The sequence below is a fragment of the Vicia villosa genome, linkage group LG7 (genome assembly GCF_029867415.1).
Source record: "Vicia villosa cultivar HV-30 ecotype Madison, WI linkage group LG7, Vvil1.0, whole genome shotgun sequence".
Taxonomy (NCBI): domain Eukaryota; kingdom Viridiplantae; phylum Streptophyta; class Magnoliopsida; order Fabales; family Fabaceae; genus Vicia; species Vicia villosa.
In genome coordinates, this window is record NC_081186.1 from 88,138,440 (window position 1) to 88,210,528 (window position 72,089).

Here is a 72,089-nt window from a genome sequence, read left to right on the forward strand (position 1 = left end):
CAAAATACGATTATGGATGCTTTGAAATGAGAAATGGGGCATCTATTTATAGGCAAGAGGCAGACTCAAAAAGGAATTTCAATTAAACAAATTTTATCTTTAGCCAATTTATTAGACCAAGTGCCTAATCTATTAGATGATGTAAACATACGATTGTAAGCCCTCACAATTGAAATTTAAAATATCTTGCACAGAATTAAGGCATATTCAAACTAGCAAGGCGTATTCGAACTAGCTTGAGCCTAAAGTTTGCGAAAATCTAATTGATTGGACATATGTTCTAATTGATTAGAAAAACCAAAATTTTGTCCATGACTTATTTGATTGCTCCCAAATCATATGACAACTTCTATATGTTTTTCAAAGTATTTTCTTGTGGAAAATCATTTTGAAAATAGGTTTTGTGTGTGTGTGTGTGTGTGTGTATTTGTGTTTTGGCCTTGTGATTTTACAAAAAATCCATTTCTCTTTTACATATGATCACTCACTTACTAAAATAGGATATTACACATTTTCTACAAGCTTTTTCTAGAGACTTCTTCTTTATGTTGACATTGCTTTAGATCTCTTGATATGAGGTTTTAGATAGTTTCCATTTAATTTCCCCTAATTAGATAATCAAGTTCATCAAACCATAATAGTTAGGTTTTTTATTTTTAACCGCTTAATCATTCATGTTTGACTTATCATAATTGTCATCATATTGGTTGTTATCATCAAAAGTAGATGTCAGCAAAACAAGGTTCCATTTTCTCCCCCTTTTTGATGATGACAACACATCTCTCAGGTGAGGTTCTAAAAGAAACAATATAGATATATTTGGAGTGATAGTCAAGTTTATTAAACCATAATACTTAGGTTTGCATCTTTAACCGTTGTGGTTCTCTTCGTCAAAAGTATATGTCATATTACTTGTAGAACAATGCCTCACTGTAATTGCTGAGGAACTGGTCATCATACTGTTAATCGTCCTTCAACGTGCTTCGAACTTTCTAACCACCTCCAAGCCTTTTAGATTAATATAATTTTATTGTCTATTTTACGGTAAAACTCCAATATTATTATAAATCTTCGTCTTCGTAATAATCTCTTAATGTTTCACAAATTTAAAAATTAGCAACATTATCTCTAAATTCATTAGAATGTACATACGCAGTTTTAATGTCGTTAAAAAAATTAAATATTTTATTTTTTTGTTAATCGACACGAATATAATTATACAATGCAAAAACTATTATATATATAAGGGTAAAATTATATTTTTGTTAAAATATTAAGGGTATAAATGAAATAAAAAGTCACAGGCTAAAAGCTACTTTAAATAGCTTTTGAGAAAAAACTAAAAGCTAGTAAAAATAGCTAAAAGCTAAAAGCTAAACGACAATTAACAAACATAGCTTTTCTGGTAATATGAACTGAATAGCTAAAAGCTCTTTTTTCTGGTGTTCCCAAACAGTGCCTATATCTTTTTTGCTCCATAGTTGTCAGAGATCTCATTGAAGAAATAATTTGAGGTTTTAAGTGACTCTTCAAGTTTTACTTATGATTCCCTTCACCATGTCCCATCTTGTTTACACATTTAGGCTTCGGTATTTGTTTGGTCACTACTATCCATTGTTCTTCTCCTTCTGCTCCCTATTTATCTATGTTCTCTCTCAAGCACTGGATTAAAACAAAATATGGTATAACTATCATATTTTGTCACTTATCATGTACTCCAAACAACCCCTTGGAATTTGTTAAGGAGTTTGGAGGGGAGGAGAATGGAAAACTTTGAAAAAAGGGGAAAAGTGAGTGAAAAGAATACGTTAGTTATGTGATTTTATGTTTGACAATAATTTTGGTAAAACGTGTACCATAACACGATGTTGTGAAATATGTCTTGACATACTAGTCAGACGTCACTGTAGACAGATGTTAAGCACGATGTCGTGACATATTGTACCAAACATCTGTGTAGGTTTAGGTTTTAATTCTTGGAAGATTGGATTTATTTAATGAGATATTCTCTGCTATTTTATCTCTTATATTTTGAGTAGTACAAGAAGGATTTATTTTGGAACAACTGTTTATATTCCAACTACGCACTTGTTTCATAAAATAGGACGTTGAGACATTTTAGGAAACAAGTGATGTTTGTTCCTTACTTTGAGTAGAAGATTATGCAGAAGATTTGCACCTTCTATTTTGGATATTTGAATGAATAGCCTGAATCCCATGCTTTTGGAAGTTTATGTAAAAGAATATTCTAAACCTAATTATGTAACTAAGCCATGCGATTGAAGAGTTTTTAGGGTTTTAATTTGTTCATTGTTTATTGTCTATGGTGAGCTACTATATTATTTCCTTGATATTAGAGTTGGAAATTTGAATTGTAATTTGTCAATCACTCATAAGCTTTTAAGCAATATTGGATTGTGTGTCTTAGAAGTGCGTCTTCTATCATTTGATCGTCTTTGTTGTTCATCACATGTTATGTGATTGAAGAGAAGTGAGAGGGGTCTCATATATAAGAGTGTCTTAGATAAAAATAACATGAGTAGTGATTAGGTGCGAAGATTGTAAACCAGAAGTTGTTTATTCAGGCTTCAAACTAATACTATTTTAGTGGATTTCCTCCCTGGTTTAGGTGCCCCCAGTGATGTTGCACCGAACTGGGTTAACAATTACATGTGTTATTTACTTTCAACTTATTCTATATGCATAATTGTTATTGTTGTTGTGATTGTGTACCAGAATTTTAGAATAGAAAGATTTGGGTGGAAAATATTTTGGAGGGTTTATTTTTATTCAAAAACCAAAATACCCGTAATTTACAAAATTAAAATATTGGATTGGAGGGAGGTTTTGAAGCACTTAGACAAACCGTTCAAATATAATCTATATTGATATAGTATTTTTAAAACTAAAAACATGTCAATGTCATTTTTTTAATCATTTTATACAAAGTCATTCTATCAAAAGATGTTAAAGGGTTCTTTATATATTTTAAATATTTTTCCGTATCCCTCACTTCTCTTCCCCTTTAAACTCTTAAACAAGCCTTAGAAACCTTTATGATAAAATCAATTTTTTTTTCAAATCTATCATTGTGAAGGAGTGACAGAAAGGGTCCGACTCGTCGAGCATATCCGTTTTACCTGCATTTTTTCGTAGGATGGAGTAAGATTTTATGTTTGCATCCTCTAAAATGTCTGCTTTGCTCCACCTTGTTTATTTATGGACGCAAACATAAATTTTTACAATTTTAACCTTTAAAAATACAATGTACACAAAACCACCCCTTTCCACACTCATTTTTCTACGGAACTGAGCAAAATTTTAAGTCCGCACATTCAATAATACTTTCTAGATTTGTTTTATTTTTTTTACGCGTTTTTGTGGAACAGACCTAACCCAGACTGATTTGCTTGCCACCTTGTGATTACGTGTAATATATATCTTTACCTAACAATATCTATAAATGAAATTGTATTACAAATTAAAAATATGAAATATCTCAATCACTTTAATTTTATTACTTTTATATGTATTTTTTTCTTATTCTATTAATTCATATTCTTCGAATTTGTTCACAAATTCACATTTTTAAAATAAAAAATCATTGAATTTTTATTTTTTCCATATTATTTCTTTTAAAAAGTATAAAATGTATCCTTTATTTTTAATTTTCTTTAAAAAAAAATCCAATATTAGTTAATTTTCAATATTTCTTTTTGACTGAACATTTTTTTTTAATATAATAAAAAACTTACGCGCCTATTCATGAACTTTAACGTTAAAGTAATAAATAAAATACGCCTATTCAAATAGACAAATTTAATACAAGCAATGAATAATTCTCTACCATTTACTAGTATTTTCCAGTTATAAATAAACAACACTTATAGAAGTTTAATAAAAAAAAATCTTAAAAACCCAAAAGTGACTAGATAATAGATAAACACAACATAAATAAAATACTAAAAAACGAAAAAACGTTGAACAGAACCAATAAAAAAAAAAGGATAAAAAATCAAATAAGGTATAAAGAGAGGGAAATAGAAAAACGACGAAAAAAAGAGTGGGAAAAAGGAAAAAAAACAAAAAAAAATTCAAAAGCCGCGATTCCCTCGCGAGTGAAAAAAAGAATTTCAAAAAATAAAATAAAATAAAAAAATGGCTATAAAAAGGGTGAAAAAGTCCTCAAATTACATCACTTTTCAACAACCCATAACACACAACTGAAAAGAAAGAGAAAACAAAGAACAACAACTTTCAGTGACATCAATGGCGCAACAACAACTCAACGGCACCACCACCACCACCACCGTGACGGAGTTTCCCTGCAACGCCGAAGGCGTTTGCATGGCGTGCCAAAAGACGCCTGATGAAACCGATTCACTTTTCTGCAAAACTTGCGGATCAAGATGGCACGTTCCGTGTCTCCCTGTTCCTCCGAAGAGTGCTGTTGACTGGGAGTGCAGTGACTGTGCTGTTCCGGTTGAGAACGCGGTTGTGTCTGCTCCGGCTCCGTCTGTTGCCGGCGATCTTGTTTCTGCGATTCGTGCTATTGAAAATGATGCCTCGCTTACTGATGAGGAGAAGGCGAAGAAGCGTCAGGAGCTTGTAGGTGGATCGGTGAAACCGGCCGAGGAGGAGAAGCCGAGTAGGCGGAGTGCTGTGATGGATATCTTTAGTGGTTTGAATTGCTCTACTTGTATGCTTTTGCTTGAGAGGCCTGTTACTGTAAGTTTCTTTCGTTTTCCCCTTTTTATAGATTGGATTTTGTTGGTTTTTAGGTTTGATTTTCTGTGATTTTTAGTGACATTGTGTTGAAATTATGAGATTAAATCGTTTAGGTTATGTAATCAAGTTTGCTTTGGTTAATTTATGGGATTATTTGAAATTTGATTTTGTTAAATTATTATTATTATTTGTTGGAATTTTATCTGAAAGCGAAGCTTGTTGAAAACTAGTTGGTTTTATGATTCTTATTATTGTTTTTTGAAATCGAAAATGAAATTGATTTATGTTATTGTTGATGATGATTATTCAGACTCCATGTGGGCACAACTTTTGCTTGAAGTGTTTTCAAAAGTGGGTTGGGCAAGGAAAGCGCTCTTGCTCGAATTGTAGGGCTGCGATTCCAGCCAAGATGGCTAGTAATCCTAGGATTAATGCTCAGTTGGCTATGGCTATTCGTATGGCCAAGCTGGCCAAATCGGAAAATGTTGGGACAAGCTCTGTTCCAAAAGTTTATCAGGTTGTTCATAATGATGAGCGCCCTGATCAATGCTACACAACGGAGAGAGCTAAGAAAACAGGCAAGGCTAATGCCTGCAGCGGTAAAATCTTTGTGACAATTCAAAGAGACTATTTTGGACCGATCCTTGCTGAGCATGATCCAAACAGGAACCGTGGGGTTCTTGTTGGTGATACCTGGGAGGATAGGATGGAATGCAGGCAGTGGGGAGCTCATCTTCCTCATGTTGCTGGGATTGCTGGTCAGAGTAATCATGGTGCTCAATCTGTTGCTCTCTCCGGTGGATATATTGATGACGAAGACCATGGTGAGTGGTTCCTTTATACTGGAAGTGGTGGAAGGGATCTCAGTGGTAACAAACGGACCAACAAAAATCAGTCCTTTGATCAGCAGTTTGAGAACATGAATGAGGCGTTGAGACTCAGCTGCAAAAAAGGCTATCCAGTTCGTGTTGTAAGGTCTGTTTTGATTAATCATGAAATCATTTCAATAGATTGATTCCTTAATTGTTGAATTTCCAATTTCAATGCAATGTTATGTGATTAAATTGACACAATTTTGTGTGAATTGGTATGATATTTTGTTTAATGATTCGTTTATTTGGTTTAGGTCCCACAAGGAGAAACGTTCCAATTATGCACCTGAAGCAGGTGTGAGATATGACGGGGTTTATAGAATTGAGAAATGCTGGCGCAAAGTTGGAAAGCAAGTAAGTATAATTCATGTTTATAATAATCTTGCATTGCATCAATTTAAGTAAGTGTACTGTGGTAGACCTGATGTATTATCAATTGATTGTCAAGAATTTTTATTAATGGTTAATCTTTATGTGATAGGGTCACAAGATGTGCAGGTATTTGTTTGTGAGGTGTGACAATGAGCCAGCTCCATGGACAAGGTTGGTTTTTATTCATCGGTTTTTATATCTCCTTTGTGTTTGTTCTAATATTACAAGTGGAAGTAGGAGCTTGATCACTTGAATTTGTTTTATTGATCTGCAGTGATTTAACTGGAGACCGTCCCCGCAAACTACCTACCATCAAGGAGCTTAAGGGTGCAGTTGATGTTACCGAACGAAAGGGTGACCCATCATGGGACTTTGATGTAAGCCTTGTGTTGTCTACTAATTTACTTTTTCTTAGGTTTCTTGATGTCTTAAAGTGTTTCTTACACATTTGCTTATTACATTTCTTCATAGTTTCTAGACTTTATTTTTCGACTTTGTCAGTAATGATAATCACAATTGTTAAGTTTAGATCTTGGAGAAATAGTTAACTAGGTGAATGTTTTATCCCTAATTTTGCTGTTCTATAGATTTTGTAAGGCCTCTCAATATGTGCATTTGTCTAAATTTCAGGAGGAAAAGGGCTGCTGGTTGTGGAAGAAGCCTCCACCACTAAGTAAGAAGCCTATGAACATTGTGGATCCTTTTGATCCTACCAAAATCAAAGTTGTTAAGCCAAAGGCAAAAAAGGTGTCCTTCAAAATCAAGGACAGGCTATTGAAAGGTAGAAGATCATTGGTTATAACTATTAACCTTTTTGAAGCTGTTAATTAAAAGTTAATGTTAGAAGCACAATATAGTAGTAGACTTGTAAGTTGATACAGTTTTGCCTCTTGGTTAATCATTTTTGCAGAGTTTGGCTGCAATATCTGTCGCAAGGTGTTATCTTCTCCTCTCACTACACCTTGTGCTCACAACTTCTGTAAAGGTTGTCTGGAGGGTGCCTTTTCTGGCCAGAGTTATATCAGGAATAGGAACACCAAAAGTGGACGTGCTTTGCGTACACAGAAGAACATCATGAAATGCCCTACATGTTCAACTGATATAGCTGATTACCTCCAGAATCCACAGGTACTGCCCATACTTATAAATAGATGTTTATTAAAAAAACTGTCTGATTTGAAGTCTTAGTAGCCTTATTCTTAGCTATTGAATTTATAATGTTATGAATAATTACTGTACATTCTTACCAAGATTTATATTTGCTAATCAAATGAGGAATGAATTACTAAACTTCAAAGTGATTCCTTAATGAGTTACTTTAAATTGTATTCCTAATGTACTATGATAGTGTTTATGCATTTGACAATGTTTGATGTTTGTTTTTACAGGTTAATAGGGAGATGATGGGCGTGATAGAATCACTGCAGCGTCAGGCTGAGGAGATGGCAGAGAGTTCTGGAGAATCAAGTGCTAAAAGTGATGAAGATCTCAAGGCAGAGGAGGAGAGTGATGTTTCAAAACCCTCTGACTCAGGTGAAGAAGTCTTGGAAACAATTAAAGAGAATGATGAGGAGGAGGAGCCACCACAGAAGAAGAGAAAAGGTGCTGGTGGCAAGGCTGTGGCTAATGTGGAGGAATCCATTGATGTGGCAGAAGTGGCTAGCAATGCAGTGGCTTGCAGCTAAGGGTTCATGCTGTGTGATGGAAATGGATCCTGCTGTTTTATTTTGGGTTTTACATTAAACAGCAGAGTTAATAGCTGTTATAGAGTGAATTTTCTATTACTTGTTTAAAGACAAGATATTTTGGGATATTTCTTTTGTTTTTCTCGTAGTTTGAGAAAATATTTACTGGATTTGAATTTGGTATATCTGAGTGTTGCATGTTATATACTTCATAATATACTTAATATCTGAATGCATTATATACTTTATATCTGAGTGTTGCATGTTATATACTTCTTCATAATATACTTTATATCTGAATGCATTATATACTTTATATCTGAGTGTTGCATGTTATATACTTCTTCATAATATACTTTATATCTGAATGCATTATATATGTTTCCATTAATGTTATTAGTGATAACTCATTGTGATGTTTATCATTTATAACTTATAAGGATTTCACAAATCTATAGGTGGCGTAGCTAATATAGTACTAAATGTTTATATAGATTATAGGATATACTTTTATTTAAGTCTTAACTCAATCCAGAACAGATAACACTATTATGCAGATTCTGCATAATCATTTCAGCTTCAGATTTTTTATTAAAAATGGGTCCCTTTGGACGATACATCTATAAGGAAAATATGATTAGTTTTCATAAAATATGCAGGTCTTTATTTTATTATATCTCTTCTATAAGAATCCAATGTAAACTACCTTTACTAATGATGGAAGTAATATAAAATAAATTTTCGAGTCTATCTTCCCCAGCTTATACAAAATCCAGCAAAAATTTAGTGGATATAAATTAAAATAAGGATTGTGTCCATTTAGTGGATGCCTATATTTACCGAAAGTAAAACCCCTCACAACTGTTATCAACTATGATACATTTAATAAAGTTTAATCTCATCTGGTGTATGTATAGTGGTAATATTTTTTTGGTCAGGCTAACTAACGACTGCCTCATGATGCTTTTTAATGATTCTAAATAAAAAATATTTTTTAAAGAAATAATTATTTTCAATTTTTAGTGAATTAAATACAAATGCAATTAACTTTGAGTTTATATACTAACTTTTCAATATCAAAAGTTTCAAACTGTAACAAATAAGTTTGGATTTATATACTAACACCCAAAATAAAATGAAGTTTAAATGTAAATCAAATTAAATGCAAATGTTAATTGAATATGAATTACAACTAATACCACCCCTTAATTTATATTTAACCAATAAAATCAACAACTCCAATTCCATCCTTCAAATTGATGAAATGCTCAATTTTAATTGCTTTAGTCAGAACATCTGTAAATTGCTTTTGAGTGATACATCAAACAACTTCAAACACTTTATTCTGAAATTGGTTTCGCAGAAAATGATACTTAGTATCTATATGCTTGATCCAACCAAGCATCACTGGATTCTTGACAAAGTTTATTGATGACTTGTTTTCAATCATCAACTTGACTGGTTTGCTCACCTTGAACTTCAATTTACGTAGCAAATTCATCAGCCAAACAACTTGACACACAAACAATGCTCCAACTATGTATTCAGCTTCACACGTTGATAATGCAACCACTGGTTGCTTATTGGGGCACCAAGAAATGTGAGCACCTAGATACATAAACATGTATAAGCAATGCTTCTTCTGTCAACTCTATCTCTACACCAGTCAAAGTCTGAGTAACATTTCAGTTCAAAGTCATCTGTCACTCTAGATGGAAACATAACTCAATGCTTTAGAGTTCTCTTTATATACCTGAGGATTCTTACGACAGCTTGGTAATGTGACCACTTTGCTCTACTCATAAACCTACTCACTATTCCAACTGCATAACATATGTCAGGCCTAGTGTTACACATGTATCTCAGGAAGCCTACCAACTGTTTGAAGGTTGTAGCATCTATTTCCTAACCATCTGCATCAGAGTCTAACTTACGATTTATTTCTCCAGGCGTGACTGCAGACTTACAATTCATCAAACCACATCTCTTCAGCAACTCATGTCCATACTCCAGTTCATGAACAATGGTTCCCTTTTAGAGTGTAAAATCTCCATCCCTATAAAAATATCATATTTCCAAGGTCAGTCATATCAAAAGCATTCATCAGAACCCTTTTGAACTTGTTTATATAAGAACTACATATTCTTGTTAGCAATATGTCATCAACATAAAGATACACCAAAATCACATTGCTATAAGAGGTATGGTGTATATACAAACCATACTCCATTTCACATTTTCTGAATCCATGATGCTTGAAAAATGAATTAATTTACAGATTCTAAGCTCTTGGAGCTTGCTTTAGTCCATACAAAGCTTTATGCAACTTGTACACCATCCCTTATTTGTTCTCTATCACAAATCCAAGAGGTTGTGACACACACTTCTTCTTGCAATGGACCATTAAGAAAAGATGACTTCTCATCTAAATGTATCAGAGGCTAATTCATATTTGCAGCTATAACAATCACCAGTCTGATTGTTTCACGTCTAACTATAGGTGAAAACACTTCAAAGTAGTCTAAACCAGATTTTTTCAAAAATACTCTAGATACTAACCTTGCTTTATGCTTGGAAATTTATCCATATGACTTCAATTTTATCTTGAAAACCCATCTCACACTAATGACTTTCTTGTTCTTTGGTAGAATAGTCAATTCCCATGTCTTGTTTCTTTCGATTGCCTCAAGTTCTTCCTTCATGGAGTTTATTCACACATTCTTCTTGAGAGCCTCCTCAATGCTGATTGGTTCAACATCCACCATCACGATACATTTTATGACTTTACCTTCAGAGTCAATCTCAGTGTTATGTAATAACTCAAAGTCTGCGAGTCTCCTTGGTATCTGTTTGATTCTCTGTGGCCTTTGGAATTACGCAAGTTCACCTTTAGAGCCAAGTCCATCTTTATAAGTTCCACCTTTAGAGGTAGGAACACCTTCAAAAGTTCCACCTTCAGAGGCTAGACCACCTTCAGAGGTTGGATCACATTCATAGACTGGATTACCTTCAGAGGCTAGATCAACTTCAGACTCATGATCACCTTCAGACTCACCTTCAGATTCACCATCAAACTCAGAATCTCCTTCAAAGTCATAATATCCTTCAAAATTAGAGTCACCTTCAGAGTCAGAGTCACCTTCAGAGGCAAAATCTCCTTTAAAGTCAAAATCAAATTCTAATGTTGGCATTGCACTAAAGTTGGATTGAGACCTATTCCAATCCCATGCTTCTGATTCTTTCACTATTAAATCTCTGCTAACAACAACTCTATTGGTGACTAGGAAATAGAGCTTATAAGCACATGTACTATGGTAGCCTATAAGCACCATGACATTGCTTATATCATCCAATTTGCTTCTAGTGGCATCTGATACTTGTTTGTAACAAACATAACCAAACACCTTCAGATGACTCACACTTTGCTTTCTTCCAGTCCACTTATCCATAGGAACTACTTCCTTTAACTTCTTTGTTGGACATATATTGAGCATATAAGTTGGAGTAGCAACAAATTCACCTAAAAAATATGAGGTAGATTCTTTTAGTAGGTGATTTGAGCATCCAATGTCCACATAACATTAGTCTACCATTTTTTCACCTTTATTCTCAGATGCCATCAATAAAAAGGTGGTAAAATGACATTAAAATGCATGCAAATTGAGTTGAAATATACTATGTATTTTCATGTTATCAGTCCTAAAGGTTACTTTCACTGTGAGAGAGGGGTGAGGCAATGGGCCCTCTTTCTCCTTTCATCTTCTGCATTTCTGAGGAGGTCCTTAGCAGGAGCATTTCCTTGCTGGTGGACCAAGGAAAAATTAAACCCATTATTGGTCCTAGAGGTTTCCTTGTCCTTCTCACAACTTATTTGTTGTCAACATCATGATTTTATGCAGGGGAAACTTGAGATCTTTAAGGAATCTAATCAACTTGCTTCTTAGATATGCTAAGGATTTAGGGCAAATGGTGAATCATGCTAAGTCTCAGTTGTTTTCTAGTTCTATGTATGATTTTAGGACTCACCATACTGCTACTCTTCTTCTTGGGTTTAGGATTGGTTCTCTTCCATTATCTTACATAGGGTTCCCCATTTTAAAGGGTGCTCCTAAAGCTACTTATTTCCGACCCTTAGTGGATAAAATTAAAGTTAAGCTTGCTAATTGTAAATCTTATTTGTTTTCCTTTGCAAGGAGGGTGCTTCTTGTTAAATCCACCATATTGGCTATGCCGACTCACTCTTTTTATGTCCATTTTTAAGGGTGTTTTATTTGGCCATGTGTTGAATAGAAAGGTGGTAACTATGGTCTGGGATAAAGTTTGTTGTCTTTTAAACCAAGGTGGCTTGGCTATTAGATCTATGCAAACTCTTAATGCCGCTTCCAACATGAAATTGTGCTAGGACATTATTAATTCGTAGGAAGCCTGGGCTAGACTTCTCTGTGCTAGAGTTTTGAAGAAGGGGAATATTATTTCTCATCACATATGCTCGTATATTTGGCGCAGCATTCAAAAATATTTCAATCCTTTGCTTATGGGTTCTAAAATCATCACGGTGATGGTAATTCCATTAATTTTTGGCTTGATTCATGGTTGGGGGATCCTTTAATTAACTTGCTTCATCCTTCTTCTTCTATGAGCAATAAGAATATGGTATCTCAATTCATCACCCAGGGTAGATGTATGGGATTTTCCTCAGCATGTTATTGATCTTGTGCGCGACATTCTGGACAAAGTGAAGCAAGTTTATCTCCCTCCGGACCTTAGAGAGGATTACATAATTTGGCCCCATTCTAAAGACGCTTTCAAGGCCAAGATGAATTCCAGACCTGAGATTTGATGGTCCCGCAAAATCTGGAACTTAGATATCCCTCCATCTAAAGTGTTTACAGATCGGCGTCTCTGTCATGATAAGTTGGCTACAGATGATAACTTGAGAAAGTGAGGTTTTTTAGGTCCTTCCATATGTAACCTCCGTGTTTCTCAGGAAGAGACCTCTTCCCACCTCTTTTTCAATTGTTCTTTCGCTTACAACATTTGGCATTGGTTTTTGTTGGTTATTAAAATCCCTTTGCCTTTCAACATATTCGAAGCTCTGAGTATCTATAACAGAGACTGGAGCAGCAAGTGTGAAGTTATTATTTGAGCTTCATTCTCCTCCATTAATAATATTATTTGGCCTGCTCGTAATAATTGTCATTTCAATGGATAAAGAAACAAGTCAACAACTACAATGATTGATTAACATACTGCTAAATAAGCATTTTACACATAACAAATTAACCTATTATCGCAATCATGTCCTTGTTTCAGTCAACATGGAATGCACAAGTCAATCCCCAAGAACTGATTCTATAAAAGTGTCAGGCCAACTTTAATAGATATGTTAGAATCTATGAAGGTCTATTTCAGGTTATATATGCAGCTCTATACAAATTTACTACTGTATATTAGTGAGTATAACATTCACACACATGGAAGGTAGCAAGAATAAACATGCATAATAATAAGCCAAGCTCAAAGAATTCCTTCTACAGATTGTTATACAAGAGTATTACACCGTTAATTCCCTAGACAATAAACTAAAGAACATCAAATAATCATGGTAGTGGGCCTAATACACCTTCATTTTGCATCAGTTGAAAAAGAAAAGAGTTAATAAAACACCTCTACCATGAGAACTTCGTAAACTATATTGTTTTTCCCTCTAACTATAAAAATTAAACGTCTCTCCTCTATGAGATGAAATGTGTCATGCTTTAGCACTGAGACTGAAGGCATATGTTCATGTGTATTGAGTAGAGGCGTTGTTCTTCATCAACGCTCGTGATCACTTCTCCGAATCTGCATCAATGGTTTTAATTACCACAAGAGGCACTGTTTCTATCACTGATCATGCTCATACGTAAGGATCACTAAAGGAAAAGTTTTGTTTTCTGCTACACATTGTATCGCGATTTTCCTTCATATAAAGCCTCTCGCCTCACAAGAGTAGGACTCCTAAACTATATCAAAATAAAATTGTACATGGATTCTCACTGTCTTGGACAAGCCATAACCATAATATCGTTTTATAAACCTACTAAGACCTCTAAATCTCCCTGCCTTTGTAGAGGGTTAGTACACATGTAATTTTTGACCAACACATACATGTTTATTACCATTAATAAAATTTCTTAAGTTTAAATATTTGATTAAGAAAAGCTCGAAAGTATTATACCATCATTATGTAATTGAGCTATATATCCATAAGAAATCCACCATTTCTTTCATATGCTCAGATGTTTTTTTTTTTTGGTAATCCTCCCTAAACACATCTAATGTTTCTATTTTTGGGTTTTCCATACTCAAATATTTCCCTAGTATGACTTCTTGTGTTGGTATTTTCAAGGACCATCTCTAAAATCATCTTGGTAGCTTTACTTGCAATCTAGGTAAACAGTAGCTTCATCACTTGCAATCTAGGTAACAAAAACGTATTTAATGTTGACATTTAGGGAGAAATTTTTTCTTTGGAGCATTCCACATCTAAAATTAACTTAATTTCTGGTTGGAATCTAATTCTAAGCATGTGGTCCTTGCTTTTAGCAAACATTTCTAAGTTACATCACACTTAAGGAGTAGATGGGGCACTTTTATGCTTGCAATGCATGTAAGACGCTTCATGGCCACTTCCATCTTTAGAAGGGAAATCAGTATGCAAATAAGTTGGATAATTTAGGTTTAACTTCTACTAGCTATAAGGAATGAAAAAAAAGTGCATGCGGAAATCCAAGAGTAAAACCTGTCACAAGCACGGGTTCAATGACTTAATTGATATTCACAGGCAAAATTAACGTACAAAATTATTATTATTTATTTATTATTATTAATAGTAAAATGTAAAATATAATAATAATAATTATAATAATAATAATAATAATAATAATAATAATAATAATAATAATAATTATTTTAAAATTATTTTATTTGTCATTGTAAAGAGGATACATTAATTTTAGTTAATTATAGGGTTTTTTTGAAAAAATAATATTAATTTTAATGAAAATGAAACTATGGAGTTTGATAGAAATAGGTTAGGGCTTCCTAGCTTTAGAATTTTTAGTCCTTGGATGGTTTTTGGTATTTGTCACCCCTCTTTTGTAACTCTCTTTTTACTATATATTTAAGGGCATTTGTTTTTGTTCTTTATTTTTTTGGATAAATTTTGAAAATTAAAATAATAAAATGGGTTTTAGAGGTTTTGAATTTTATTTTAAAAAAAGTAGGAAGAGAAATATAAAGTCTTAAATTTACTTTTGATGTTTTTTTAAATAAAGTTAGTATTCCCTATTTATAAAAACCAATATTTTGGTCCTCCTATTTTAGTATGTTCTACTCCTCCGTCCCAAAATAAGTGTCTTATTTGATAAAATTATTTTTCCCAAAATAAGTGTCGCTTTAAGTTTCCAGTAAAATTTTAATTTTTATCTTTCAATTATGCCCTTTAATTAATACTTGGAATTTATTATTCTCTCACTCTGCATTTATGATCAATCAAATACACTAATAATAAACGGGATAGTTTTGTAAAAATACTATTCTCTCTTTCATTTATCACATTTTTTTAATCTGTGTGAAATGACCAACTATGACATATATTTTGAGACGGAGGGAGTATTTTTTTATCATCTTATCTTGAATTTTATTTTGGTGACGTGTAAATGCCTAAGTTGACAGATTTATATTTATATATCGGCGTAATTGCCTCATAAATAATATTAAATGATAGTGAAGGATCAACAATTCTTTTTTATGCACCAAGTATCTAGGTAGGTTTTTTCATATTTTTAAAATGGTTTTTCTTTGTATATTGGTTTAAGTGATTTTACTAGGTTTTATTGATTTTGACAAATTATTTGAAGTTATTTTAGTGTTTTTTTTTTCTTTTAGCTTTGGGTTTATATTGCATATTTATTTTTTTACAAGGAATGTTTTGAAATATTTTTGATATTAATATTTTAGTTTAAAGTAAATATCACATCAATATTTTTTAAAATAAAAGGTTCAATTTCTAAGAAGAAACAAATAGATAGATTAAAGTTGTGAATTTAAAAATCAGGAATAAAATAGTTATAAAAGAGTGACCGAATTTTTTAATATTAAATAATAAAATTGTAACTTTAGAGTGCAGGGAGGACGGTGACGGGGTGAATTAGGTTTTAAGATATTTTAGAGATGTTATGGTGCTTTTATTTATCCGGAAAGTTATAATGAATGGAAGAACATTTAAGTTCTCAAGTGTTTTTACTAGGGGTGACAAAACGGGCCCGGCCCGTTGGGCATGCCAGTTTTACCCGTACTTTTGTGTGGGGCGGACCAAGGTTTTAGGCCCTCACCCTCCAGTGTGACCGCCCCGCCCCGTTTTTATGCGGACTTTTGCAGGCACGAGAATTAACATAAATTTTGCATTTTTAGGCTTAAAAAATGCAATGCCCGCGGGCTTAGCCCGCCTCGCCCTCACTTTTTTGCGGGGCGGGCCAATGTTTTAGGCCCACACCCTTAACAATGACCGCCCGCCCCGTCCCATTTTCTTGCGGGCTTTTGGGGGGCGGGCATGCCCGTTTGCCACCCCTAGTTTTTACTAAACTTTTCACAGATGAATGGATATTATGCAAGAAAAAGTTTCTTAGTCAAATTTTACTAACACTTAAAATAGATGAAAATTGTCATGAAATATACATCACAGGACACCCTTTTAAAAAAGACTTGCAATGCTTGAAAAAAATCAGAAATCATTTGCAATGCTGCAAGAAAATGATTCACGAATAAGTGTAATGATGAGGTATCATTGAATCATAATTTTACCAAAAGATACAGAGATAAATTGATTTACATATGGGGTCAATCGATTTACTTGCTTCAATGTTCAAAAAAATTGAGAAAATATATTAGGTAAATCAATTTACATAAAGGGAAAATCGATTTACATAATGCAAAATTGGAATGGTAAATCAATTTACATTGAAGGGTGAATCGATTTACCGATTGAATTTTCACAAATTCGTTTTGGCTGAGAGTATGTAAATCGATTTACATAGGTAGGTAAATTGATTTGCCTAACCAAAAACTTAATTTGACTAAGTTAAAATCTTTTGAATGTGACACATGCAACAAAATTATGGTATACTGAGAAGAGTTTAGATGAAAGTTTGTGAGCACCTAATACTTATAAATAATGAATTGCATATTGTACCTCGGTCTATGAACCAATTCTATTGAAATCCAAAACTTATGCAAACTTGATACTAGATTCCAATCTCTTTCCTTTTGATATTTCTTCTAAAATAGGTTTTTGTCTTAATCAAAACTAAGTTAAGGATGATGATGAATATCTTCTTCATAGAAATTTATTAGATCTTTTTATTTATAAAATAATTTTTAAAAGCTATCTTCAATTTATAAGTTTTGTAACTTTAAAATGTAAATGAAAGTATATGAATTATATTTCTCTCTTTTTTTTGAGTAAAAAGAATGGCTAGTATAGGAAATAAATAGAACAAATAGACCCAATCGAATTAACAAAGAAGGATTACAAAAATAGAGAAGGAGAGTAAACCAAGACCTTCTCAAGGTCAGATGTATTTAAAGGGTGGTAAACCATGGTAATTGATGCTAAAATTATCCAAAAGAGCTAGTTGGAGCCCATTCTAAAAGTATATGCACAATAGTATCTTTTCTTAAAAAATGCGAGAAAGCAACGAAACTCGTATATTTTAGAATTGTACCATCTACTTTACAATTTTTCTATTTGTTTCTTAAAACCCAATGAAGCGAGTGGTTGCGAAAGCAACAACCACGAACGTGACATTTATTTCTAACTATAAGTTTGACCAATTATTTTGCAAGGCCAATTCAATGGCTCTCGCAGAACCGGACAACTTATCATTGAAGGATGAGATGACACTAAGCTTCTCAAGAAAAAACCCTAAAACGTTTGTAGAATTATTTGTTAATATTCCTCCACAAGATGAATTAAAGGTGTTAAAAGCACTCTCAATATTTATCAACATTTTATTTCAATCAAACGATTCTTATTTTTTCTTCCCATTCTCATATGAAATTATCCTTTTTAACTAGATACGCCCAACTATATATAGGGGACGTATCTAACGAGAAATGATAATCTTATATGAGAGTGAGAGGGAGAGATAATAACTATTTGATTAAAATAAAAGATTGAGATTTAATATCTCGTCACATGACCCACTTTATTCTCAACGGTAAACAGATGAGAAAAAAATAACCGCGTGAGTAAGTTAAGCGATATATATATATATATATATATATATATATATATATATATATATATATATATATATATATATATATATATATATAACTGATTCATAAATACAAAAATAATTTTTGAAAATATATCAAAATTTTCATATTTATATTTTCATATGATAAACATTAGACTATAAATATTTTGACATATGTCTAAATTAAAATAAAAGATATTAAGAGAAAAATATCATAAAAGAATTTATGTAAAATTCAATTTTTGTCTTTTCTTATTTTTAAGAATATTTTTAAAAGTAAATATATCAAAAAAGTTTTTTCATTTTTCATATACAAAAAGCAGTTTTTAGAAAATTAAGATTAGTGTGATAGAAAATAAATGGACAAAATTTAGGTACAATTCTTTAAGTGTGGTTCTTACTATTTTCTAATGAAAATATGACAAGTGTATAATTTTCTCTTACATGTATACAAATTTCTTATATTTTCACTCAATAAATAATATTTAAGTATATTTATCATATTTTCATTGGAAAATAGTAAAAACCACACCTAAAGAATTGTACCTAAGTTTTGTCCAAAATAAATATATACATGCCTTCCTGATTTTGAATTTATAGTCACAGAGATAACAACCAAATTTGAGAAACAATATCACACTATTCACTAACTTCCCCTTAATTAGATTTTTATTGCCCACCTAACACTTTTATTTATTTTTGCCTATAAATAAGGTTTCAAAAATTAAACCTCAATCAACCCGCATATTGCAACATTTAATAAACAGTAGTAAGTCATGGCTTTCAACAAATTCTTTATCATAATTTTAGTGCTCTCTCTTGTTTCTTACTCATCATTCACTGAGGTTAATTGTTCTGCACCTTCACCAAACCCAGCACCTACAAACACGGCTGCTCCACCATCATCCCAAGGTCAATGTCCCATAGACGCCTCAAAGTTAGGGGTCTGCTGTAGTGTTATAAGTCATATTATTATCACCAATTCTCGTTCGAATGATAATAACTGTTGTGAATTAATCGATGATTTGACTGATTTGGAAGCTGCAACCTGTATTTGTATTACACTTAAAGCTAAAGCGGCCGTGCTTGGAAAAAAATTTGATATAACCAATGACATTGGCGTGATCCTCAATACTTGCCAAAAAACGATTCCTCCTGAATATAAATGTGTCTAAGGACTTAAAATAGGTTTTATCCTTCTTGAATAAACACATATGTGCACAGTAGTAGTTGTTTCTAATATGATAATTGTTAACAACACATTCTCTAATATTTTTCATTGTTTTTGGTCGAAATTCACATCTACACCAGATTTAGAAATGTGACAACATGAACTAAAAAAACTCATGTGAATTTCAACCAACAATATAAAATATTTTGCAAATTGATTAGATTGAGAGTGTTGCTAACATTTTTTTAATTATTAGTTTTATCAAGGTGTTTCGTCAAAATAATAATTGGGCAAGCTTGTTTTCATATATTACTATCTTATATTTTCAATAATATATAGTGAATTTTTTTGTTTGTTAAAAATTTGTTGTAGAGAGGTTGTAGATTTTTTTAATGAAAAATCTTTTAATTAATACTTATAATTTCAAATAAGTCTTTTTCCAAAATTAGCAAGAAATTTGACATCTTCGTATTAGCAACAAATGTCATGTTGGCATCAATTGGTTGCGAAATGTTTTCATGCATATTTTTTTAAATAGAATTTTATAAAATAAACTCTATTATAAGTGGAGGATTGACATTTTATTAATTTCAACTTGAGACATCTGGGTGAGGACAACTTGTGGATCTTAAATTTTAAAATTATTTTCTTTAGAAAACTAGAATAATTTGAGATGTGATATCTTGTTAAATTTATTTTGGATGTAGGGATTGCGAGAATTTAATGATCTAAAAGCTATAAAATAGCAAACTTTTAAAGTAAAATAGAATTATCTGAGACATAACTTATTGGTAATTTCAGTTTTAGAAGCATGCATTGTGACAATTTAGTGAATTTAAAACAAGTATTAGGAGAAACGTGGTAAAGCGTATTGTTATTTTTATTATAGTCAACGGTACTAATAATAAAAGAAGGCTACAAAACTATAAAAAAAGGCTACAAAACTTTAAAATTTTAATTTTATAAAAGCTAAAAAATATATTTAACATTTTAAAAATATATAAGAGCGTGTAGTCTATTAGAGCGTGCACACACATATAATACATTAGTATTGATACAATCAATAGTGTTTAAATAACATAATATATAAAAAGCATGTAGTCTATTAGAGCGTGCATACACATATATAACATGTCAGATACCAAAATAAGATCACAACATTACGGGATACAAACAGAAATATTCATTGCTCTTTACGACATTTTTCTCTTTTCTTTGCTTTACATTTGATTATCTGAAAAAAATAGTCAACAATAATAGGATGAGATATCACTATCCACTAGTACAGAAACAGACAATTCACCTAGGCGGTAAAGGAATTTTACTTCAGTTTCAAATGCGAGGTACTGAAAGACGTCATAATTTTTTTTATTTCTTCCCCCAATTGTTGTTTCACCGAAGGGTAAATTGTACAGCACATGAGTCGAACCTAACAACTCCAATTACATATTTTTATGGAAAAAACACACAACTTTACCTATAGATTATTCAAACAACCGAGATGGAATATATATATATATATATATATATATATATATATATATATATATATATATATATATATATATATATATATATATATATATCACACACACACACACACACAATTTTCATTGAAATGCAAATTTTTATAATCTTACATTTTTTTATTTAAACCTACAAGTACTATTTTGAAAAAGAATCCTAAAATATTTTCATCACCATCCTTGTGAATTCAGTGAAGATCAAATGTTGAAATTAGTTTCATGTCTGTATATTGTAAGATATTCTCAATTGTTTCTCATTCAATTGATTAAGATATATAAAATTAGCAAAGGTTAGATAAAGAAATAAATTTATCATGTATTAAGACAAGAGATTATGTAAAGAACACAAAGCTTTGACCAATACTATTTTGTACACATGCAATTCATCACAAAGACTGTTTTCACTTTCCTTTAAGTTTCACTTTTTCAATCCTAATATTTTCATTATCAAATGTTTGATATTCAAAATGTTTGTGATTCCCATATATAAGCGTTCAAAATGGTTGTCTTTTAGGTTTCATGCGGATCACTAATATTTTTCTAAGATTAATGTGCCGACAGTGTCTTGAGTGGTGATACTCATTAAATGAACGACAAAAATTTATTTAAGGACGACAAAAAACTCAATAAACACGCTTATTTTTACTTTCAATTATGAAAAAATCGAGATAATTTTTTTCTTTTTAAATAAAAAATACAATAAAATAGGTATTTTTGTTTTTAAATAAAAAATCTAATTATTATACGTGGTACCGGTAAAACCGATCATATACACTAGTTTGATTGCTTATCGGATATGCAGAGGTAAAACTATTGGATATTTAATTACTTATTAGTTCATGGATACAAATACAAATTTGATGATAAATACAAATTTGATGATACCCGTACTTGAGAGTATCTGTATGCGTTAATAACTATCAAAATTATATTAATATTATTTTATTCAACCCAAAACTATAATAATAATAATAATAATTATTACTATTATTATTATTTAATATATAACTATTATTATTATTATTAATATTATTATTATTATTATTAGTATTATTATTATGAATTCGCTTTATTTTATTATTATTATTTTTATTATTTTAAATTAAATTTGAAACTATTTTTACATATCCTTAAAAAGAGGATAAATAAATTTTAGTTAATTCTAATTTTGTCCCCAAAAAATATTTTAATGAAAATGAAATTATGGAGTTTGATAGGAATAGGTTAGGTTTGATAGGAGTAGGTTAGGGCTTCCTAACTTTATATTTTTTAGTTTTGGGGTTTTTTTGTATTTGTCCCCCCTCTTTTATAACTCTCTTTTTTATAATTTTTGAAAATTAAAATAATAAAATGAATTTTAAAGGTTTTGAATTTTATTTTGTAAAAAGAATCACTAGTATAGGAAACAAATAGATCCAATCAAATTAATAAAGAAGAATTACAAAAATTGAGAAGGAGACTAAACCAAAACCTTCTCAAAGTCAAATAGTTTCTTTTCTTAAAAATGCGAGAAAGTAACGAAGCACGTATATTTTACAATTGTACCATCTGCTTTACAATTGTTTCATTTTTTTTTCTTAAAACTCAATGGCTCTTGCAAAACCGGATAACTTATCATTAAAGGATAAGGTGACACTAAACTTCTCAATAAAAGAACCTAAAACGTTTACATAATTATTTGTAAATGTTCCTCAATAAGATATATATATATATATATATATATATATATATATATATATATATATATAACTTATTCATAAATATAAAAAGTATTTTTGAAAATATATCAAAATTTTCAAATTTATATATTAATATAATAAACATTAAACTATAAATATTTTGACATGTGTCTAAATAAAAATAAAAGATATTAAAAGAAAAATATTATAAAAGAATATATGCAAAAATCAACTTTCCTCTTTTTTTTTAAAGAATATTTAAAAAATAAATATATCAAAAAAGTTTTTTCATTTTTCATATGCAAAAACAATTTTTATAAAAAAATCAGTGTGATGGAAAATCAATATGTACACGCCTTTCTGATTTTGAATTTATAGTCTTAGAGAATACAATAAATTTGAGAAACATTATCACATTATTCACTAACTTGCCCTTAATTAGATTTTTACCGTCCACCTAACACTTTTTTGTGTGCCTATAAGTAAAGTTCAAAAATTAAACCTCAATCAACCCACGTATTGCAACATTTAATAAACAATAGTAAGTCATGGCTTTCAACAAACTCTCTGTCATAATTTTAGTGCTTTCTCTTGTTTCTTACTCATCATTCACTGAGGTTAATGGTTCTCCACCTTCACCAAACCCAACACCTTCAAATACTGCTGCTCCACCATCATCCCAAGGTCAATGTCCTATAGACGCCTCAAAGTTAGGGGTCTGCTGTAGTGTTATAAGCCGAATTATTATCAACAATTTTCGCTCGGATGATAATAACTGTTGTGAATTAATCGATGGCTTGACTGATTTGGATGCTGCAACCTGTCTTTGTATCACACTCAAAGCTAAAGCGGCCGTGCTTGGAAAAAAGTTTGATATAACTAACGATATTGGTGTGATCCTTAATACTTGCCAAAAAGCGGTTCCTCCTGAATATAAATGTGTCTAAGAACTTAAAATAGGTTTTGTCCTTGTTGAATAAGCACTATGTGCATAGCAGTGATTGTTTCTTATATGATAATTGTTAACAACACATTCTCTAACATGTTGCATTGTTCTTGGTTGAAATTCACATCTATATCAAGCTTAAAAATGTGACAACATGAATTAAAAAGACATGTGAATTTCAACCAACAAATAAAATATTTTACAAAATGATTAGATTGAGAGTGTTGCTATCGTTTTTTTAATTATTAGTTTTATTAAGTTGTTTTGTCAAAATAATAATTGGACAAACTTGTTTCATAAATTATTATCTTATATTCTCAATATATTGTGAAATTTGTTGTTTGTTAGAAATTTGTTGTAGAAGTTGTAATTTTTTTAATGAAAATCTTTTAATTAATACTTATAATTCTCAAATAACTCTATTGTCAAAATTAGCAAGAAATTTGAGATCTTTGTATTAGTAACAAATGTCATGTTGGCATCAATTAGTTGTGAAATATTTTCATGCAGAATTTTTATAGAATATTATAAAATAAACTATTATTAATGGAGGATTGACATTTTTTTTAATTTCAACTTGAGACATCTCGGTGACGACAACTTGTAGATCTTAAATTTTAAAATTATTTTCTTTAAAAAATTAGAATAATTTAAGATGTGATATCTTGTTAAATTTATTTTTAGATGTAATGTAGGGGTTGTGAGAATTTAGTTATTTTAAAACAAGTATTAACAAAAACGTGGTAAAGTGTAATATTATTTTTATTCTAGCCATCGGTACTAGAAATAAAAGAAGGTAAAGCATCATAATAACTAAAATTAGTAATAGTCAAACCATACTATTGATAATACAAAGCTATTAAATTTAAATTTTAAAATAGCCAATAAATCTATTTAAGATTTCAAAGTATTTTAAAAATTTATAAGATTTATAGATTGTAACACTTCAAATAAGATAGTGTCTAGATTCGCTGTATTCGAAATATAATACATTGGTATTGATACAATCAACAATGTTGAAATGACATATTATTTAAAAAGCACGTAGTCTATTAGAGCATGTGTACACATATATAACATGTCATATACCAAAATAAGATCACAATACTACAGAATATAAAATACAAAAGGAAAACTTCAATGCTCTTTACAATATTTTGCTCTTCTTTGTTTTACATTTCATTATTTGAAAATAGTCAACAATAATAAGATGAAATATAACTATCCACTACAAAAAAAACACAATTCACCTATACTGGAAAGAGTTTAATTTTACCTCGGTTTCAAATACGAAGTAATAAAAGGTCATGAAAACTGTCTATTTCTTCCCCCAGTTGTTGTTCCACCGAAGGTTAAATAGTACAACACATGGGTTCGAACCCAACAACTACAATTATGTATTTTATAGAAAAACACACAACTTTACCTATAGATTATTCAAATAACCGAGGTGAAATATATATAAATATTTATTTATTTACAAACATTCATATATATATATATATATATATATATATATATATATATATATATATATATATATATATATATATATATATATATATATATTTCATAATCTTACATTATTTTTATTTAAACTTACAAGTACAATTTTAAAAAAGAATCCTAAAATATTTTCATCATCATCCTTGTGAATCTTGGTGATGATCAAATATTAAAATTAGTTGATCGCAAGGTCAGATACCAAGATTTTTAAAAAATATTTATCATATATAAAGACAAGAGATTATGTAAAGAACACAAAACTTTAACCAATACTATTTTCTACACCTGCAATTCATTACAAAGACTGTTTCCACTTTCCTTTAAGTTTCACTTTTTTCAATCCTAATGTTTTCATTATTAACGTTTGATACTCCCTCCCCCCGTTCCTTTTTAAGTGTCGTTTTAGCATAAAGCTCTTCAACCAAGATAGTGAGTTGTTAGAGTTATTTCTCTATTATACCCTTATTTATTTTCTCTTTATAAATAAATTCAATCATACTCTCTCTCTCTCTCTCTCTCTCTCTCTCTCTAATAACTAATTGAGAAAATAATTAATTTTAAGAAAAATGTGAAGTGGAGTTATTGATAAAATAAGGGTATAATTGACAAATTATAACATTAAACTCTAAAAACAACACTTAAATAGGAACACAAAAATTCTTCTAAAACGACATTAAAAAAGGAATGGAGGGAGTATTCAAAATGTTTGTGATTTAGATATATAATATGCCGTTAGCATTTTAAATGGTTGTCTTTTAGGTTTCACGCGGATCACTAATGTTTTTCTAAGATTAATGTGTCGGCAGTGTCTTGAGTGTTGATACTCAATAAATGAATGATAAAGATTTGATTAAGGACGACAAAGAAACTCAATAAACACACTTATTTTTATCTTTGATTATGTCAAAAATTCGAGGTAAAATATTTTTCTTTTTAAATAAAAAATATAATAAAATAGGTATTTTTGTTTTTAAATAAAAAATACAATTGTTATACGTGGTAAAACCTGTCACAGACACTAGTTTGATTGCTTATTGGATATCCAGAGATAATATTAATGGATATTTAAGTACTTATTAGTTGATGGGTACAAATACAAATTTGATGATACGCGTACTTAAGAGTATCTGTATCCGTCTAAGACTATAATAATAATAATGTTAATAATAATAATAATAATTATAATTATTATTATTACTTTTTAATATATAACTATTATCATTATTGTTATTATTATTATTATTATTATTATTATTATTATTATTTTTATGAATGTGCTTTATTTTTTTTATTATTATTTTAAGCTAAATTTGAAACTATTTTACATATCTTTAAGAAGAGGATAAATAAATTTTAGTTAATTCTAATTTTTTCTGAAAAAAATATTTAAATGAAAATGTATATATATATATATATATATATATATATATATATATATATATATATATATATATATATATATATATATATATTGGTATTTGTTCCCCTCTCTTTTTTATAATTTATGAAAATTAAAATAATAAAATAAGTTTTAAAGATTTTGAATTTTATTTTGTAAAATTAGGAAGAAAAATATAAAGTCTTAAAACCATATTTGATGCTTTTTTTATAAAAATAAAGTTTTGGTCACTATATATAAAAAACTAACCTTTTAATCCTTCTATTTTAGGTTTTTCTAATTTTTGTCCTCGACTTATTTTGAGTTTCATTTTTGGTGAGTGCCTAATTTGGCAAATTTATATTGACATGAAGCAAAATTGCCTCATAAATATGACAATGATATTAAATTTTGAAAAGTAGGCAAGGTGACACACATAAAATTGTCTTGAAAGTATGGTCGCGCAAAAATAGTGAGGGATATAACTTTGGGTTTCTACAGCATTTTTATGTTTTTTACAAGGATTTTTTTTTTGAAAAAATATTTTATTTTTTCAGTTTAAAGTAAATATCATATCAAAAGTTTTTATGCAACAGGTTGTCTCTAGACGGGTTTTTCATATTTTTAATGGTTTGGCTCGTTTTACTAATTTTTATTGATATTGACAAATTATTTTATATTCTTTTAGTGTTTTTTTATAGCTTTGAGTTTTTATTGCATTTTTAGGTTTTACAATGATTGTTTTGAATGTATTATTATATTTTTCCGTTTAAAGTAAATATCATATAATATATTTTTTAAACAAAGGATTTAATTTCTAAAATAAAAAAATAGAGAGAACAGAATTGTGAATTTAATACTAGGGAATAAAATCCAAATTTTGGTTTAAAAAGGATGACACAAATTTTTAATTGAAAAATAATAAAATTTAATATGTCATTTTAATTATAAAATGATTTTTAAAAACTATCTGCAATTTATAGTTTTTGTAAATTCAAAATGTAAAAAAAATATATTAATTATATTTCTTTCATTTCCTTTAGTCAAAAGAAGGGGTAGTATAGGAGATAACTGGAGACTAGAGATACAAAAAATTATTACAAAAATAGAGAAGGGGAGACTAAACATAGACCAGTATCTAAAGATCGGTAAATCAATTCTATTGATGCTAAAACTATCCAAAAGAGCTACTTGGACCCAATTCTAAAGTATATACACACAAGGTTTTTCCATAAACGAGCTAGTGGGTAATAGGGATTTTTGTGGTGTAATTTGATTTTGTGGTGTAATTTCAACGATTTTGATGTAAGAAGTCATTTAAATTGTAAAAAAAAAAGGTGTGTAGTTCGGCTTGATTCAGTTGATTTTTAGAAATAAAAACGAATCAGACCAAAACAAATAAATGTAATTTGGATTAGTTCGGTTGATTTATTTTTTTACAAAAAGTTTATTGAGTCTTATATACACATATAAATGACAGCATAATTTTATATTTACTCATTTATGTGTGTTGTCAAAGAACAACAAAATCCATCATCAACAACTTTTCATTTAATATACAAAAATAAAATTAGCGAAAAGTGAAATAAAAAACATAAATTAATAGCATAAATTAATATAAAAAATATTATAATAAAACCGAAAAAACAGTGAAGATGAAAGATTAGAGAGAAAGAAGTAAAGAGCAGTCGAAAAAAGATATTAAAGAATAAAATGTGCATCAAAAATATAATTGAAAGAGAGAACATTAACATAAAAATAAGAAGATAAAAAGATGATAGACTAGAAAAAAGGAGATGTGATACTGTTAAGAGAAATTTGAAAAAATTTAAATTGAAACCTTAAGTGTGAGGAAGAGAAAATCATTTGTAATCGTAAAGATAATGCATAATAGGTTTGAATTTGCATTGGATGTAGGTTAAATAAATTTTAGATTGTAACATAATACAGTTTGATTTAATTAATAAAATATAAAAAAAAAAAACCCGAACCCTATTTTATCAAGCTTGTTCGATTTTAAATATCTACTAGACCTTTTTAAGTATTATGAAATTTGACATGAGAGCTGAAGAGCTGGGTTTTGTGTTGTTACCTAATATAGAGAATCATATTTCTTTATGAATGAAAATGTGTTAAAATTGCAAATAAAATCGTAAATAATATCTATGCTACATTTTTCTTTTCACTTTCACGTGTTCAATAATCTTATAATTTTTTTCATTTTGATAAAGAAAAAAGATCATCCCAATATTTCCTTTGGGTGTAGATATTTTATGTGTTATTTAACTTGAATGATTTTTTTTGTAAAATAAGTGTTTCAAATTTCAAATTAAAAGTAAAAAAGATGAGTATTATTTGAATTTAAAAACTAATATAGTATTTGAGACTGTACAAAATACATAACAAATAAATTTATTTTTCAAGAAGTTTTAGAAAAAATAATAGTAAAATGTATTTCTAAAAATATATCAAGATTTTCATATTTATAGGTAAGTTGATTCATAAATATAAAAAGTATTTCTAAAAATGGATCAATATTTTCATATTTAAATTTAATATAATAAACATTATACAATAAATATTTTAAGCTATATTTAAATTTAAATAAAGATATTAAAATAATAATATTATAAAAGACATTATATGTTAAAATTAAGTTCCATGTTTTCTTATTTCTCATTTTTCATATATAAAAAAGTTTTTAAAAAATAAAAATAGTGTGTGACGGAAAATAAATTAGCACACATCTTCCTATTTTGAATTTAAAGTCATAGAGATAACAAAAAAAAATGAGAAACATTATCACAATATTCACCCACTTCCTTTTAATTATATTTGTACTACCTCACACTTTTTCCCCTATAAATAACGTTCACAAGTTCAACCAATTCACATATTACAACATTTAATAAATAATAGTTAGTCATGGCTTTCAATAAATTCTTTGTCATAATTTTAGTGCTCTCTTTTGTTTCTTACTCATCATTCACCGAGGTTAATGGTTCTCCATCTTCACCAAGCTCAGCACCTTCAAATACGGCTGTTTCACCATCCCAAAGTCAATGTCCCATAGACACCTCAAAGTTAGGGGTATGTTGTATTGCTTTAGGAAGGATTATTATCACCAATTTTCGTTCGGATGATAATAACTGTTGTGAATTAATCGATGGTTTGGCTGATTTGGAGGCTGCAACATGTCTCTGTATCACACTTAAAGCTAAAGCGGCCGTGCTTGGAAAAAAATTTGATATAACTAACGACATTGGCGTGATCCTTAATACTTGCCAAAAAACTATTCCTCCGGAATATAAATGTGTCTAAAAACTTATAATAGGTTCTGTCCTTGTTGAATAAGCACTATGTGCATAGTAGTAATTGTTTTTAATATGATAATTGTTAACAACACATTCTCTAATATTTTGCATGCAATGTTCTAGGTTGAAATTCACATTTACACCGGACTTAGAAGTGTGACAACATGAAATAAAAAAACTCATGTGAATTTCAACCAACAATATAAAATATTTTGCAAAATATTTAGATTGAGAGTGTTGCTAACATTTTTTAATTATTAGTTTTATTAAGATATTTTGTCAAAATAATAATTTGGCAAGCTTGTTTTTATAAATTAATATCTTATATTTTCAATAATTTACTGTGAAATATGATGTTTGTTAGAAATTTGGTGTAGATGTCGTATTTTTTTAATGAAAATATTTTAATTAATACTTATTATTTTTAAATAAGTCTATTGTCCAAAAGATATTCAACATCACAAGATTAGGATATGTCTAAAAGATATCAGATACAACTTCTAAGTTGTCCCTATTTCTAGTCTAACACATGTATTTTTCATAATGAATAAGGCTTAACAACATCTACATTCCTGCCAATGTACCTCTCTTGCCCGTTCTGTATGTAGCTCTAGCTTTATACACTTGGGTAACACTCATGAGGTTTTCTAGATCTTTGTCTTTCAAAGCAGCAACTATGTGCCTTAGAGTCATATTGTACTTCATCATGTCATTCACAAACTTTCTTTCATGATCTTTTGTACGGCCTGATATGTCATGGCTTTCCAAATCCTTAGATAGTTTATGATTGTGCATCCCACACCTAACAATCACCTTCCAACCGATACCATTTGGAACATATCTCAGCCTTAAAGGACTTTTAACTTTCATACTATAAATGTTTTTTGAGGAATTATTTCTTTCATATACATTCCTTCTTTTGTAATTTCCTTCTCTCTCACAACCCATAATCAATTTATCCTTCCTCCCTAACATTCCATTAGCAAAATCAGAACGAACATTGACAACAATACCATGTCGTTTACCAGTAGCCTATGTCCATGTTAAAACATCAAATCGGGACTTAAATATCTGTCAACTGCAACATATAAATATCAAACTATCAGTTTCATAAAGAGAGAAATAATTAAAATTTGCATTTGTTGCATAGAAAATATACGACATTTGTAGTGAAGAAGCTGTTGGTTCTGGACTATTCAAGTAAAAACTTTATCTGCATCCATACCGGAAATTTCAAGTATAAGTAAAATTTTCGGTATACCGAAAAATCAGAAATTTCCAAAATTTTTTTGTTACTCCCAAAAAATTTCACAAATTTTCGGTATTTTTCTTTGGTTTTCTAGAACAACCAGATTTAATTTTTTTTTCGATAAACCGTGTCCTGAAAATTTGGAAATCACACACTATTTCCGATAATAAGAATACTGGAAATTTCGTTTAGAATATCGGAAAATTGATTTTTACTGTATGTCCATAGTGAATTTTTTTTAAGAAATATAATTTTTTTAAAAGGTAAATAATAACAGGAGCATTTTTGTCAATACAAAAATATGGAGAGTGTCAAGTTTAATTTTAGAAATAAAAAGTTGAATTATAGTTTGTAGAAATAAGTTAGACGTCTACTTGAACCCAAAAGTATTATTTAAAATACTCTTTTAAAAATCCATCTTCTATTGTAGTTGTTTCTTTGTGAGTTAGTTATTAAAAGGGTCCACATATTAAAATTTGCCTCCTAATAAAATAGACTATATTGCTAGCATCTTTGAAGTGACTGACCCATAAGAGTAGCGTGAAGAAGGGAACTTGACATTACCTCTATAGAGTCTATACCTTATAAATATAATTTATATTTGGGTTAATGAACTTTTTCGTCCCATTAAATATTTCAAATTTCGTTTTTAGTCCCTCCAAAATTTTTCTTCAAGAAAACGTCCCTTCAAAATTTTTCTTCCGAACTATTGGTCCCTAACGTCAAATTTCGTAGCTAATCAGTGGCTAAAGTCGTAGCTAATCTCTAGCAAATTTGACATTAGGAACAATAGTTTAGACGAAAAATTTTGAAGGGACGATTTCTTAAAGGAAAATTTTGGAGGGACTAAAAACGAAATCTGCAATATTTATAGGGACCAAAAAGTTCATTAACCCTTTATATTTAAAAGAAAACATGTTTGATTGTTTATAAATTTATTTTTCTTAATTTATAGATTATATATTATATAAATTTACTCAAATAATTTATATTTTTTTATTTTTTATTCCAATTTTACAAATATTATCTTCATCTACAAAAATAACAATTAATTAAACATACTCTTTATGTATTATTTTAAATTTATGAATTAATTCAACTAATAATTTTTGTTAAATATTACAAATTCAATAAAGATATTTATCTCTTATATTTTTGTACCTAACGAATAGTAGCTTCCTATCACTATCATTGGTCCCTTGTTGTATTTGAAAGAAGACAAGTAGACATTTCTCAATTGACTGAAGATCAACGTCTTCTCTTGCTAACAAACATTTACCCATTTGTTTTTTTGAGTGATCTATTCTTTCTCAAATTATATAAGTTAAACTCAATTTTTCAAAAATGTAGGCTTGGATTTATCTTTCACAAGTCAAGTCTTTCTAAGACAAAGAAAGGGATAATGATATAACATCTAACGATTTTTCTGTTTAGTCTAGAACATTCTACACAAAAAATAGGATCTTACACTCAACGAGCTCATCTAGATTTATTTGAGGAAAATTCACTATTTAAATTTTATATACTAGTATTTTTTTAAAGATTATATATGTTTTTGATTCCTATAAATATCTTAAATTTTGTTTTTAATTCCTATTAAAAAATTAACATATCTTAGTCCTTATAAAATTTTTATGCATGCAGTTTTAGTCTCTGTTATTTTTTAAAATTTTGAAAACTGTTTAATTACTCTTAAACTTTTAATTTTTAAATAATTTTTTTCATGCGTATTTAGAATACTATAAAACATTTCTATACAAAGTTATAGAATTTTTTAAAATGAGAAGAATTAAATATGAATTTTTTAAATTTCAAAAGATAATGATAAAAGTATTGCAAATCTCGACTTAGAAATTAAATTTTGAGTTCTTTTTTTTTTTTCGAGAATTTTTTTATAACGTTCTAAACATGTCTGTAAAATAATCATTCAAAAATACACATCAGTTTAACAGTATGGACTAAAATTACGTGCATAATAATTTTGAAGGGATCAAAACATGTCTTTTTTTAATAGGGACCCAAAAAAAATTTGATAATTTTATAGGGGCCAAAAACATATTTAATCTTTTTTTTTATAAATAAAAAATACATTAAAATTTAAATTATTTAATTTTTAGTGGAATAATCTTAACAAAATTACTCTCTCTTACTTATAAATATGTCAAAACAGTGGGTTGTGATCAATGAGATAATTGACCTTGCAAAACAAAAAAAAATAGACATGTGTCTAATTTTCAAAGTAGAATTCGAAATGGCATACAATTGCGTGGACTAAGAGTATTTGGAGTATATTCTGATTATTATGAGATTTGGACTTAAATAGATTAAATGAACAAGAGCTTGCATATTCAATAGCCATATGCAAAGATTAGTAAATGGAAGCCCAACTGGAAAGTTTGTGGTTGGTCATGGACTAAGGAGATCTGTTTGCGCCCTTCTTATTCTTATTCTTGATAGCAGTCAAAGGGTTAAGTGGCATATGTCACGAGGCAGTCCAAAATGGAGACTTTGTGGGATACTAAGTAACAAATGGGTTTAAGTTTGATATATTAGCACTGTTTTTGTTTTGAGAGAAGATGTGAAGAGAGAAGTTGCACAGAGAGAAGTATAAGAGAAAGCCTACACTTCTCCTGTTTGGTTTGCAGAGAAATAGAGAAGAGAGGCTTTAATAACGTGGGACCCACTAAATTTTGCAATCTTCTCTTATATGAGAAGAAATGGAAGAGAGACGCTACTTTACCATTCATTTCCATAAATATCCCTTATTTTCATATTGCAAATCTGTAAAAAAAAAAGTTTTCTCTTATGCCTTTATTAGTATATATGTATCATAGCGTGATTACTATTATTAATATAAGATGATATAATATAATTTTTTTGGGATGATAAAATATAAATAATGTTAAAATAATAAAATCATACTAAATTACAAAAATTAAGAGAATTGGAAAAAATTATTTAAAAATTAAAAAATAAAAATCAATTTTCATATTACGTAATTAAAATATTAATTAATAAAAAATTAGTTAATTAATTAAATGATATAATTAATATAAATTAATTAATTAACATTTTTAATTATTTTCTTATATTTTTTAAAAAAAAGATAAATTGTTTAGAGGAGGGCTTTTTCGTCAATTAGTCCCATCATTCTATTTCTCTTCAACTTCTCTTATTACAAACAATACTACAAATCTCTCTTATTTCTCATTTATTTCTCTCTTCTCATCTTCTTTTTCATCTCTTTCTCTCTTTTTAATTTCTTCTCATTGCCAAACAGACCCTAAAAGGAGAAGGTGAGGAGTCTAGGGGGAGGGAGGTAGGGTCTAGGAGTCATGAAGAAGGTGTATTTACGTCTTTCAAGGAGGGAAAGTAGGATCCTACCTTAGCTTGCAAAAATGTGTTACTTGGCTCATGAGGTTTGGAGGTAGAACAAAAAGGTTTGACATTGACATATCAGGCACAAAAGCATAAAGGTGATAGTGCATCATTTTCAAAGAATATGGGGTCTGAAGAGGGTGTGTTGGTCAATCCTAGATTCTACTCTTGTCCTGGTGTGAGTGGGGACCACAACTTTGCTCTTTCCGGGTCTGAGGTTGGGTTAGAGAGTTCGGGTCAGGATTTAGGCCCAATGACTTTAGATAAGGCATGTTTGTTGGCCAAAAAGGCTAATGGAAAAAAGAATAAAAAAATATGTGAAGTTAAAGATTTGGGAAACAAGGTGCAAAGGAATTTATGGAGCATCAAAACAATTAAGGAAGGTGCAAAGGAATTTATGGAGCATCAAAACAATAATGAGAAGCTTCGAGCTAGCATTCCAAAAGTAAGTTATATGGAATAAACTTTGATGAGAGATTTATATAGGTAACATAATCTTTTCTACATTGCTAAACTGAATCCATTCCATTTAAGTTTCTAGGTGTGTTGGTAGGCCGAAATCCGAGGAGGTTTGACAATCATTATCGAGATGATGAAAATTAGGGGTGAGAATAGGCTAAGTCGAGTTAGGCTTTTGTGAAACATGAGATTGACTTGCTAAAAAAATCAAAGTCTAAGCCTAGTCTCTAACCTATCATAGGCTTATTGTTAGGCTTGAACTTGGCCTTTTCAAATGTCTGATTATCCTATAAGTCTACTTAAAAGCCTATTTCATTTGAACATTTATAAATAAGCAATTCAGCTAATGTTTAAATTGACTAATAAGTTAAAACATCAATGAGACTAAATGTTTGATTGTAGGGATTTTCCGAGTTTACCCAGTAACATAAATTTTGTGATGCTATTTATTTGTGAGAACTTATGACATTGTTCATAAGATTTTTTAAACTTATTTTAATAAGTTCTTATGATAATTATAAGCTTTATATTTTATTCTAATTGAAAATACGAAATACTATATAATAATAATCAAATCATTCATATTTACTTAAATAGACAGTCTTGATAGGCTTAAAGGATTTTTTATGGCTTGTAGCCTAACCATTTCAAATAAATAGACTTATAAAAATAGCTTAGACCTTTTTCTATTAAAAACAATGTTTGGCTTGAGCTTGTGTAGGCTAAGTCGTAGGCCTTTGTCAGTTGGTCTAACTTATTTCTACCCCTAATGACAATCATTAGTGGATGGGCGTGTGACACTTATATATATATATATATATATATATATATATATATATATATATATATATATGAGGAGGGATCAAATTACACCCGAAGAGTTACACCACGAGTTACACTCGTTCAATAACTACATCTCGAAATAATATTTTTTAAATTCAACCGTTGGATTGAAACATAATATCATATAGATTATTCCTATAAAGTTTGAGCTTAATCTATAATGATTTACTATGTCATTGAATAACATCAAAATTAACGTTATATGAAAGCTCATTTTGACGTTAATCTTTGGATATCTTGATGATATAGTTTGAGCTTATATATATATATATATATATATATATATATATATATATATATATATATATATATATATATATATATATATATATATATATATATATATATATCAAGTGAGAGTATTTTAAAATGAGAGATGATAGGAATAAATATCAACCATTGGATTCATCAAGAGAGAGAAATTAATAGCCACATTAATGCATTAACCTTTTCTCTCTTGATGAATCCAATGGTTGATATTTATTCCTCTCATCTCTCATTATAAAATGCTCTCACTTGATATGCTCCCTGTATATATATATATATGTAGTATTCAGTATTATAATATTATAATATTATAATACTTATCATTCTTCGAAGTTCCAAAGAAGATGTGTCATTCCTTGATTAGGCTCAAGACAAACTTTTTGTAGAATGGTTGATCGAAGCAAAGGAAGATCAATTGAAATAGGTGGAAAACTATCTACAAGAGGAATGAAGAAGGGGGAATTAGAGCAAAAGATGTGGAGATATTCAATACAACCATGTTGAACAAATGAAAGTAGTGGTGCCTTAATGACAAAGACACTACTTTCATTAGAGGTAGCTTTTGTGAAATTAAAAGGTTCAATTAAACCAAAAAAAATATGTGTGAGGACAAAGAACAATGACTACTTGAGATAAATGACCTTCAACAAAATAAGAAGATAAAAAACAAGAAGCAAAGTAACTTATTTACCCAGTTCGATCAAACGATCTACTTTGAGGGAAAATGTAGCTCTCCAATTCAATACTTCCAAAAGTTGTTACAAAATGTTACGAATGAGTTACATTAAAATAGTCACCCAAGTTGCAAAGAATAAACTCTATTTTTTATCCTAGTGTTTTTCAATATCTCAATCTCTTATTCTCTGTCTATATATGAATCACAAAATTCTAAGGTGTTTAAAAGTGTTTCCCTATTTCCTTAGATACCTCTAAAGTTTTCCTTCAACCATTGTCTCTTTAAATTTTTCCTTACTAAGATTGACACCTCTTTCCTTTGTCTTAAACAATATAATATAGAAGGTTGTAAAGACGAGAATGATAAAGATACATATTTATAACAATTGAAACTCAACAGATTCATTACAAGTCCATAATATAACCCATTAACAAATGTATCCACGAACCAAAATAATGAAGTTTAATGTACGTAAACCGTGAAAATTAAGCTTAAGCTACAATATATTGAATCGCCCGACCCACTATTGTGTCCTCGCGACCGCGTCGCGTCGACTCCACTACCATTCTCCCGCCAAGCTAGCTCCACCTCCAGCCTCACTTTGTATCGACTCCTCTTCCAGCCTCATTGGGCAAGGCCAAGCCAGCTTTGCTCCCAACCTCACTTTGCACCATCGCGCCAGCTGCGCTGCGAACTTCCCCTACAACTATGTTGATTTCGTTGACTTTTAGGTTGATTTTCAATTTCTACAATCTTAAAATATATTTTTTTCTCTTCATCACTTAAGGTTCTAAGTTATACTTTAACAAAAACAACTTTTTAATAGATGTCGTAAGGTGTTAATATTTTCTCTACCCATAATCGACGTCTAGAATTAAATTTTGATTTCAAAGATCATTTTTCTTTTTAAAATTTTTTTTATCCGATAATTTTTTTATTTTAATAAACATTTGTGACAACTTCATTGTTTTGAACAAACATACGAATTTGACGGACATAAAAAAAAAAAACTCTTTATGCATTTATTGGAATAAACATAAATTATTGTAATGTTTGATTAAAGTTTGATTAATTAACTGATTTCATTGGTGTGTATTAACATGTCCAAATTCTACATAATAATTACTCTAATGAGAGTATGTTAAATCAACCTTTCCCTATTTGACAATATTAGTTGACTGACTTGGGATACTGTCCCCCAATCAAAGTCACTTTCTAAGAAATTTCTATATACCTCCCTTTCACACCATGTATATATAGTACTCAAACATGTCATAGGGTTCAAACAAACATAACACATGGACTCCTTCAATTTGTTTCAATCTCGCAATTTCAAGTTTCTTCTTTCTTTTTCTCTTTTATTTGTTTTGTTTTCTCTTCTTTTTCAGTCCTTAAAGCCAATCCTTTTGCAATACTACTATAGCTTCTACACCATTGACAAGAGCTACATGTTTCTTCTATCCAATACCCTTCTTGCTTTCATAGCATTATGTTCTACTATATTCAATACCTCTTCATCAAACACTCATGAAAGCATTGAATATGCCGTTGACAGCGACAAGAAAAGCCGCTTCGAGTTTTACATAACAGAACCTGTTGATAATGATAACATTTTGGAAACTGAAACACCAAAAGAAGATGAAGAAGAAGAAATGAGTTTGATGAAAATGGAGCCAGAAAATGTGGTTGTTGAAACAAAAGAAGAAGACGCTCTCATGATAATTGATGAATATGAGAGAGATGAATTGAACAAGAAATGTGAAGATTTTATAAAAAAGATGAAAGCTACATTCAGTTATGATTCATATGCTGAGATTGAGAAGAGTAATTATTTCAATTATTATCAGAATCAGAAATCACTTGTTCTTGTTAATTAGTAGTAATTGGATAATTAGTATTACCTGATTTTAACTTTTTTAGATTTTTTAGTTTTGCTTGTAGGAATTATTAAATATTTCTTTTTTTTTTACATGATTATAGAAGAGGATGTTCTGTTCTGTCTTTTTGTTTTATGAAGATTGTGATCCAATGACAAATCAATAAACATTTTTGGTATTAGTCTTATAACTACATTTTGTTAAAAAAGTTTACAAGTCTTTTAAGGATTCGACATGTCATGAAATTTTGGGCTTAAATTAATGTATTTTAAGAATCTGCTAGATCTCCAGCAGCTTTGAATTTTTACAACAACTAATTTAAATCAATTTAGTTATTCCTTCCATTCAATATAAATTATATATTTTTTAAAATTTTTACTTTTTCATTAAAACAACTAATTAAAATTTTTTATATCTTTGCATAAAATTTATTTCAAGAAAAATAAAAAATATGACTTCAAATAAGTATGCTTCTATTTTATTAGAGATGAAGTATTAATATGTGTTATACCAATCCAAAGATAGGAGACGATAGAGGGAAATTGAGTTCTTATGCGATTGACTATGAGTTCTTAGGAGATGAATCTATAAGTTTAATACTCTAACATTTAAATAAGTGAATGAATAAAAAATAGATTGAGTATATGAATGGATATTGAAAATGACGTGTGTTTCTTTATAATGAAATGAGTGGTTAAAACTGTTTTCATTTAATCTGACGATTTAGGTTGGAGAGCGTTTGACCAGATCCAACTGTAAGAAGTGTGTTGTAGCAATTACATTCTCAATTGGTAAACCAAAATTTTCTATTGAATAAATTACACACAATAGTTGATTTTAGATCCAATGATTCAAATTTCAACCTTAGTTTCAAGTAATAAAACACTTTCATGCTTTAAAATGATATCAATCGTCCAGTTAAGATCAGACAATCAAGGATAAGGGTGACAATAAATCGAAACAAATCAAACGTAGTTTGAAATTTGATTCGACACTAAAATTATTGAACTTGATTCATGAAGCAACTAAGCTAAATGTGGGGAAAGAATTAAGTTTGTTAACTAAATGAGCTGATTTAAACTATGTGTATGTGTGTATATATAATGGTATTTTGGATCGAACTCTAGTCTCGATATGGGTAGCTTCTTGGTTCAACAGAGATTAAGCATACAATCGAAGTCTGTTCACATGTTGTAGTCAAAGTACGCTCAAGGATTCAGTAGTCGAAACATGCTATGTTATTAACTTGTAATCTATAAATAGTCTGCTCTCTCATCAGGTTGTTGAGAGGGGGTTAAGAGTTAGTTGTTATTCACTTGGAATCTATAAACCCTATTATTGAGAAAGTGAATAGTAAAATTATTTTAACCAACTTTGTTATCTTTCTTTTCCCTATATTCCCCCCCTCTCTCTCTCTCTCTCAAATTGAAACCAGGTTTCTTATGTTTGTTCAAAAAATCTCTCTTTCTCGTAGGATCACTTTCTTCCTGGTGCGGCTTTGAACACAACAAATTGGTGTGGTGAGCATGGAGGAGATGCCGTCAACAAAGTTTGAGACTAGGAAATTCATCGGTGTGAACGATTTCGGTTTATGGTGCTAGAATATGCGAGTCATTGTTGTTCAACAGAGTTTACTAGAAGTGTTAAAGGGAGACGGAGCCACATATGTTTCCCTAATGGAGAAGGAGAAAATGAAGATGTTGGATAAAGCCCACAATGCAATCATCTTGAGCCTAGATGATAAGGTTCTGAGACAAGTGTCAAAGGAGTAAACTGCAAAAGATGTGTGGAGCAAACTCGAAGAATTGTACATGACTAAATCCTTGATAAATCATATGTACTTGAAGTAAGCTCTGTATTAATTCAAGATGAGTGAAAACAAAGTCTTGGATGAGCAGTAAGGTACATTCAACAAGATGATTCTTGAACTGGAGAATATCGACATTAGTATTGATGATGAAGATCAAGCGCTATTATTGTTGTGCTCTTTGCTTAAGTCTCATGTTCACTTCAAAGAAACTCTCTTGTATGGAAGAGAGTCCTTGACCTTTGAATAAGTTTAATCTGCCTTATACTCAAAGGACTTAAATGAGAGAAAAAACATAAACCATCGTCTGTTGGTGAGGCCGTTAAAGAGAAACTCTCGAAGAAAAATGGTAAGTAAATGATACTCCCTCCGTCTCACCATAGGTGTCCTCCTTCCTACTTTTATTTGTGTCAAATTATTTGTCCATTTAAAATACCAATGTGATATTTATTACTCCCTCTGGTCCTATTTATAAGAAAAAATTCTCTTTTTAGATACATTGAATAAATAATGTATTTAGACAACAAATTGTCCAGATACATTATTTATTCAATGTATCTAAAAAGAGAATCTTTTCTTATAAATGAGACCGGAGGTAGTATTTCTTTCCACTAACTTATCCTTATTTATTGTATTTTAATTCATTTAAGTATCCCACTACCTATTATTAATAAGGTTATTTTAGTAAATGAGACTCATTTTCTCATTAAAATCAACATAATTAATCATTTTCTTAAAAAGTGTGAAAATCTCAAAGAAAACATTTATCGTGAGACAGAGGAAATATTAAATATCTATGTAGTTAAAATACGAATAAAACGAAGTATATTTATGTTGTAACATGATTCTATAGAGATAAACTATCCATATTTTTGTATGGAGCAACTTAGATTTCACATATATTTTTCATTTTGTTAAGAATTGGTCAAATATATTTTTTTTTATGAGATGGAGAGAGAATTGAATTAGAAAAATTAGTTGACTGACTTGGAATCTTGTCCCGTTATCAAAGTCAGTCATTATACAGAAACATGTGAGAGACATTTTTCCAAGTAATTTCTTCACAACTCCATGTGTATATATATATAGTAGACAACCATGTTTTAGTGTACTCAATCCAAGTTTCAATATGTTTCAATCTAATCTCAAGTTTCTTCTTTCTTTTTCTCTTTTATGTGTTTTGTTTTCTCTTCTTTTTCAGTCCTTAAAGCCATTCCTGATGCAATACTACTATAGCTTCTACACCATTGACAAGAGTTACATGTTTCTTCTATCCAATACCCTTCTTGCTTTTATAGCATTATGTTCTACCATATTCAATACCTCTTCATCAACCACTCATGAAAGCATTGAACATGTTCTTGTTCTTGACAGTGACAAGAGTAACCACTTCGAGTTTTACGTAACAGAACCAGATATTACAGAAGCAATTGATAGTGATAACATATTGAAAACTGAAACACCAAAAGAAGATGAAGAAGAAAAGAGCTTGATGATAGTGGAACAAGAAAACATGATTACAGAAGCAGAAGCAGAAGAAGAAGAAGAAGAAGAAGAAGAAGAAGAAGATGATGTTCTTATGATAATTGAAGAATATGAGACAGATGAATTGAACAAGAAATGTGAGGATTTCATAAAAAAGATGAAAGCTAAGTTCTGTTATGATTCATATGTTGAGAAGAGTAATTATTATAATGATCATCAGAATCAGAGTTCACTTGTGCTTGTTAATTAGTAACTTATCTTAACTTTTTTAGAATTTTTCTTTTTTGGTTTGTAGGAATTAAATATTTATCTTTTCTACATGACTATGTCAAACTCAAAGTATGTTGTGTTTTGTTTTATGAAGAATGTGGTCCAATGAAAAATAAAATATTGCTATAATTCATAATATATTAGATGCTAGTATTTGTGTTCTCTGTCGTTTATTGTTATTTGTTTATTTATTTACATCTTTCAATCAAAGACAGAGACAACACATTAAAATAGTATCCAAAATAAACCTTATGAAAATATCAAGCACGTACCCGGCCTATGTGTTGAGATCGACTTCTTTTGTTCATTCGTTCATGTCCGTAAAGCATAAGAAAATTTAATAGGAACCTCAACTATTTATGAAATTGTCTTTCAGGGGATCGGTCTATTCAACTAATGTGCTAATCTATTTTCAATGATAAGCATTAAGTTCAGTATAATCAAATCCATCTAGAATTTTAGCTTAAACCCTTATTTCATGATTATTAGTAAAGTTAACAATGTTGTTACATAGTGTACATGTTAAATTTTAAGGAAGATTGATGAAAGAAAAAAGAAGCACCTTGTTGTTGATTTACTCTTCCAAAATCATCGTAAAAGAAGATGAAGATAGCTTTGTGTAGTTTGCGATGATCACTGATTGCTCAACAAGCATCGAAGAAATTCAAAATTTTGTTTAACATTAGTTATTAAAATTTTGATAGTGCCATGCCATTGTCAAAGTGTTCAATTAGTTATATGAGACCGTCAAGACATTTTTGATCATGTAATGAAGTAGCTAATCATGTACTCATTATCATTATGATGATCAAATATTATAAGAACATTTGTTGTTTAAGTTCATCTAATATCTTGCGAAGGAGTGTTTTTTTCATACGTGCCAAGGAAATAGTATCCAATTGTTTATGACTCATCACGTTTTGCTTTTGTTATCTATGTTATTGTTAACTAGTTGTTTCATGTGTGACAAGATAGAGTCTAGATCGTCAAATTGGTATGATTCTTCCAATCTTATTTTCTCTTCTTGTAGTGTATCTTAATTATAGTGCTTGGTGTGTTGTTTAATACATTATTCTATTCTACTTTTTTTTTATTGGCCTAAATATCTGTTTTATAGTTCTGATCCATGTAAAAGTTCCCCAATGTCCTCATTAAGCATTTTGTTATTAGGACACGATGAAAATTTACATAAAGAAGACGTACAAAAAATGAATACAATTCAGTACATAAAAACAAGACATCTCCGTATCAAACCAAATCAATGTCTTCATCTATTATTCCTTTGTAGCTGCACTTGGTTGTACTTGTTGGATCCCAATAATTGCACATTTACTTCTCTTTGTGGTGGATTGTCATCAAAACTTCCAGACATTGCCAATCTATCTCAATATGTGTCTCACTATTTTCCTTCGCTCTTCATTCCTATTAACACCACTTATAAATTGCACTTCTAAATTTCAACCATGTTTCCCCATCGCCACAGTGGTGAAGAATCCTGTGGACAATGTTTCCATGCTGTAGATAGGTCCAGAGAAACTGTATAATTATTTAGCATTTGTCACCAGTAATCCCCACAAGAACAAATGCCACCGTCAAAATGGTGAAACCGATTTGAATCTCGTAAAATTATCTGTCGATTAACAATCTTTGATATGTATTTGAAAGCAGTGTGACAGTCACCACAAACTCTAAGGTTCTTCATTATCCTTATTGGCAGTTCTGATTTGCGAGTGAGAACAAAAGCAATTGCTAGTTTTTCACTATGATAACTGAGGAGTTCTTCTTTGTTTTCAAGCTCAAGATCATAGAGTGCATATTTGGTTTCAGGCACATATCCAGCATCCCTCATTTTGTTCATTAGCTCTTTCAGCTTTTCATAGATTTTTTCTTTTTCAGGGTGTGTTTGATCTCCAGCTACAAACAAATGAACTCCATCCTTCATGTTGACCCAACTACACCCAGCTTCTTTCTTCACAGCTGCTTTCCTCATTGCCAACCTAGCCTCTGCTACATCTTCCCACTTCCCACCAGCAGCATGCATGTTAGAAAGAAGTACATAGTTTGCAGCATTTTGTGGCTCTAACTCGATAAGCATCTTGGCGGCCCTCCTCCCAAGCTCTGAATTACGGCCGTTAGCTCGGCAGCATGCTCCTAAAACTGTTCTCCAAATAAGGATATTAGGATCCATTGGCATTTTTTTGATAAACTCCTCTATCTTATTAACATCACCTGCTCTTCCAAGAAGGTCTACCATGCAAGAAAAGTGTTCTATTCGGGGAGTCAATCCATACACTTCACCCATTGATTTGAAATGCTTAAATCCTTCATCAACTAACCCTACATGACTACAAGCTGAGAGAACCCCAACAAAGGTGACATGATCTGGTGATTGGTCATGTTGTTTCATTCGTGTAAAAAGCTTTAGAGCTTTTTGTCCATGTCCGTGGCGTGCATAGCCTGAAATCATTGAATTCCAAGAATATATGTTCCTTATTGGCATCAATTCAAAGAATCTTGAAGCATAATCTATCTTTCCGCATTTTGCGTACATGTCAATTAGTGCACTTCCAACAACAACATCTGATTCTAAACAAGCTCTTACAGCACATGCATGAACTTCCATACCACGTTCTAATGTTGCAACTGAAGCACATGCACTCAGAACAGTGGCAAATGTGAAACCATCCAATTTCTGACCCCTTTGCATCATAAGCCATACCAAATCCATGGCCTTGTGCAGGACGCCACTGTGTATGTATCCAGAAATCATTGAATTCCAGCTCACTTCATCTCTTCGCTCAGACATTCTAGAAAAGATAATCTCACAGTCCTCCATCTGCTCGCACTTTCCATAGAAAGCTAGAAGTGCATTCTCAATAGCATTGTCATCTGCAACAGAATATTTTAAGATTAAAGCATGGATTTGACGGCCCAATCCTAAAACTGAAAGAGAAGAAACTGCTGCTAAGATATTGATAAATGTCACTCTATTAAGTCTCCATCCAGCTTGCATCATCTCCAGAAAACATTTTACAGCCTGTAAAACTGATGCCTCATAATTTGCTAGCGCGCCAATAAGAGAATTCCAAGAAACTTGATCATATTCTGGCATTAGAAAGAAAACTTTTTGACATTCATTGATAGAATCAGCTTCAGCATATAATGTTAAGAGGGCGTTTGAAACTGAAACATCCAAATCAAGCCCCCACTTGATCGCTTCACCATGTATCTGTCGTCCTAACGTTATCCAACCCAGGCTTGCACACGAACTCAAAGTACTAATAACTGAGAAATTTGAGGGCACCATTCCATTTCTCCTCATTGTATGAAAACAAGTAACTGCATCCTCAAATCGCTCATTGTGGTCAAGGCCAGAGATCATAGAGTTCCACGAGACAGTATCTTTACTAGGCATGAGTTTAAAAATTGTGCAAGCATTATCAATGGCATCACATTTTGCATACATATTGACAAGCGCATTTCCAATCAAAATCCGAGAATCAACCGAACTGTTGCGAATCAGGTAAGCGTGAACCTCTTGACCTTTTCTCTTCCCTTCTTTTATATTCGAAAATTCAGTAAAAGCACTCAAAAGAACCACGTAAGACTCCGAGTTTACTTCCACTAAATCCTTCATTTCCTTAAATACTTTCGCCGCTTCTTCCCCCTGATGCTGCTTTGCCAATCCAACCATTAACCCATTCATAGTCACCGCATTACGATCATACATCTGCTCAAAAATCATTTTAGCACAACCCATTAAGCCATACCTTGCAAACCCATTAACCAAAGCACTGCCAACATACAAATCATGTAAAAATCCAGATTTCACAACTCCCGTCAGCATCTGCTCAAGCAAAACCAATCCACAGTCAACCAGCGAACACGCAGCAGTTACTAAACTACACAATGTATATTCATTAGGCCTTAAATTAAGCTCAACAGCTTCCATCTGCATTCCAGAAAATAACTCAAAAGCATTAACAGCATCCCCTCTACGACAATAAACCGAAATTATAGAATTCCACGTAACAGAGCTTCTAAACTCAATTTCATCAAAAACCCGCCGAGCATCACCGACATAATCAGAACAACTGGAATACATTGACATAAGCACATTAGACAAAACCATGTCCAAACCATTCGGAGACTTACGAATAAACGCATGAATTTCCATCCCAAGTTTAAGCCTAGTCGGACCACACTGCTGGCAAGCTCGAAGAGCACTACCAATAGCGTAATGATTAGGTAACAAACCATTAGAAATGATCCCTTTGAATAGATTACATGCTTCATCAGGCAACCCATTTTGTGTGTAACCCGAAATTAAACAAGACCAAGAAACAAGATTCTTTTGTGGCATTTCATCGAACAGTTTCTGTGCAGAAACCAAGTTTCCGAGTCTAACGTATATGTTGATGAGAGTGTTGCAGAGGAAAACATCATGGGTGAAACCGGTTTTGTAGATTTGTAAATGAAGGTTATTGGCATCGGTTAAGGAAGAAGATGTTTTGTATGAATCAAAAGGTTGAAGTTGAGAATGGGAAAGTGTGTAGTGACGGAGAAAAGTGTAAGTTGATTTGAATTTGGTTAATACGCGGGTATAGTGGAGTATCATAATTTAAATGTTAGTATTTGCAAAATTCATGTTTCACAAAATCTCTATATTTGTTTTTCAACTAAAAGGTTGTTGCAAATAGAAAACAAGTATTGATTTTCAATTTTTAACAATGGGTTGTCACTCTTTTGCTTGATGGATTGGGCTTGGCCCATTTATATTCATTCTAATTCAATATTTAAAAAAAAAATTTACTTTTTTCCACTTTTAGATGTGTTCTTCACCATGTAAAAAGTGACAATTGCTCATAATGTTCAAATATATATCTCCAAAGGCACCACCCTTTTCACACACACAAATTGGTAAGAAACTTCTAGGATGCATCTCCACAGCACTCCTTAGTTAAATATTTAGTGATTTTTTTGGAGATGCATCTCTAGAATATGCTCTGTTAGTTCAAACCAGAAGCAATCAGGAGTAATTGTATAATGAAAAAAAACATATATTAACATCATACTAAACAAATGGGTGGTTCAGGATGTTGCAATCTTTATAATATCTTCGATTGATCTTGTAATCGCCGCCGCATCCACTCCAATCGTACGCTTTGTTGAGTAACAGTAAAAGGTCTACATAACCTTTAAATCATCATCCTTCTCCAGTTCAAGCATGATGAATTACATCGTTCCTTTGTTGTCAATTGAGGGTGAACGGTACTCGAGTTTGACAACTCTTCAATTTTCTAAATATCGCAGGAGAGTATTCAGTTTGGATTTCAGATCGATGAGAAGTATGTTCTCAGAGAAGTATGGTCGAGCACGCATTTTAAAATCATCATTCATTTCATCCGGTTTAACATCATGTTTCACTTTGTCACAATTACTTTGGGAACATATTTGAGTGCACCATATCTGATCAAACCTAATCAGACTGGATCGTCAATGACCTTCAACTGTTGGACTTTGTGTGAATGGGGATGTACCAGCGAGGTACTCCGATGTCAAAGTGAGAAAGAGAGCAAAGGAGAACAAGTATAGAGATTAGGTGAGAATGAATGAGTTACCATACCCTATAGTGAAAGAGGGTATTTATAGCCCTCAGCGCTGGGCCAAGATCTCCATATTGGACTGGATACCCAGGCCCAAAATGGAGACTGCCAGGATCTACATGTGTAGTGGAGATCAGCACGTGGTCTTCATCATGGGTCAATCGCTACGAAGTTAGGGGAGACGCGGTCTTCTCGGGAGCGCGTAGACTCCGCCCTATTCAGATGATTGAAGGTGAAGGAACCCTACAAAGAGGAGGATTCTCGAAGGGATGTCAAACGAAGGTGCTTGTACGAAACGCCTGCTCGAGACCCTGAAGGTGGCCTTGCTCGGTCCACAGTCCTGCCCGAGAGGTTTGTGGACTTGCCAGGTTTAGCCAAGAATGGCTCCTGCCCGGCGTACATGCAGGTGTAGTCCCGTGCGAGTAGGAGCTCAGTTGGGTGTTTTCCGTGGTTATGATGGATTTGGGTCTTGCGTTATGTTCGGACCAAGCGTTGCCCCAGTCTAGAACAATATATAATACCACCAAAAATAGAAAAATATTTTAAAACTTAAATTGTCAAAGAAAATTCAGATATGCATCTCTGGAACACACTAAACTTTGTCCGAAGATACATATTCAGATTCAACTTTTATCGTTTCAGTCCAGAAAACACATTAATGCAAGGAATGATGGATGAAATGAATGAACTCTACTTGCAATTTCACATTCTTTTGCTCTCTTTGATGTGATGAAATATAACAATTATGTTTTGATGTTAAAAAGTTGATTAAGAATGAGTATTAATTATTGGAATAAAATTTATATTTGTTTGTAATTTTATTTATATTTATAAATCAATAATTAAAATAATTAAAATCTTGTAGAGTAAAAAGTTTTTAACTATTTACTTATAAAAACAAAAATTAGGATTAATTTAAGATATTGAAAGGGGGGTGGAATACAAATTCGGGGTAGAAAGTAAAATTTCTATCCTAGGTCCATTTTGTTGGATTTTTCAAAAAACAAAAAAATTCTTGTGGATTAAATAAATAAAATATTGTCTACCACGTGGACGTCATGTGATCAATGACTGATGAAAAAATCCAAAGAGATAGGATATTTGTGATAGATAGTAGAAAGATGATGATGGCTCATAGTAGCACACAATAACAAACCATTCAATTCAACAAAAAATGGCTTCAATCACCAAAGTGATTCTTCTTGATTCTCCTCTTACCTTCAAAAACTCATTTCTTCCTAAATCACCTTCACTTTCTCACACCATTGTCTCTCCAAAAACAAGTAATCTTGGTTTCAAAGTTCATGCTCAATTAGGTAACATTCTTCAAACTCTAATTGTTTAAACTTAATCTATGTAACCAATATATGGCTTAATTTGTTGATATATATATTTGTGTTAGGTGGTCGAGATGAAGAATCAAAGAAAGGAGAAAAAAAGAAATTCATAACCAAAGAACAAGAACCTGAACAGTATGTAGTAACTAACAACAATTAATTCAATGTTATTATTAAATTAGCACTTGTTAAGTTTTTTTTATGTGCACATTTCATTATATGACATCAAGAGATTCGTTTAAGATTCAGTAGACAGCCTGCTATCAGGTTTTAGATTTCTAGATTTCTGCTATTGAGTCATCCAACATTTATTTCCACGCTCTAGATGTTCAATCTTAAGCGTGAGAGAGTGTGTTAAGAATTTTACATTACATCAGATAATATATTGTCTAAACGCGTGCTTATAAATGAGACACGTCGGTTTTGTAGGTATGAGTTAGTTGTAGACACATTTCTCATAACATTATGTTTGATTATGTTATGTTTGAATGTATTGGATGATGCAGATATTGGCAATCAGCAGGAGAGAGGGAAGGAGAGAATCCAATGAAGACACCACTTCCTTACATTATCATATTTGGTATGTCAACTCCTTTTGTAATCTTAGCCATTGCTTTTGCAAATGGTTGGATTAAGGTACCTATAAGATAAGACCTAACCAAACACTTTCTTATAGATGATTCCCACCAAATCTTCATTCTCACCAATTTTATTTTAAGCTAAGCCTGAGTAAATACTTTATTTACTTTTTTTTCATATATGTAATGTACAAACATTATGTTATAAATAAATATTCAATTCCAGATAGATGATTCAGTCCCACTTGTGTAAAACTAGTGACTTGATCAGTATTGTTTGTGGAAGTTCTTATGTGGTGGTAATTCTGGGGAAGGTGTATAGAATTCATCTTCATGCATCAAGGTGTAATCGCGATAGCGGCGAAAACGGTTTCTCATACTCAGATGATTTTACTCTTCTTGGGATGTAATCATATGAATATAGTATGTGTTTACTTGAATCCAATTCTCTCATAATACTTGTGGTTGCCGAAATTGTGCCATCATTCCAGATTTTTGCATGACAAAAGAAGCAAAGGATAATCTAATTTTTAATGGAAGCTATATATTTGTGATTTCCGCTATTTGCCCGTTACGATATTCAATATTTCTCATATCGGGTTTTGGGTGATCCGATATTTTCCGCAATCCGATATTAACAACAATGATTTTTATGTAATTTAGTTTTGTTTGTTACGTCATGATTTTCCACTCAAAAACATTCCGTCCCTTCGTGCCTCATATTTGAGAAACTGTACCAAATGAGATGAAGTCGGCAAGTTAAAGACCTCGCCAACATTCTAGGGAGGAGAACCAGAGAAAAAGTCGGGCTCTATGAAACTTGTTGTGAGAACGAAAGAGCCCGGACTAAGGGAAAATGGGGTGAGTTGCCCCAGTGGCATGGTTAGCTCGGCCAATAGTAAAGGATTTTAGTTCGGTCAATAGTGAAGGATTTCAGTTCGGTATATAATTAGTCTTAAATGTGTAGATAAATCAAATTATATAAAATAGTCGTGATATAAGAAGAGTTATTATATGTACACGCAGAAATTTGTCATATAAAAAAGGGACAAAGGATTAGAATGAAGGTTTAATCATCGCTCTTATTAGAGTTTTCAACTCTCTAATTAACTTTTATAATAAATTCACAATCAATCGAATGCATGTGATTTTTTTACTGCAATGCCATGATTTTGAAATTAAAGCACCAAATTGCCAAATTTTGATTTTTTTTTTTCAAGATGCCACTTTTTACTTTGATGGACCGACCATTGATTTGACGCCATTGATTGAACGTGCGGAAATATTAAAATTTTTCTCTTTGGAACGCATGAAGGAAAATAAAAAAACTTTGAAAATTCAAACTTTTATTCAGACTAAATATGATGCAAGATACCTAAAATAATAAAAAAAAAAATCATTGTCTTGGTTGGATTAAGGTAGCCATTAGATGATGAAATCACACCAAACACTTTCTTTTCTTGTCATGTCTTGTGTCCACATCTTATGTTCACCAACTTTACTTTAAACACTTCACTAGTAATACTTCTTAAACTTGAACAAATAACTCCTTTCAAACATCATGTCAACATACATTCAATTCTCAAAGAGGACTAACTAGTGCTATCAATATACTAACTGCCAAATAAATAAATAACTATTCCTAAACTTAATTACATGAAAATAAATTCTTAAAATTTACCTATTCCAATCAATTTTCTACCTATTAAATCAATGACCATAAAAAATATTCTCAAAGAAATTTTTCTCTATACATCACTTTAGTTACAAATTTTTGTTGTAACCTTTGAGTTGATCTTAGTGCCGCAAATTGTTCATCATCAGATTTGTAAACGTATAAATGATTCAAATTCACATGTGTTAAAGTAGGGACTGAAACAGGTCCAGCATTGCTCGTCGACGCATATTCGTCTGCTATTATAGCTCTTAGTTGTGGTGGTAATTCTGGTGGAGGCTTGTTGAAATCATCTTCATTTAAGAGTATGTTATCGTAACTCGACGGAGGCGATGATGGATATTCAGATTCATGCATTCTTGGTGCAATATAATTCTGTAATAGTCGAAGTTACAATTAGTCTCACCCTCTAAACTTACACTACATATGCAACATATTTCATTTATGTAAAACACTGACAAGAATATTAAATACTGATTCTAACATGACGACACTGATATAAGTATATAATATTAAAGTGAAGAGAAAGTAAACTTAAAAATTACCTGCAAATCCAATATATTGTAGGCATAACCTAAATTATCATGATACGATGGAAACTCAGGCGCGTATGTCCAAATACCATCTACGTAGAAAAGATAATGATAGATTCTTATTGGAAGTGTTTTAATAATCTCGAATCCTTCACCTACATTCTCCAAAGCCTCTCTAAAAGAACAAAGGATTTAAAAAATGTCATAATATTGTATCTTTTGTCTCAAATATAAACATCGGTGTCTGACACGCATCAATGTTCAGGACTTGTACGACATCTGAAGTCAATCAAATGTTGTATCATGTCCTTATACTTGTGTCAGAGTCCGTGCTTCATAGAATATAATTCATAGAATATAAGTAAAAAGTGATTAAAAAAGTTGATGTGATTACATTGTTTTCCAGTTGTCCCATGAACCTGCAATAGCAACATTGGAACCTCCATAATTCCATATAATCCTCGCACTTTGCAAACTTTCATGAACCACTGTTTCTGCGTATGTGTTGTGCATCCATCTTTGCGGCGATTCAGCTTGACTCATCATTCCAGGGACCTTGAAAATTTAACATAAATAATTAGTGGATACAAATTATACCGTATTATTATTCAAAAGAATAATCTTAATATTATAGAAGTGTACCTAGTAGAATTGGAGAAATGGTTGAATAGAATGAGTATGAGTAAGAGAGGGTTTTAAAGCATTTTAATCTGTAATGGATAACACTTAAATAATTAAACAAACGACTCAGCGCATCGCAGACTTTTTATTAGACTTAACTGAATGTTCAATTCATATATAAAATTTTATCAAATAATTCTACTATGATCCACCTAGATATAAAATTCAATCAAATAATTCTATTACGGTTGACTCATATACAAAATCCAATCAAATAATTTTATTACTGTCCACTCACACACAAAATCCAATCAAATAGTTCTATTTTCGTTCATTCAAATACAAAATTCAATCAAATAATTCTATTACGGTCCATTCAGAAACAAAATTCAATCAAATAATTTATTATGGTCCATTCAGATACAAAATTCAATCAAATAATTCTATTACGGTCCACTCAGACACAAAATCCAATCAAATAATTCATCTATAATCATTATTATTAATTAATAACAATAAATCTTAATACAATTTATTAATAATTAATTATGTCAATCCACATTTGATTAATTAAATAATTAATCTAATCTTATTCATAATTCAATTCTGATTTTATTTTGCTCAATCTAATTTTATATATTATTATTATTATTTTCCTAGCTTCAATTTAAACTAAACATGATGCAAGATATCAACACAAAATAAAAAGAATAATTTATAATTTTTCTTCGAAAAAAGGAAATAGAAAAAAATAAAAAGAATCATTGTTTCTAACCTGTTGCATGTCAAGAAGAATTTGAGAAGGCATAAAATTCATCTCTTGTTCATATTCATCATCTTCATCATCATCTTCAACCCTTTTAATTCCAGAAGTTCCTTCACCATCAATTCTTCTACTATTACTTCCCATCACAATCTCAAACACAAACCCAAATTTTGTTTTGTAAAATCAACGATCCTTAAAATTAAACCATCCATCACATAGGCAGAGTAAAGTAGAAGAAAATATTCATGTTCATGAAGAAAAACTGCAAAAATGAACCATGAGTTCATCAGATAGAGAAGAAGAAAAAGAAAATTAGAAAACAAAAAATTTCAAAACAAACCTTTGAAAGTAAACTAGGAATTGACTTAAGGTAGAAGAGTGACATTGTTGTTATGGAAACGAGGTTGTTTTATGATTTTTTTTGTTTCATTAACTACTTTCTTTTTCTCTCTCCCTATGGAATTGTCCCTTTTCTATGCCTTAAAGTAAATGAAAAAAAAATAGAGTAATGTTGGTTGGTTTTATTATTCTCCAATGAATTTGGAAGATTCCACGGTGGAATTTGAATAATTACTATGCCTCTATTTCAAAGGAGAATTAGATTGTGACCCGCGCGATCCGTCGCGTTGTTGAAATAATTAATTTTTTTTTAATTTTATATAAATATATGTAAAAAAATATATGTATAAATGTAAATTAAATCGATTAAAAAAATATAAAATAAATATTGAATAATGATAATGTAATTTTTTATTTTAAAATTAAGTATTAATATTAAAATTTTAACATTCTTATGTAGAATTTAAGTTAATTTTCAAATGAAAATGTGAACAATTTTCTAAGTGACCTATAACAAACACATAGGTTGTTGATAAGATTTCCATTAGAGTTTATCATTTAAATGTCTTCACCATATATTCGACCACCTTTGTAATGTTGCATTTTATAAAATAGATATAATTTTGATTTAATTAGATTTTCAGATATATAGTAATTTATCAATAATTTATTCAAAAATTCAATATGAAAAGTTCAAAATAAACTAAATAGACTTTTTTTTTAAAAGTAACTAATAATTAAACATATTCCATGAACGTAAAAATTTAATGTTAGATCAAAATATTATATTTCATTTAAATGTTAATTAAATTATAATTAATAGTGAATTATTAATAGTTAAGAAATAAATGTGTATTTGTGTAATTAAAAGAAAATACAATCTTGCCTAAAATAATAATTAGATAAATACTAATATAAATTTATGGCATAAAATCAGACAATTAGTATAGAAATCAAGTTTTATAGAAGGTGAATTCTTATCTACCCAACTCAAAAAGTTGGGTAAGGTTACCTCCTTGGTAAAATGCTTTGAAAACAACAAATATTTATAGTATTTTAATAAATAATTAAATGTATTAAATTAGATGGAATCATCAATCATGTGATTGGTTGGAGGTAGACTACCCAACTTTTTGTGATGGGTAGAGAAGTTGTCCCCTTTATAAAAATAATTAAAATAATAATAATAATAATAATAATAATAATAATAATAATAATAATAATAATAATAATAATAGTGATCACAATGGATTTTTAAGGTTTACTATTATGGGAAAAAATTAAAATGCTTATAATATTGTAATATATGTAAAATTAGTTATTGTAATACATACAACTTAGTATTTTTGTTTTTTACAATTAAAGGTGGGCTTTTTTGTTATTTGAAAAAAATAAAGATTTAATTTTTTTGTCACACTTTTTTTCGTTTTTATTGTTGAATTGATTAATATTTTTTAAGTGTAAATAAAAAGATATTCAATTGAAAAGATATTTATAATATAATTAAAGTGAGTTATTATTAGTAAATAATAACTTAAATTTATAATTGAAAAATAATTAAAGATATTTATAATTTAATTTAACTTAAATGTATGATATGGAATTAAAGAATGAATACAATAATTAAATTCTTAATAATAGTAAAATGTAATGGTCTTTTAATTTTTTACTTCAAATTATGATTTTTTTATTGGATAAAAATTATGAGAAATATTTTTTAATTGTAATTTTATAAATTAAACTGAATTTGGTTGATACTTTTATTTGGCGAAATAAAACTGATATTTCTAATTAAACCTTTTTTGAGTTTTTATTAGAAAATTTATAATTAATTATTAAATTGTAATTAAATTTTTTATTATATTTAGAAAATATTTATATTATAATAAAAAGTCAAATGTTATTAAAAAATAATATCAAAATAAGACATTAATGTTAAATGAATAGACAAGACGTTAATTTCTTATGAAAAAAATGATGTATGATTTTTTTTAATTAATAGTTACTTTGATTAATTCAAAAAATATGTTATACAAGGCGATCACTCGGATCCAAACCAAAACTATCGATCAGAGACAAATAAACAAAAAAAACATATCGCTAATTAATCATTAATTTTGCCAAATAATCTTTAACTTCCTATTATGTCAACCCCTATACACTATTATATCTACGATTATATCTTCAACTCTTCTATTATGTATGTGATTACCAAAAATGATGTATAATTCATAAATCATGGAAATCATCTATATTAAATATATGGTTTAAATGCAGTTTTGACCCTTTAAATTTTTCAGTTGTTTGATTTTGGTCTTTCAAATTTTAATTGTTTGATTTTGGTCACTCCAGTTTTCCAATTGCTTGATTTTGGCCTTCCAAATTTTAATTGCTTGATTTTAGCCTCAGAAGTTTGCTAATGGCTTGATTTTGCATCCTCAAATTTGTCTCATTTTATATTTGATAGTCCCTTAATGTCATATAAACTATTTCTTTTTAAAACTTTTTCTCTTACTTATTTTCCTTTCTTTTTTTTTCTAATTTTCTTCTGTACAATTATATTTTTCTTTTCTTTTTAATAGTTAAACTTTGAACTAAATATTTTGAAAATTTTAATTATTTCATTCAACATATACTTAAGGACAATTATTTTAACAACAAAAAACTTAAACCACTAACTAATTAAAATAACAGATTTTTTAATCAATAACATTTATGAATATTTTAACAAAGTTATTTTAGAATATATGGACAAGCTTGCAATATCTCTTATAAAAAATTAAAACTCTATATGACCAATATGAATGTTAGACTTCGAGACTTTATGCTTAAATATGAAGGAGTTAGTGTCCAAAGAGTTTGTTATTTTAATTAGTTATTAGTCTATTTTTTTTGTCAAAACAATTTACCATTAGACACATGTTAATGAAATTTTTAAGATTTTTAAGACATTACTTTTAAAACTTAACTATTTAAAAAGAGAAGAAAAATAACATTGTAGAGAAGAAAATTTATATATATATATATATATATATATATATATATATATATATATATATATATATATATATATATATATATATATATATATATATATATATATATATATATATATATAAAAATAAAGAAAAGTTTAGTGTACATGTCATTAAGGGACTATCAAATATAAAAGGGGCAAATTTTAGGGGTCAAAATTAAACAATTGAAACTTTGAAATTAAAATCAAACAATTAAAAAACTTAGAGGACCAAAATCAAACAATTGAATTTAGGAGATTAAAATCAATAATTGAAAAAATTGACGGAAGAATACTGCATTTAAGTCTAAATATATATACAATAGATGTGTTTTCATATAAACCTCAGAAGAAGAAAAAAAGAAGTTCAAAAAATTAATACTTATTAGTTCTCATTAGAAACAATTTTAATTGAAAAAGATAAATGAAAAACATAAAACAATATAAAAGGGGTATGCCAAAGGTTGAATTGAGAAAGATAAATGAAAAATGTAAAACAATATAAGAGGACTATAGTAATGATTGAATGAAAAACTGCAAAAGAAAAACCATGAACTGATCATTAGATAGAGAAGAAGAAAAAAATTAGAAAAAAAAATAGTTTATGTTTATAAATAGAACACTGCAAAACAAACCTTTGAAAGTAAACTAGGAATTGACTTAAGGTAAAAGAGTGACATTGTTCTTGTAGAAACAATATGTTTTTTTATGTTTTTTTTAATGTTTCATTTACCACATTTTTTTTCTCTCTCGATGAATTGTTCCTTTTTTTTTAAGAGCAAATATAAAAAATAGAGTAATGTTGGTTGGTTTTATTATTCTCCAATGAATTTGGAAGATTCCACGGTGGAATTTGAATAATTAGTATGGCTCTCGTTTAAAGGAGAATGTTCCCCATGCTATATGGAACAACTAAACAATATTGTCTAATGCATAAATTTGATTCTTTGTTTTCGTCGATTTATGCATTCACACTTGACACAATTAGATAATCCAATCTCAATATAACGGTGATTTGATAATTTAAATAAAATAATTTTTAGTTTGAATATTGATCGTTCAATCTTGATGAACCGACTATTAATGTGTGATACGTTTATTTGTTGACTATAAAAAATCGGTTAGGATTAATGATATGTGCATCATATTTTTAAGGCTAAATTATAATGTTTGTCTCTCTATTTTGTCTCATTTACAGAAATTCATTATTTTAAATTTTATAACATTTTAACATATAAATTAATGATATATCAATTTTTAAATGCTTTTGAAATTTAAAAGCAAAATATGTAAATTGCATATCATTATAAAAATGAACATGTTTGTAAATAGACGAACAAAAAGCTTATGATACCGTAAAATAGTATACCTTGAAGCTATTATTAAGTAAAAAGGTATGCCAATGAAGTTTATAAGATGGATTATGATTTGCGTGAATATTGTGCATTATAAACTTCAATATTAAAAATTAGAAATGAAACAAAAAAACTATTATGAACCTTAAAAATATAAGTTATACATTAAAAAATAATTCATCATTAATTTTAAGTCTAGAAATGTGAAAGAGCCACTAAACCTGCTTGAATTTGAAATAGAAACTATTTTTAAAAATGAGATAAAACAGAGGGGTAAAATTATAATTTAGCTTATTTTTTATTCTCCTAATTAAATATTTAAAAAAATGAAGATTACAATATTGGTTTGGTATCATGATGGATTACACGAGCTAAATCAACTTGCTTTTATCGTATTAGAAAAGTAAAAGAGTACGTGAAATTTATAATAATGAAAAAAGTTATAAATTGGTACTAGTTGTTAATTAACTTTTACTTAGAGCAAAGCATTGTGGTTGGATTATAGTTCTATACAGGAAAGTATGAGTTGTTAATTGATTTTGACATTTTGGTTTTGTCTTTTTCTATCTTGTTTTGCTCTTTCTTGTGTTTTGTTTGATAAAGTTTAATCAATTCAATACTAATGAATCCTTTTGAGTTTTGCCAACAATAAAAAAAAAAAAAAAATACAAAATAACAACCCATCACATGAACACAAGATTAGTTTAGGTCAGGGCTGGCAAAGTGTCAGTCTCGTTTATATCTGTTTTTGCAAAAACATTAAAAAAAAATGGTGCGGATCTGGGCAAATCTACGAATAGTATATATTTTTAGTTTAAAAATTGTAAAAATAAAAATATTTGTTAACGCTTGCATTTGCAAAAATTCGTAGTAAAATGGGGCAAGATATGATAGACATATTAAAAAGTACATGGTTAAAATTTTAGTTTATCTCGTAAAATAGTATTGGTAAAACGAACAAGTCTGTTAGAGCCGTTTTAACACCTTAGATTAATATTTTATTCTAAAAAATATCAAAGTAGTACAAAAATTATAATAGTAAAAAAAAATGAAAAAATTGGTATATTATGTAATTAATTATGAGAAAAAATGTTGTTTGTTTGTTTGTTTTGATTTTGTTATATATAATAACTCATGATTTGCTGTATTATATATTATATAGTACTCATGACTTTTTTATATTATATTGTATAGTACAAGATATAATATAAACAAAGAGGAGTCTATTATTATCGAATTCACCGATATGAATTTTATCTTTTTCTATGTGTGTGCTCCCTTGAAACCAACAAGAAGTTGCACCATCCAGCAGTGACAATAACCCTTGTTGGAAGATCATATGGCTTTTGTGTTAGACTACTTTTTTGCCTAGAAATTGTAATACATGTATTAATTTGATGCAAGAGCTAAAAGGGACCATTCAACAACAGCTGTTCATAGTTTTGAAAAGACACACTTTCTTTTTAATTTCAAGCATAATTTTATTATTATTATTATTATTTCATAGTTAGTGTAAGGTAAGTTCACTAAAATTATTTTATTATACTTCCAAAGATATAAACAAAAAGTTAGTTAAAGAAAATCTCTTCTATTATACTACCTCCGTTCCTTTTTATAAGAGATAAGTCATTTTTTAGATTCATTGAATAACTAATGTATTTGGTCTGTTTGTAGACTAGATACATTGATTACTCAATGAACCTAAAAAGTAAATTGTCTCTTATAAAAAGGAACGGAGGTAGTACTATTTTCAAAATTAAAACTGATACAATTTTATATAAAACAAATATTAGTTTAATTATTATGTATTATTAGTATGAAAAGTTTAATATATCAATCCATCAAATTATTTATCATCTTAGTCAAGTCAAGTGCGACTGTTCAGATTTTTTTCTCTCTTTTTTCTTCCCCTTTTAAAAGTAGGGCAGCTTGTCTTCGCTCTTTTTCCTCTGATGGAAAGAAGTCTACCTCTTTGGATTCAATATGGTTGATTTGTTTGCGGATAATTGGAAGAAAAAAGGTTTTGGGAGTCTCGTCTGTTTCTAAAAGGACACCAGGATAAATAACATTCTCGTGTGTGTTAGATTGTCTAAGCTCTTTAGTATCTCTGATCAATAGGACCGACCTGTTGGATAGGTGGGAGTTTTAGTTAATGTTATAACGTGAGATTTTAATTGGATGAGACCCCCCCCCCCCCCCCCCCCGCTTTTTTACTATTGGCATGAGATAATTTCTAAACTATTGTTAATCATTATGGATGTTACTCTGTTAATCATTATGGATGTTACTCTCTCCAGGATCATGATAGGTGGTCCTGACGTTCTTTTAAGGATAATATGTTTTCTATTGCTTTGGCTTACGTGAGACTTGCTCACAACGTGGGTTAAGATCCTTCATTAGGAAGCCTGCTAAATTCAACTATTTCTTCTATTTGATATCATTGGATTCCCTCTAAAGTGATTATTTTCTATTAGAATATTCGTCTTCAGAGGATTCCCACTAGAGATAATCTCTTTTATCGTAGTGTGCTAGTTGATCTCGAAGGTGTCTTGTGTCTGATGTGTGGAGGGTCTTTAGAGTCGGTTATCCACATGTTCATGACTTTTGATTGGATGAGACTTTTGATTGGACGATGTCTATTTGGTATAGAATTTCTAGATGGTTAAGGTGGTGCTAACTTGGAAAAGATATCTTAATAGGCATATGGGTATTACTTCTAGATGGGTATTACTCCTGCTTTCTTTGGTTGATTTTAGAACGATATTCTTTTTGACTTCAGAATGATATCCTTTGTGTATATCAACATGGATAGGGTGATTATGGTATTTTTATATATGGAGAGTTCTAAATAGCCATGCGAGAATACTTTTTGTAGATTGTGATTCTTTCTGCTAAGATCTAGCCTCATCTATCACATGTCGATTAGTATCTTGCTTCGTTTATTTTTTTAATCTGTTGCGAATATTTACCTTTAAGTTTTAACTATTGCGTTTGTTTATTTTTGTTTCTTGTATTCTTTCAGAAACTGTAATATAATACTTCTCTTATACCATCTCGAGCTTCTTGTATACTTGTGATCTTTAGTTGTTTGACTCTATTATATATACTTCCACGTTCTAAAATAAGTGTCGTGTTCACAAAAAAATCTAAAAGAATATTACTTTTAATTTTTTAATGCAATTTTATTATATCTTCTAATTATACCATCTATTTATTTTAAATTTATTATTCTTTTATTTTGTATTAATAAAACTAGAATACATGAATAATTATCAATGAAAATTTAATAAAATTATTTTCATTATTTTATTTATTTATTTATTTTAATCTAAGTGTTAAGTATACCACTTATTTTAAGATGGAAAAACTATTTTTTTAATAAAAACAAAAATTACAAAGATAATATCTAAAATATCCTAATTAAAAAAAATAAATCAACTAAAACTGAATGTATTTAATTTTTAAATTAAATAATTTTTTATTTCAAAATAATCCAAACTAACTTACAAACCCATAATTCACTTTGTCAAGAGTATTGATTTCTTCATAGAATCTGTCCTTATACATGGTGAAATATGAGTGTCAAACCCAAATAATTTCTAGCACAAATAAAAGCAGGTACTGATGAATCTTTTCCCAGCATATAACCACTTTTACATATATAAGATGCAACAATAGCATCTAAAGATTCCAAAAATCATACAACCATGTGAAAAGCTAAGTTAAAGCATGAATAGATTTTTGTATAGACCATTTGAAATTGTACAACCAGCTAGCACTTCATTAATTCCATCCAACTTTACTTTGGCATATCTCATAGCAAAGTCCCCTAAGTATCTTTCTTCCCATGTGGTTTGTTTTAGGTTTCTAATAAAAGGAATGAGCATAATAAAAATAGGTACTAGCTAGTTGAGTAATGTCTTAATCTAATAAAGTTTGGAAGAGCAAATTATGGAGGAAGTGGGTATCCTCTTTTAACCATCCAATCAATGATAACTAACTCAAAGTAAAACACTTTGATAACCTATTCTTAATTTTCTCAAAAGTTACTTAACATTTTGTATAAAAAAAAAGTTACTTAATATTTGCTAGGTGTCAACTAAATATTGGTGAGAGTGTTTAATTTGAACCAATTAATTACACAACTAGATATTTATCGCATTCACTTTTTCGATATATTTTTAGTAGTTGGATTAAAATCTGACAGTAAGTAATATTTTAAATTAAAATATATATCGTTTGATCTTGATCAAATGATTATAAATATCCTAAAAAATTAGTGTAAAAAATATTTGACAACAAACAATCTGAATTAAATAATTAGGTCGTCTTCTTACATATTTCGTAACTCAATTATATTTCAATTCAAATCCTTTTAGAAACTTACTGCCTACATGGTAAAATATATTTAAATAAAAGATTTGTCAGATGAATGTATATGAATGTATATATAGTTTTTATTAAGTCAATTTGGTTCTTTGTTGTACACATATATTTAATTTTAAGAAAATATACTGGAATTCACAACATCTCACATATTTTAGTCTATCTTAAATTTGCGCAACAACAGCTACACAATATTATTTATCTTGTGTATGAAAATTCTCACGATTTTATCATTTAGAAAATGCGTTTCTTTAAGGTCATGTGTATTAGTATTATATATAAAATACCTATAGCATCCACTCTTAAATAATATGAAACTATTTTAGCCAATCCAAAACATCATTTATTCACTTATGAGGAAGCAAAATTGATATGAATTAAATTGTATTTATAATTTCATAAGAAAATCAGTTCTTAATACTATTTTTGATCTTATAAATAAGAAAAAAATTGTTTTTTAAATTTATTAAATATGTAATATATTTTATTTATATATTATTCAGATACATTAGTATTGAATGTATCTAATTTTTTTTTTAATATGTATAAGACTAGAAGGAGTAATATTTAAGATGCCGCATCTAAGTAACTGCCAAACATGCGAAGAGTTAAATAAACTTGTATGGAGTAATTTATAACATAAGGTTAATTAATTATTTGGTTAGTGATTCATATTCAATTTATAGCCAATCACTATCATGACTTATGGAATAAGCACCATGGGTAGCTAGCTAGCTGTCAGCTTACGAGCATAGTCATGAAAGTTTATTTTATTTTATATTCTCTCTCTTTGGGTTTCTTGATGAATCTTCAAAAGGCTTTTCCATCGTTAAGAAAAATGTCCTATGCTATTTGAAATTAAATATGGTTTTGTATTATTATAAAGGTCAAATAAATTAAACACTCTTGATTGTGATGGCAAAGAAAAATGTAAAGTAACCATATGCTTAACACGCAAGTTTTGTTTTATGCATAGAACAAATAATTTGTTTTATTGTAAAAATATATATTGAATAGTTTAGTAGCTAAATTTTATCCTCTTAAAAATTAATAATTTTTTTAATTATATAATTTTTCAGCTATTATTTAAACTAAATCTTAAGGTGTATTTGTTTTAAAGTTAGAAAAATATTTCCATTAATATGATTATGGAAATTTAATATTCTCATAAATTTTAAAAAATTATTTCAAGGAACTATCTTATTTACACATAATACTTTTATTTTTATTCCAGAACTTAAAGGGTGGAAATATAAGATTGTCATGGCCATATGTTCAACCAATTATAACTTCACACTACAAATCGTATTTATTTTTATTTTTTTAATTTTAAATTAAACAAATTTACAATTATTTCTAAAAAACCTTAATTTCTACCAAATACATAAATATAATAATATTCCTAAAAATAATAATTCTGAGAAAATCATTTCAAGAAATAATAATTCTGAGAAAATCATTTCAAGAAATATAATTCTGGAGAAGTTCAGATATTTGTCAGAGTCCAATTAGTTGCTACACTTGTCTACTAAAGAAAATGTCTTCACGTGAAATAATAGAATCCATATCATTTTACTCTTGTCATATAGACGATTTTTTATTTATCCCTTGTAAAAATTGTAATTCTAACATTATTATATGAAGATGCATATGTGTCATACTTCAGATGCATATGTGTCATACTAAGTAGCAATTTTATTTTATTTTTCAATATTTTGATATTACAGTTGTGCCAACTTAGGCCATATCACTATTTTCTCAATATTTTTTTTGGGGATTTAAAGAATTAGAACTGAAACGTTTAGGGTATTTCTCTTCTTGTCCTCCTCATTTTGCCCTAACAAAGAATTTTTTAAAAACTTCATTGAAGACCAAACATGCGAAGGTGAAGAACACTTTGGATTTCAAAAACCTTCATGGAAGCTGTTTACATTGATGTCGTAGCTCGATTCAATGAAGAAACTTGAAAAAAAGGTATGGTGATTTTCTCACATGTTCTTAGTTTTGTTTTTTGTTTTAGACAACAACTTTGATGAATGTCTTTCTTAAACAGAGTATGAGTAAGCCCAGTGTTGTTGTCCATCACATGGGGGAGTTTGTTAGAGACAAGACAATTCTTTAGAAGAGTGGTGTTCAAACAACTGTATATGATCAATGTAGCAAAAAATGGGGTATGTCTAACGTGTTAAAGATGGTTATTTACTGGGGCTATGAAAGAAATGTGTTTAAGGTTTGGAGAAAACTTGAAGGAATAGATGATTACTTTTTTGAAGTTAACAATGATGATTATGTTGTAGATGTTGGTAAACATACTTTTCAAATAAAAACATGGGTGGGCACCCACATTTGTGCTGTGGTTTTGAATATTAGAACTGCAAAGTCTGAATGGGTTGCAAAGATTGTAGTAAACAAGATGCAGACAAGTGATAATGTTAGGATTAATGATATAATTCAAGACATGAGGAAGAATTATGCATATGGCCTAAAGTTGATGTAAATGTTTTACATCCCCCTTTGTACAAGAAAGGACATGGCTGACCAAAGAAACTTAGGTTTAGGGAATTAGCGAGGGTGGTTCAATACTGGGGAGAGTTGGGGTGACCTACAGATGTACCAAGTGTAATAAAATGGGTCATAAGTTAAGAAGATGCAAGAAACAACTCAGTATTCAGATGCTTTGAAAAGAAAGGTAATGTTTCATTTTGATTTGTTGGTGTAATATTATGTCATGATATGTTGGTAATGTTTCTTTTTTATATTTTATAGAGAAAAACTCCTTGATACAATTATCATCCAGCTGAGACAAGTGATACACATACAGATGAGCCAAGTGATACACATCCAGCTGAACCAAGTGATGCACTTCCCGTTGAACCAAGTGACCTCCCTGCACATCAACAACCTAAGAAGATGAAATTAAAAAGAATCAAGAAAGTTGCACCTAAAGCTTAAATAGCCTCATTCACCTCAACATGAAGGGGGTGTAACCTCGATTATACAAGCGAAGTAAGGAATGACAACTTGAAAACCTACCACTTTACCCCCCCCCCCCCTCTATTTTTGAATAACAGAGGGGAAAAGTGGCACTGGTCATGAGTTTTATCCCCATCAACTGCATTTTTTGAATTTTCAAAACTAAAAAAAGCGTTATACTTTCACCTCGTGTTTTCAAAATACCTGAGGGGAAATTTTTAATTTTTTAAAATTTTAATCTATTTTTTTCAATCTGCAAAACATCTAATTTGTTGACAAATTCTGAATCTTCCTCCCCATCATCAACGACAACAACAACATCAATAAAATCTTGAAACATTACATTTGAACAACAAAAAAAAAAACAAAATCAATAGAATCGTTTAATATTAAGTCCCAACAACAACAACAATAGCAAAATCAATAGAAGCTTTAAACATTAAATCTCAATAACAACATTAAATATTTTACTTAGACATAACAATAACTATTAACATTTTAAAGTTACAAACATGCTTTCTAAAGTAACATCTAACATTTTTAACAAGCATTTACAAGAGAAGAGATTACATTAAACCAACCTTAACACATTTTCATTCTTTTGAAGTCCATCAGAGAATGATATTGTACTTCATGTGACTACTTTCGTTGTCATTTTTTTCATCACGTTAAGTTTACATATCAGAACTTTGCATCTAAGATGGATCGCTGTGGCATTCACATTCTGGTTGGCTGACGAGGGTTTCATGTGGAACGACAACGATTGATAATTTTTCATGTGGATTGATAATTTGTCAATATCTTGACCATTGTTAATTTATAAATGGACGACAACGATTGATTACTTAATTAAAAGGAGAAATATGATGAACCAATGCTAATATATCGGGATAATGAGGGAACTTTGACTTAAGAACCTGTTGTGGTTGAACCAGGCCCTGGGCTAGGAACTTCCATTAGGGCAATTAGATTTTAGGATGATATTTTTCAGAGTTTAACTTAGTGAAATACCTGAAATTGTTATGATAATTGAATAATTACTTACTTTTTGTTTAGATAGTAGCACAAAAAGTGCTTTTTGTTATGCTTTTGTACTTCTTTGTTAAGACAGTTTGCACAATTTGAATTGCTTTATGTAATACTTTAACTAGTGAAAATTTGAATGCTTTATGTTATGTCAAGATTGCACAATTTGAATTGCTTATGTAATACTTTATCTAGTGACAATTTGAATGATTTATGTTATGCCAAGTTTAATATCATTACAACAATTCTAATTCATATATCAATCTCTTTCATTCATTGAACCAAACATTAACATTAAATTGAAATTCACCATAGGCTCTAAAACGACATTACACAGCAGTTTATAGACATTATATGAAAGTTACATAATTTTGTAGACAATACCAAACATCAACCATGACACAACAAGGTCAACCATTAGCCGATAATATTTATTATTTTTATTATGCATCATTTTCTTCAATTTTTCAACATTTTTTAGTTTGACACTTAGTCATATTCTTTGACAAATTCCTTCCCAAAATCCTTTAAGATAACCATATATATCTTCACAATGGTTGCACTCCATATATGCACTTGTGTCCACTGCCTTATTTCAATATTTTCATGGTATTTCATCAACTTCACCGTCCTAGATGAATAAGTTACAAGTTATATCACTTTGTAATTAACAATAACCAAGACATCAACAAATTATAGAAGAATGAGATTTACAATGCCTTATAAGAATATTTTGAATAATATGTACCTTTCAAAAATTTATGCATCTCCAGAACTTCCTCTTAGGATTTTTCTAAGTGTTTGAAACTAACATCTTCATCAATAAATTGCAATCACATATAAGTATTTCTCTTCCATTCGAATTCTGGATTGAAGAATTTCTACTACCACCCATGTTGAAACCCTAACTTCACAATCCCATATGAAGATGATAAGATGAACCGAGATTGGAAGAAACCTCAACCACTAAATAACACACGATATAGGAAGAAGAATAAACTATAGGTTTTTAGGCAACTTTTTGCTTTTATCGAAAGAGATGATGGAGAAGATGAAGGACACAAGTACATGGCATCTGAGAATTCTTTAAATGCCCCAAAAAATTAATATATTGAGAAAATAGTGACATGACATAAGATGGAACATTAATGATTCAAAAATATTGAAAAATAAAATAAAATTTCCACTTAGCAGGACACGTAGGCACCTGAAGTGTGTAATTTCACTTAAAGGTCTAAAGGAACAAAATATTCATGTGACATTGTTAGAATCACAATTGTTTTAAAGGGGATAAACTAGAAGTCGCCTATATGGCAGGGGTAAAATGGTATTAAATCTAGAAGGAAAAATGTTCACGCCACAAAAAGAGTATAGATAGAGTGATTGCTTCAACTATCATCGATAACATATAACCATAGGTGAAGCTTGGGCCCGGCTAGGTTGGGCCATTGCCCAGGCTGTGGCCTAAAATATTTTTCAGCTGGAGTAAAAAAAAGGTAAATATTTAATTAAAAAATATATATAAGGAAAAAATACTGAGTGAGAAAGTAAAACGTTTAGAAGAAAAAAAAGAGGAGCGACAAAGCGACCCACCGCCGCCGACACAGTATTTCGAATGGAAGTAACAAACAGCGGTATCCACCAGCACCGCCACCTCCGTCGACGACCCGCAAGCCTCTCACGCTTTCTCCGCCGACGTTTTACCAACCTTTGGCGATTTGGTAACCTTCCTTCTCCATTAATATTTTGATTTTCTAGTTTGCAAGATTCATGAATTTTTTTTCTGTTTGCAATGGATCTGGCTTTTGATTTGAGAGAAAGATTTTTGTTGGGTTTCTTTCCAAATAGAAGAGAGGTTGTTGAGAAGAAGGGGAAAATAAGATCTTAATAATAGAAAATACTGTAGAATTTTTTTTTTTTGTGTTGTGTTGGATTTCTTTTCATGTTACTTTGATGGTTTTTTGAGAAGAAGAGGAAAATAAAATCTTTTGAATAATAGAAATTACTGTAGAAAACACAGTGTATATATGAATAATATGATGATTTGTTATGATAATTTGATGGTTTGTCAACAACTGAACGCCACACATTTTCACATATTCAATACTATTCAACCACTCTTTTTTCCTATAGCTAATAATGGTACTCTCTCTACTACCTTAAATATATATATTGAATTTAATAAAAATTACTCTATTTAGTTCAATTTCTACTGCTATTGATTTATAAAACTATTTTATTTTAATTTTTAATTTTTTAAAAAATAAAATTATTAGGAAACAATATTTACAATGAGCCCATAAATTGCTTCCAGATCATGTTAAAAATCTCAAAAGGCATAATGGACCAAACAATGACTAACTCTATTCTAAACCCACCCCCACGAGTAAAGATGATTTTGGAGAAATCAATCTAGCATTTTTATAATTTGTATGAAAATATTACTTATGTTTTTTTTTTTATAAATGCAACTTATGTATTTGTTGCAATTTATTGAATTTATTGTTATTGATTGTTTGATTTGTTTTATTCAATGACAGAGATGAAGAAAATACATTCACCGCAAAGAAGTCTCGAAAAGGACATTTGCCTCATGATTTTATTTAACATTCTATTGTAAGGTTATCTTTCACTTTTTTTTATTTTGTTTGACGACTATTTATATATTATATACAATAAATTTGCGGTATTTAAATTTTTGCCCAGACTTTATAACTTGTCTGACTTTATAACTTTATAACTATTCATGAGTCTGTTTGGTAAGACAAAAAAAAGAGCTTTTAGCTTTTAGCTTTTCAGCTCGTATTAATAAAAAAGCTCTGTTTGGTAACTCTATTTTAGGTTTTAGCTTGTAGCTTTTTTACTAGCTTTTAGCTTTTTTTTCAAAAGCTATTTGAAGTAGCTTTTGAGCTTGTAGCTTTTAGCTTGTGAGTTTTTCTTCCATTAATACCCTTATTATTTTAACTAAAATATATTATTATCCTCATTAATTAAAATGCCATTAATGTCATTTTGTATCTATCAGCTAATGAAACAGCTAATTTACCAAACAGTAACATTAGCTTATCAAATATCAGCTACTAGCTACCAGCTACCAGCTATCAGCTAAAAGCTACCAACTATCAGCTATCAGCTAGTTTTACCAAACAGAGCCTATAACTTGTCTGGCTTCGCCACAGGAATGACTCAAGCTTTATTTTGGAGTTTGAAAGAAAGGACTTTGAAAACTGTTTTTAAAAAAATTATAGAGAAATCTTTAACATTTTTTTATAAAGAGATTTTGTTTAAAATTAAAAGAGTGTTTATTTTTAACATATTTTTATTTTTTAAAATAGTATAACAACATAAATTATATTTGAGCAATTTATCTAAACTCTCAAAAACTCTTTTAACCCCTCTTTGAATACAATTTTTTAATTCTCTAAATTAAAAAAAATTGTATTATTACTAAAATCAATACTCTGCAAAATCTTTCCAATCAAAATTCTTCTATTTTTTTCACTCGTTCCACTTCTCCTTAAAACTTCCAAACATAACATTAAAATTTAAAACTCAAAAGTCAATTCATAACTCAATTGTTGCTCTCATCATATCACAAGTTTCAATGAAAGGTAACTCCACAAAGCTAACAACCAGCCCTTCCATTATTGACTTTAGCATTCTTAAAGCTATTACAGTCAAGACACATAACCCTAATGCTCCCAATCATAGAAGTTAACTATCTAGTTCTCAATTTGATCAAATGTAATACAAATGAGAATACTTAAGAAAGCGATGGATGCTTTGCTTACCATTTAGACAGATCCAATGCTTTTATATGTTGAGTTAATGGGGATTGTTTTAGCATTAGACAATGCATTCAACAACCAATGGCAATATCCCTTTATAGAAAGTCACTAAAAGCTTGCTACTATGACTATCAAATTTGCTCATACAGTTCCTTAGCAATTGAAAAACAAATGATCTAGTTGTCTTCAAAAAGGCTTTTCTATATAGTTAAGAAATATATTATTTTTTTCTTCTTTGTGCCACTACCAATACATGTATTAATCTTCAATTGAATATCAAACTCACTTCAATTGAGTGTATCCCACTAACAACTGAATCGAAATAATTATATTTAAGTTTTAAAAGGGTATTTATATATTTAAAGTTAGAATAAGTTTTATGCACGTTATGTAAAGGTTAAACATTCCTTTAACCGTTGACATAAGCAAGATTAATTTGTTATTAAACAATACCCAACCAGCTTGTTACTAGCTTCCACATTTGCATTTGAACTACCCGGTTTCCTATTGCAAATAAAGAGACGATAATGAATGTGAAAGCTCTAGCTTCCAAGCAAAAATTAATATGTTATGAGTAGTTCTATAGTTATAGGTTCATATATTGATAAATGTAAATTATAGTATGGTCCCCTTCCAACTTTTTCGAAAACAAATGTATTGTATAGCATGCGATTTTTTTAATAACTTTTTTACATTCATAATCTCAAAGTACTAAATTCAAATTACTTTAGAAAAATTAAAAAAATGATCACTAATGCTATTTTTTAATTTAAAACTCTAATTATCATAATTTTATTATTTTAAAACAAATAAATAGAATGTTATCATAACACTCTATTTTTTATTTAATACTCTAATTATCATAAAAAATGATTACTAATTTTATTTTAACTAATAGATTTTTTTTCTCCAATTTACATTTAGAAGACATGAAATTATTTATATTAATTAATACTTTTCTGGAAAATTATTTTGCATATTTTGTAGAGTAGTCCACTTGTACTGAAAAATAAAGATAATATTGAATGATTGCATAAATAACCAAAAATTAAAATATTTACATATTCACCTAATTATATTTTACACAATTAACAATTGCAAATGGTTTGTGAGGGGCATCATTTGCTTATTGCTTTTCTTTGCTGGAAAACAGTGGCTTTTTTTTTATAAGGATGTGTTTGGTTTAAATAAAGGAAGATACCATAATCTTCATTTTGTTTGGTTAGTTTCAATGAAGTAGAGTTTTTAATGGATGATTGGAGAAATTTTACATTTATGCCCTTACATTTTAAATTTATAAATTATGTAATAAATATTTTGTAGATATTTTGTTCATGGAAAATATGGCTACTAGGGGATGTGTGGCTAGCAAAAAAAGAGCCAATTTTATGCACGAGCTACCAACAAAGGCCCAACACAGTTCAAATTGCAGTAACTTCACTTCTTCACTACTTCTTATATCATTGAGACTAATTTTGATGTAATGTAAGTGAATCAGTCTATAACTTGGATAAAATTTGTCATTTTATAAGCACTATTTATAGTATAAGAGATGTGATATCAATGAAAATACTATTTATTTATATTAATTAATTATTATTAATATTAATATTATGTGGGACAATAATAAATAGAGTATTTTGTTGTGGCATACAAAATGGAGGTTAGTGCTTATAATGCTGCTATAAAGGGAACAAACCTATAGTAAGACAAGCATGTATATCATTTTTTTTTCTTAGAGTATAATAATTAAAATTTTATTCTTTAAAAATGAATAAGTGAAATGTGACAGACTCAAACTTGTATTTCTATGAGTTAAGTTGAATTAAAGGAATGCATATCATATTTTAAGTCAATTAAATTGTAATATGAAATGATACTCTATTTTTATTTCTCTCTTAAAAATTTCTTTAGCCACCTCCCTATGGGGTCACCCCCAGCGAAAATCCGAAAATACCCCTGCTTTGGAAATGAACTTCCGAAGCGCTTTTTTTTTTAAAAAATTTCCATAATTCGGAAGTGCATCTCCGAAAACACCTCATGGGGGTGTCTTCGGAGATGAACTTCCGAAAACACCTCATGGGGGTGAATTCGGATGTTCATTTCCAAATTATGCAGAAACTGTGTTTTTTTTTATATTTTTTCTTAAACAGTCTCGCATTTTAATTAAACGCAAACGGCAAATAAAATAAGCGACATATAAACAGAAAATACTAATATGATAAATAAAATCCAAAAACACTGTGCGAAAGATACAATCCGAAATCAAAACAAAACAAAACAAAACACGTCAAACAA

The 72,089-nt window shown here is 29.7% G+C and overlaps 9 protein-coding genes and 1 long non-coding RNA gene across 11 annotated transcripts; 7 read left to right on the plus strand and 3 right to left on the minus strand.

Moving 5' to 3' along the window:
- Positions 1 to 4,186: 4,186 nt before the first annotated feature.
- Positions 4,187 to 7,912, plus strand: LOC131617730 (E3 ubiquitin-protein ligase ORTHRUS 2-like). Its single transcript, XM_058888986.1, has 8 exons — positions 4,187 to 4,728; positions 5,039 to 5,703; positions 5,855 to 5,954; positions 6,082 to 6,143; positions 6,247 to 6,349; positions 6,603 to 6,753; positions 6,883 to 7,100; positions 7,361 to 7,912. Exons 1-8 carry the CDS (start codon positions 4,270 to 4,272, stop codon positions 7,655 to 7,657), a joined length of 2,055 nt encoding a protein of 684 aa, XP_058744969.1. The 5' UTR covers positions 4,187 to 4,269; the 3' UTR covers positions 7,658 to 7,912.
- Positions 7,913 to 18,737: 10,825 nt separating this feature from the next.
- Positions 18,738 to 19,136, plus strand: LOC131619611 (pEARLI1-like lipid transfer protein 3). Its single transcript, XM_058890690.1, has one exon. The coding sequence runs from the start codon at positions 18,738 to 18,740 to the stop codon at positions 19,134 to 19,136; it is 399 nt and encodes a 132-aa protein (XP_058746673.1).
- Positions 19,137 to 22,885: 3,749 nt separating this feature from the next.
- Positions 22,886 to 23,284, plus strand: LOC131619612 (pEARLI1-like lipid transfer protein 3). The gene has a single exon (XM_058890691.1). It carries the CDS (start codon positions 22,886 to 22,888, stop codon positions 23,282 to 23,284), a length of 399 nt encoding a protein of 132 aa, XP_058746674.1.
- Positions 23,285 to 29,092: 5,808 nt separating this feature from the next.
- Positions 29,093 to 29,488, plus strand: LOC131619613 (putative lipid-binding protein AIR1). Its single transcript, XM_058890692.1, has one exon. The coding sequence runs from the start codon at positions 29,093 to 29,095 to the stop codon at positions 29,486 to 29,488; it is 396 nt and encodes a 131-aa protein (XP_058746675.1).
- A 557-nt stretch (positions 29,489 to 30,045) lies between these two features.
- Positions 30,046 to 34,221, minus strand: LOC131619615 (uncharacterized). Its single transcript, XM_058890693.1, has 2 exons — positions 34,138 to 34,221; positions 30,046 to 30,513 (listed from the first exon to the last, which is right to left on the minus strand). Exons 1-2 carry the CDS (start codon positions 34,219 to 34,221, stop codon positions 30,046 to 30,048), a joined length of 552 nt encoding a protein of 183 aa, XP_058746676.1.
- A 6,919-nt stretch (positions 34,222 to 41,140) lies between these two features.
- LOC131617731 (uncharacterized) lies at positions 41,141 to 41,935 on the plus strand. The gene has a single exon (XM_058888987.1). It carries the CDS (start codon positions 41,167 to 41,169, stop codon positions 41,770 to 41,772), a length of 606 nt encoding a protein of 201 aa, XP_058744970.1. The 5' UTR covers positions 41,141 to 41,166; the 3' UTR covers positions 41,773 to 41,935.
- Positions 41,936 to 42,848: 913 nt separating this feature from the next.
- Positions 42,849 to 46,471, minus strand: LOC131615629 (putative pentatricopeptide repeat-containing protein At5g09950). Its single transcript, XM_058886767.1, has one exon. The coding sequence runs from the start codon at positions 46,408 to 46,410 to the stop codon at positions 43,351 to 43,353; it is 3,060 nt and encodes a 1,019-aa protein (XP_058742750.1). The 5' UTR covers positions 46,411 to 46,471; the 3' UTR covers positions 42,849 to 43,350.
- A 2,033-nt stretch (positions 46,472 to 48,504) lies between these two features.
- Positions 48,505 to 49,542, plus strand: LOC131615631 (uncharacterized). Its single transcript, XM_058886771.1, has 3 exons — positions 48,505 to 48,714; positions 48,801 to 48,870; positions 49,242 to 49,542. The coding sequence occupies exons 1-3, from the start codon at positions 48,573 to 48,575 to the stop codon at positions 49,384 to 49,386; spliced, it is 357 nt and encodes a 118-aa protein (XP_058742754.1). The 5' UTR covers positions 48,505 to 48,572; the 3' UTR covers positions 49,387 to 49,542.
- A 1,396-nt stretch (positions 49,543 to 50,938) lies between these two features.
- On the minus strand, positions 50,939 to 53,383 carry LOC131615630 (SNF1-related protein kinase regulatory subunit beta-2-like). Of its 2 annotated transcripts, none has more exons than XM_058886769.1 (5): positions 53,249 to 53,383; positions 52,918 to 53,170; positions 51,916 to 52,076; positions 51,534 to 51,696; positions 50,939 to 51,363 (listed from the first exon to the last, which is right to left on the minus strand). In XM_058886769.1, exons 2-5 carry the CDS (start codon positions 53,050 to 53,052, stop codon positions 51,046 to 51,048), a joined length of 777 nt encoding a protein of 258 aa, XP_058742752.1. In that variant the 5' UTR covers positions 53,053 to 53,170; positions 53,249 to 53,383; the 3' UTR covers positions 50,939 to 51,045. The 2 variants fall into 2 exon arrangements, with proteins under 2 accessions (XP_058742752.1, XP_058742753.1); XM_058886770.1 differs by lacking the exon at positions 53,249 to 53,383 and adding an exon at positions 52,164 to 52,231 and having other exon boundaries at positions 52,918 to 53,056.
- Positions 53,384 to 63,762: 10,379 nt separating this feature from the next.
- LOC131617732 (uncharacterized) lies at positions 63,763 to 65,245 on the plus strand. Its single transcript, XR_009288665.1, has 3 exons — positions 63,763 to 63,978; positions 64,058 to 64,693; positions 64,771 to 65,245. It is a non-coding gene; the product is annotated as an uncharacterized LOC131617732 (long non-coding RNA).
- The last annotated feature ends 6,844 nt before the right edge of the window (positions 65,246 to 72,089 follow it).

Excerpts from the sequence above, each read along its gene's own strand:
- LOC131617730 (XM_058888986.1), top strand. The coding sequence starts at position 4,270 with ATGGCGCAACAACAACTCAACGGCACCACCACCACCACCACCGTGACG. Across the intron at positions 5,704-5,854 it reads TATCCAGTTCGTGTTGTAAG|GTCCCACAAGGAGAAACGTT; the intron begins GTCTGTTTTGAT and ends TATTTGGTTTAG. Across the intron at positions 7,101-7,360 it reads ATTACCTCCAGAATCCACAG|GTTAATAGGGAGATGATGGG; the intron begins GTACTGCCCATA and ends TTGTTTTTACAG.
- LOC131619611 (XM_058890690.1), top strand. The coding sequence starts at position 18,738 with ATGGCTTTCAACAAATTCTTTATCATAATTTTAGTGCTCTCTCTTGTT.
- LOC131619612 (XM_058890691.1), top strand. The coding sequence starts at position 22,886 with ATGGCTTTCAACAAACTCTCTGTCATAATTTTAGTGCTTTCTCTTGTT.
- LOC131619613 (XM_058890692.1), top strand. The coding sequence starts at position 29,093 with ATGGCTTTCAATAAATTCTTTGTCATAATTTTAGTGCTCTCTTTTGTT.
- LOC131619615 (XM_058890693.1), bottom strand. The coding sequence starts at position 34,221 with ATGATGCACTATCACCTTTATGCTTTTGTGCCTGATATGTCAATGTCA. Across the intron at positions 30,514-34,137 it reads CTCCAAACCTCATGAGCCAA|GCTACTGGTAAACGACATGG; the intron begins GTAACACATTTT and ends ACATGGACATAG.
- LOC131617731 (XM_058888987.1), top strand. The coding sequence starts at position 41,167 with ATGTTTCAATCTAATCTCAAGTTTCTTCTTTCTTTTTCTCTTTTATGT.
- LOC131615629 (XM_058886767.1), bottom strand. The coding sequence starts at position 46,410 with ATGATACTCCACTATACCCGCGTATTAACCAAATTCAAATCAACTTAC.
- LOC131615631 (XM_058886771.1), top strand. The coding sequence starts at position 48,573 with ATGGCTTCAATCACCAAAGTGATTCTTCTTGATTCTCCTCTTACCTTC. Across the intron at positions 48,715-48,800 it reads CAAAGTTCATGCTCAATTAG|GTGGTCGAGATGAAGAATCA; the intron begins GTAACATTCTTC and ends TATTTGTGTTAG. Across the intron at positions 48,871-49,241 it reads AAAGAACAAGAACCTGAACA|ATATTGGCAATCAGCAGGAG; the intron begins GTATGTAGTAAC and ends TGGATGATGCAG.
- LOC131615630 (XM_058886769.1), bottom strand. The coding sequence starts at position 53,052 with ATGGGAAGTAATAGTAGAAGAATTGATGGTGAAGGAACTTCTGGAATT. Across the intron at positions 52,077-52,917 it reads TTCTTCTTGACATGCAACAG|GTCCCTGGAATGATGAGTCA; the intron begins GTTAGAAACAAT and ends TAAATTTTCAAG. Across the intron at positions 51,364-51,533 it reads ACAATATATTGGATTTGCAG|AATTATATTGCACCAAGAAT; the intron begins GTAATTTTTAAG and ends CGACTATTACAG.